We start from the raw sequence: 72089 nt of genomic DNA on the forward strand, positions 1-72089 counted from the left end.
AAAACTAAAAAGTCTTAAGTAGGAGATACAAAGGTTTGGTCAAGATTTGGAAGAAATGGAGAAAGAACTTTCTCTAGAAATGCAACAATTAAGTAGATGGCATTTACCACTAAGAAGGAAGGTGCAATGGCCTACCAAGGAGATTGTTCAGAGAAGAAGATGAGTGGGAGCAACAATTTTAGACAGTGAGGAGTCCTTGATTGAAGAACAAAGGCTAAGACAAGAGGAAGAAGTAGATGATAAAAAGGTGAGTAAATATATGACTATTATAATGGCAACTAGTCTTGATACATTACCATTTGAGGTTCAATACTTGTTGCAAGAACATGTTGAGGTGGTAATAGATGATGTTACAAGTCAAAGTGTTAGTTCTCATGTAAGGTATTCAGAATGGGAGGACATACCCTTCAAGGTGATGGAAGAAAAGGGTACATCCTATTATGTGTTTGCATTGATCAGACAAATGGGTGAAGTTGAGGTTGAGTGGTCTGATCTCAAGACAAAGGTTGCATGTCAAGTTGACATTAGCCAAGAAAAGGAAAGGGTTGCTAATTTTATAGACCTCAAGAGGAGAACAACATCTAGCATCACAAGTTTGGGTAAAAGGAGTTGTGTTATTGTAGCCTTAATTAAGGATAAGCCCAAATTCAAGATGAATCCAGCTATGGAGGAAGAACTAGGTGTTGGGGTAGAGTGTGCAATCCATCAGGGAGTAAAGAATCAAATCCAAGGTAGCAGAAGAGTTGCAAGACAAGTTTGCATTGACAAGATGCAACCCAAGGTAAAGATGAAAACAACATGGAATTGTTTCAAGGAATCCAAAAGGCAGTAGATAGTTTAGACATAAAGCTAGAGAATTCCTACCTGCAATTCAAAAGGGACTTGAATTCTTCTTTCTCTAGGATTATGGTGTAGGAGGACCTTGGGATTTCATGCCTCCATGAGGAATTTTTTTAAAATTATGCTTTAATATTGTGTCTTTGATGTATTCAGGTCAATCAATACCATTTTATATGTGTTTGAGTCAATATTAGGTTGTTAGGTGGTTTATGAAGTCATAATGCAAACATGTTGTCATAGGTGTAAAAGTGCAAAAAATCATGAAGTTGAAGAGTCATTGAGTGCCATGGGTTAGTTAGACCGTTGGGGTTCCATTCGTAGTTGAAAAAAAAATTGTAAGGGCTTCAAATATGTTCTATGAAGGCAAAGAAAAGGAGGAGGATGGTGGTAGCGGATGTATGTGAGAAAATTTCAATAAAAGACCTCTATTTTGTACAAATTTAATATGTTTTTAGTTGTTCTGGTAGTTTGTGTTGTAACTAAAATCTGATTCCCTTCAATGTTCTTAGAGTAATATGATTTAAACTGGGTGCAGAGGAGACATCAAAGATAAGGAAATCTCAGAGACAACATATGACAAGGTTTGATTAAACCTTCTACACTTCGGGCTTCCTTGGAGCCCAGGTGGGTATACCTTTGTGAACTAACTTCACACTTTTAAACAATAAACCCATAGCAAACCAGTCCAGGAAACCAGTGGATTTGTTCACCTTGAAATCAACTGAAAATAAAGAATGGAACGATACTTAACTTCAGCATTTTGATCAACAAAGCATGCAATAAACAACTTCGATTAATACCAGTGCTTTATCCAAGGTTACAGAGTCACCTAAACTCAAATAAAACTCCTAAAACAATATATCTTTATGCTCCCTATCAGTTTGGTTTCCACTAATCCTTGCATATGCCTGACACATACAAGAATTCAATCATCTCAAACTAAGCTATGGTCCTCAAAATTCAAAGTTCTTTCCAAAGAATTTACTGGTATAAGTGATCTCACGTATTTAATTTCCCTCCTAAAGAGAAAAGCTAACAAACACTTATACTGAGATTGCTTTGCAATTCCATTCAAACAGAAAAATCCTGGATTATTTAGAATGAAAATAGTAAGTAAATTTGTGAACAAACTTGAAGACAACACAAAGCTCTACTCAAAACTGATGGCCTGTATATTGATATTCATTTGAAGAGATGTTACAAGAAGTTCTGATTCTCCATTTACTTTGGAAAAGCTCAGATAAATTTCTGCAGCGTTTTCTTACAAAATTTTGTGATGTCTCTCTCTCTAGTCCTGGTATCCATTTATAACAACATGGATGCACAAAGCTTTGGACTTCTCGAGGAGAGTTTGTTACAATTATTTCAAAAATTGAAGAGGTTACAATTTTTACGTAAAAACAGTTATGCACTCTTTTCAGCCTCGACAGTCTGTTCAACAGGTTGTTCGGTTGCAACCTCTTCTGGCTTTTCAGGGGCGCTCTCCAACTGCTCTGGATCATGGGTGGAATATTTAACTCCCCACTCATTATATGTCTCTTCTGTCGGCCATGAAAAGTTAATCACATCATTTTTTAATTTTAGTCAACCTTTTCCAGGAATTTCTCAGTTTGTTGACTTCTGAATTAAGAAAACTATAATGTGATTTAATTTTTTATATTTCCTGTATTGTTATAACAAAGAAAGAGGTATCATCAAGATCAATGATTCCCTTAACGCTTGCTGATAATTTGACTTCTATCTCTTTGAGCCATATTTGCTTATCTTTTAGCTGATCCAGATTGGCAAAAATTCCTGGGAGCAACTCAAAAACCTGATCAGTGTATTCCTTCTTGCATAGATTGACCTTCCTATCCACATTATCTACATCTGCTGCCAATTGCATTAAAACTTTAGCGACATCAGAGGTAGATTTGATAATGGGATTGGCCCTTGCTTCATCACAGGATACACACATGAACTCTAGATCTTGCTCCCTAGGCCTCCATCTATCAAAAATGGGTGTCAAAATGGCCTTATCTCTCCTCAGTTCATTCCATATCTCCATGACTTTTCCCACATTGTTGTAAAGCAAGGAGGCATTTATCATATCTGCAAAACTGGAGATTGTGGCCTTTATTTTCTCCTCATATTTCCCCGCATAAAAGGCCTGAGCTTGCTTCAGGTTCTCTAGTTCTAGGGGAGTAATCTCAATCATTTAGGAGCTGGAAGGTGCAGGAGATGGTGGAAATTCAATAATGGGGCTAGTAGGCGGAGGTCTTGCAGGAGAAGAGGAAATCATCAATGTTGAAGACTCACCTTGTTGGTGTTGTCCCATCAGCTGGCTCTGCAATTTGGCAATGATGCTATCTTTACCTCTTACCTCCTCCTTGGCATTGTTATAGGCCTTCAAAACTATTTCCAACTTTATTTGGAGGGCCTCCTTTTCTTTGGCTTCCTTCTCAGCCACTGCAACACTGAATTTTGCAGTTTCTAGCACAGTGCTAGCAGCCTCTACTACCCCTTTACTCTGCACTCTTTTTACCATCAATCCACCAAGGTGACTTGACCCTGGAGTGTCTTTGCCCTTTTTGCCCTCATTTCTCTTAAGGGACCACATAACTAGTGCAACATTGTCCTTACTGAATGTAACCCCTTCCATGGGTTTAGTTTCTTTTCTTACTGCATCCAACACCAAAGCATCAGCAATATTCCATTCTGGCAAGATGAGCACTCCAGCTTGTGCTACTAGATCTCTTCCTTGTTCAGGAGTGATGGTTTTGAATTCTTCCATCATCTCCTGTTTTATTTCTTCCTCCACTGAGGCTGGATCTTTGTTGGGCTGCTCTACCTTTCTTGTCTCACATCTAGCATTAAATCTATCTATATGCTGCTTCCAAATGAATTGCATGAATGCTTCAGATGTGACAAAATTGTCATCAGCTAAAAAGGCACTACTTGCCTTTTTTATCTCAGGATCCCACTCCTGGCCTTTAAGTTTAGTTGAGGTAATGTCCATTTCAGCTTCAATGGGCTCTTCTGGCATCCCTTCTTCCACTTCATCATAAGTGTATGCAATCTCCCCCAAGCTGCCCAACTGCAAGAGGTGTGCAGCTACTGCTTGTTCATCTCCTATGTGGATGGGGGATTGGGATGGGGAATACAAGGGTGTATCTGATTGCACTTCCTTCCCCACCCTTTGCTTCTTTGGGCTGTCTTGGATGTCAATGACATCTTGTACTTTCCTCTTTCCTTTGGATGAAGAGGGCTCCCCTGTTGTAGGCACCAGCACACTATAACTTGATTTCTTTTGCAGTATGTAATCACCAGGAGGAATTTCTTTGGTGGAAGCTGACCTGCTCAGGATCACTCTGGCTTTTTCAGGGTCACTTTTAATCACAGCTTCCCTCTTCTCCTTCAATGCCTGCATCACATCTTCAAAACAAACAATCAAAAATTTTATTTTTTCTTCCAATGGGAAGAAGCTAGACAATGGGTCATAGCTAGCATCAAATTGATGCACAAAATCCAAGGCTTTCTTGTAAGCCACCCACTTTTCTTTCCTCAACTCCTGCTCATCTAAATCAAATTCATTTCTGATGAGGTCTTCAGGAAATTGGAATTGATGAGGCCTACCTCTGCATGCTACCTTCTTCCTGAACACACCATTGAAGAAGTCCTCTGGATCAGCACATCTGGACACTGCAGTGGATAAAAGGTAGGGTTTGAGGAAATCCTCAAAGCAATTCCAGCCTCCCTTTGTAATTACGAATTGGTGGGCTATGGTAGCTGCAGGGAAAATGGTCCCTTTACCTCTGCCTGTTAACTCTGCCTCTTGTAGGCCACCAATTTGTCTAAGGATCTCATCTATTCCCACTTTGAGAGGGACCTGGTAGGGTAACAAAAATGGAGTACCCCTGAAACCAAAAACTCTGAAAAATCATGGAGACTGGATATAAGTACATGTCGCCCCAGTTATGAACAATTTTGATGTTCTCTGCGAATTCTTTTGGCCTTAGGAATTCCAGAAGAACCTTGGGGACTCTTGGGTTATCAGAGCAAAGGAGAGTCCTTATTTTAGATGCAAAATATTTGTCGAACTTTAGGAAACTAGCATCCTCTCTGTCCCATGACAACACAGTACTCCATAATTGTACTGGCATTTTCTCTCCTTCCTTCTCTTTAACCAGGTCCAGTCCACTGGCGAAATAATCACCACCTTTGAAGAGAAAAAGGTGCATTAAGAGTGAATACCATCCGAAAGGTCTATCCACCTTTCCATTTTTTATTCCTATCAACCCTCCATGGATATCATTGGCAATGTAAGAAGCATAATCGAATGTGATAGCAAGAGAAGGATTCAAAATCTGAACAATCATTAGCAAGTAATGATTTGGCATATTTGCTTCAGCATCCTCTCCTAGAACTTGGCAAAGTGCCCAATACATTCCTTTAGCTCTCAAGGTAAACATACTCAATGAAAAAGGCTCTTGTGTGTTGGGCCCTACAACTGCTAACCCTCCTATTTTCAGAAAAAGTTCTTTAAGAGGCCCATTCCTAAGATGACTCCTCTGTGCACTATACACTTGGGCTAATTGTGTGAAATTTATGGGTTCCAGGAATTTTATGAACTCATTAAGCCCAAATGCTGTTCTTAATTCTTCTGCATTGATTTCCACAAGGGTTTTCCCATTTACATCCCGGATGCATCTTGTGACTGAATCATAGTTCAATGTCATTTGGGTTAGCAAGTCTGTATCCATGAATACCCCTGGGACTACTAATCTCCCAACATCTAGTTCCCAGATACTATTTTGAGGAGCAGGAGAATTCCTCATTCCAAATCCGACTCTAAACAGTCCCAACCCTGACAGTCCAACCCGTGGGTCTCTCAGCCAATTACCTTTGTCATACAATCCTTCTCCTATCTTCAGACGGGGAGCCCTGGGCACTAACTCTTTGGCCTTTGATTCCTGGTTAGTTGACAACGTCAACTGTTCTAAAAAATCATCACATACACTTCTTTCTAAATAATCAACCTTGCCGGAAAATTCCCTTTTAGGAGCCATTTGAAAATGCAAGAAAATGAATACACTCTTAAACAATCCTGCAACATGAGAATGATTCTTATTTAAAACACCACACAAGAATTGCTACAAAACATGAAAGAACCTGATGCTTGTTTGAAGGAATTTTGCTCTGCAACTAAACCGCTTGCTCTGTATCTGAAAAAAGATAACTCTGCGTCTGCTCTCCTGCAAAATCTTTTAAAAGATATCTTTACTAGGTTGTTAGGAAATCAAATACTTGTACTCAGGGCCTTAACTATAACATTGATTCCGCATGCTTCGGTCGTCCCTTCAAAATCGAATTCATACGAGAATTCGTATTTTTCGCTCCAATGGGTCATAACATTTTTGCAAGTGTTTCACTGTTACCTTTCATTACTGACGGCTTTGTCTTTAGTCTGGGTCTCGCTTTTCTATTGGCTACATAACACCACGCGGAACCCAACCATTGGCCTTAAAAATCCCTTCAAAATCGACTGGATACTGACTACGTGTCTTTCTTTATACTGTGACGGGCTCACTTTTTGACCATGTCATCATCATGATACGTGGACGGTTCACATTAACTCTCACTATTTCGCGGGCCTAAAGGGTGAGCATTTTACCCTTGCGAAATAGCGCGGACCGTCGGATCATCCCTAAAGTTAATCGGCATTTAATCCTTTAAAAAAGCTTTCAGGAATGGTGGGCCCGCGGACACGTTACTAACACCTGGCATCCAGTCACCTGCGGCGCTAACTTGTCATTTTCTCATTCGCCAAAAAGAAACCACGAGGGGCCCCACTTTCATCTCAACAGGTCTATCTCTCACATCATCATCATGACACGTGGACGGTTCACATTAACTCTCGCTATTTCGCGGGCCTAAAGGGTGAGCATTTTACCCTTGCGAAATAGCGCGGGCCGTTGGATCATCTTTTAAGTTGATCGGTATTTAATCTTCTGAAAAGGCTCTCATAAAATGTGGGCCCGCTGACACATCATAGACACCTGGCGCCTTGTCACTTTCGGAGCTGACTTGTCACTTTGTCATTTGCTAGAAGGAGCCACGGGGTCTCAATAAATTGTTAACAGCTGTACCTGCCAGGTCATCTCCACCTGCGTCTCGACTCATCTTTGGGGCCCACTTTGAACCTTTAATCCTAACCCGTTGACTATAGTGACTTGTGCCACATGCTACCTTTTAATAAGCCAGAAGAAAGCCACGGGGCTCCAACCACCTCTGACAGCTACACCCTTTATTTTCTTTGTCATGACACATGGACGACCCTCGTTCATTCTCGCTATTTTGCGGGCCTAAAGGGTGAGCATCTTACCCTTGCGAAATAGCGCCGACATCGGATCGTCTCTTAAATTGATTGGCATTTACTGGGCCCGACAACTTTAGAAGAAAAGCATACAAGGCATAAATTTTTCAAATAATCAACGTAGCCGCCTAGGCCAAAAAACAAGGGGGGACACTTCCTACGACCCCTCGACCCATAACTTAAGTGAATAAAGCAACAGAAGATTAGAAACTAGAGGGTTTAACAAAAGGATAAAATCTAAAAAATCAAAACCCTTAAACCCCTAAGGTTTAGAACAAAGCTGAAGCACCTGGGATTACACCCTATTCGAAAAATTTCAAAGAACCATAGCCAATTATGGGAAAAGAAGAACCCAATTTTAAAATAGTGATAATAGTTTGTATGGTTAGTTCTTGATTTTTAATCATGTGTAGATGATAGTGCTCTGAGTCTGCTTAAATTTGGTGGTGATTTCATATGATTTGGTTAAGTTTAGGTCAAGATATCTTAGTTTATCTAAAAACAGGTCTATAACCCTAGACATTGAGGGTTTGAGCCAAAAAAATGGTATAACTTCCATTTCTAATTACGAAGAATGCTATAAATCGGTGTAATGGAAGATGGTATACTATATTTTTCTTTCTCTATTTTTTAGAAGTAGGATGTGGAGTTTGATGTGATTTTGATGATACCCTAGTTGTGTTTCTTTGTGTTTTTTTAACTATTGAAAGAGTTATAGGAGTTAGAACTTGTAGTAAATCCATTGGAAGAAGGTTGGTAAGGGTTGGAATAGTCTAAAAAAGTTTTACACATCATAGTTTGGGAGTCCAAACCAATGGTCAAATCCTGGGATGTATAGAATCAATAAATCCACATTCATGCAAGCCTAATTATGCATCTTCTCCAAATGGGATAGTCAATTTTCCGGCCTATTTTCCAAAACAACCACCCTTGATTTCCACTTCTTTGGAATAAATTTCAAATGGTTATCCAAAATAGGTTTTAGTTTGTGAGTTTGAAGTCTTTTTGGGAAATTATGTCAAAAATACCCCATTTGCTACACTTTTAGGCCTACTTGCAAAATTACCAATCATTATTTGAGGGTGTTGTTACAAAACAACCTTTGCCCATTTCATGATATGTTATCAAACTCCTTAATGGGTACTCAGAATGGTTTTAAGTTTGCATGAATAGTTATGTCCAAATAAGTCTATGTGAAGGGCTACAAGAGATTAGAGCAGTTTGTGAAGGAAGGTCATATTATTGAAGTGTCTAAGTGGCTGATAGGGTTTTGTGGGATTGTATTTGTCACTGTTACCTTATGTAAGGTCTACCAAGAATTGGATAAGGGATTGTATTGTTGTTTTCTCATTTTGGGTGGTTGTCAAGTATACTCCAAGCATGCCAAGAAACATGAGTAGTATAAACACTGCCTTGACCTAATTGTTGAATTGAGATAATAGATCAAGGTCCTCCTTACCTATGCATTAGTAATGACTTTGTGCAGATTGTTGAAAAATAATAAAAGTGGTCATTAGGGTCAGGGAAACCAAGGAGTTGAATAGTAGAAGCAGGTCTAGAATGGAGCCAACTCTTCATGGAGATGTTAAGGCCCTCTATGGCTTGTTTGTAATTGCAAAAACTATAGGAAAGTAGAGTAAACAAATAGTTCCAAATATCTGCATTGTTGAAAAACTAAGATGTTTGCTAGGATTTTTTATTGTGGGCTATGTAAAAACAATCCTTGTTTAGGTTTATGATGCTAAGAATAGATTTCTCCCCAAACAGAACTTCTTTTAACATCCTTGTTAGAGGTATGTGAAAAGTGGAATATGGGCACCTAGTTGTTAGCTTCAATGAAAATAAACAATTGGTCTCTAGGGATTGTTATATATAATATCACTATCCATAGCTTGTCTTTTGAGGTTCCAAATATTAGCAAGGAGATGAATTTTCCCCAGTGTGTATATATCTAGACTTCTTTGATTCAGAGCCGGTAGGTTTGATGAGGCTTGCAAGTATTATGAACAGAACACCAAGTTTCAGTTTGCCATAACAAAAAATAGTTTTTCTATTAAAAGAGCCTAAAAAAGTATAGGTCTTTTGTGGTGTGTTACTAATGTTGCTAAGAAAAACATTGAAATTTAACATATGGATATCTATGGCTAGTTCACATAAAAAATGTTGTGAATTAAATTATGGCTTATAAAGAACCTTAAGAACGTCCCCAGGCAATACATGAGCCAATTTGGAAGCAAAGCATAGCTAAATAGTAATAATCATCAACATCCAATTTGAAGCTGGAGTAAACTAACGTTGTATCCTTGCCATTAATTTATTTAAGAACAACAAGAACAATGAAAAGAGCATTATATAGGTGCAATGCTAAAAGGAGAGCATTATCGTAACAATGACTGTGGCTCAATCCACAAGATTAATGGGCTAAATATTTAATGGCATATTGTCATAAGTTCTTACAGAAGGTCAATATTTATGCTAATCCTTAGAGAGAAATCTTTCAGACAAAACATTTGTATAAAATAATTCTTGATTTCCTCATGAAAACTTGATAATCAATGTGAGAAGCTTGCGATTAGCAATAGGCTTAAGAGATTAAAAATTAAATCTCCTAGCATAATAAATGAAGCATCGAGCTACAACTCCAGCCCATGCAACTCTATAACTGGAGTATGATTCTAAGCTTGATTACAGTGCTAATTTAGGCATATAATTCCATGTCTGGACAATTGTGGACTCTATACACATTTTGGAAAAAAACATAGAAAACTATGTAAGGTACTAGTCTTACCTTAGATTTACCTTAGATTTTATAACTCATTATCTGGCAGATAAATATAAAAAGTTGTCTATTCTGAAAAGAAAATTTCATGAGAACTAATACTTCACATCCACAAAAAGAAAATCTATTAATGTAAATTGCCAAATTTATACTAAACTGTTCTATACGATATCATATCATGAAATTTTCCAGACTCATCTAACTAGATACGTGTTAGGATATCTAGTTAATGATCAAGAATTTAGGTACAAGTGGGTATTATAATGAGTATAACACATTTACAGTGGTGACAGTTTCACTAGACTCTGATAAAATTTGATAAACATTAATAAGGCTTAATGATAATAACCATTGAAAGTTGCAGTGCCTAAAGAATGCATGGTGTAGACTAACGTTCTTTGGGAGCTTACTTTAAATTAGTTACTGTTTGGAATATAAAATCCCTTACAGCTCCAATTAAAGTTCTTGGAGGAATACCTTTAAACAATGGTATAGATAGTTCTAGAAATGCCCAACCTTTAGCTCTATTTCATGGTATAGATAACTAACAATTTCCAATCCCATTAGCTCCTAGTTTATATTTAGCTTTATTGCATGATAGAGTAAACTGTAAATGTTCAGTCTAGTTAGGAGCTCGTAATTAGTTTAGACATATCTGGTTATCTATCCTAATTAGTTTTGACATTTGTCATTACATATGAAATAATGTTAGGTATTCCTCTAGGAACTTTCCTTTATTGGGGCAATAAGACTCTTAAATCTTCAATCAGTTCATTTTCCATCAAAGACTTTGCACTTGCCACGATTTTGGCAGCTTCTTCTTAACAATTTGCACACAGCCAAATCATTTTTTATTTTCTTTTATTTCATTTAAAAAGAAATAGATGTTCTTATCTATTATATGAAAATAGGAATCTTATTTATTCGAGTAGATATGTATTACTCAAGTCTTTGAGTGCATAGGCTTATGGTTGATTCTAGCAAAACTTACATAGTTACTAGCTAAAAATTCTTATGGTTCATGTGAAAATTGTAGGAACATAACATATTTTAAGGTTGGGAAACATTGTCAAATGGGTATTTACAGTATCAAGATTTTAATTTATTTGAATACTTGAAATCTCTAATTTATATGCTTAACTTTATTCAAATAATTGAGATGGAACTTCACATGTCACTTTTGACTCTTTAATTAATGTTTCTGAGTTATGACAAATTAACTCTTGGCAACAACAATGCAGGAAAGCTGAGAGGGGGGTGAATCGGTTTTCACCAAACTTGAAAAAAATTAACCTCAACTTTAGATCTCATCAAGAATAGCAATATCAAAGATAAACACCACATCAATGACACACATAACATAGAATTTTTTGATGTGGAAAACCTGGTTAAGGGAAAAACCACGGTGGGAACCTACCCACAATATGACAATACTCTACAGTAGTATGTGTAAATATTACAATGGATAATGCACATGCATTCAAGCACATTGCGTAGAGTTTTCTACTCAAAAACAACAAAGGGATACAACCCTTGGAAGGCTCACTGCCTTACAAAGATCAAACAACATTTTAGATTACATGAACTGAAAGAATAGCATCTCCAAATGCCTGATCACAGTTATGGTTAAGCACATATCCTCAAACTCTACACTTCACACTTCTGCACACTCTTTCGCACTACTTCGCTTTTCTCCTCTACTACTAAATGATCAAAACAATATTCACACGCGCAGATCACCTTTCTCAAATGAATATTCCATGTATTTACACAATTCATCAACCTATATTTCAAGGTATGCTCAACACATAAGACTTACTTACAAAATTACATCACATTATATATAAATCAATATGCAAACCAATACAATATCGGCAAGGACATAGCATGGACCCAAATCAAAACCTCGAACATGCAACACCACCGAATATCTCACCATGATCATTCGCAACACGTAACAACCATCGGGTGGGCCAGAAAGTCGTATAACACGAAGATTACCTCCAGACCAATAAAATCTTCAATAATGTGCACCACGATCAATGCAGATCACCAAAATGCATATAACACGATCAAAGAACATCAACAAGAAACATGAATTCCTCCGCAACAACCGCAACAACTCAATAACTAGAATCATCATCATTTCCCTTTCGGAGCTCAAGAACACCAACATAACTTACTGACAAACTAAAAGATACGCTTGTGAAGTTCCAAATCATGAACCACCCAAACTATCTTGAACACACATGAACATCCCAAACATTCTCCAAAATCTGCACAACATAAAGAATGAATTCCGGAGCAATACAAACCAGAAATCACCTCTTTGTAATACATTTTTTTTCAGAAAAACCAACCATCACACTTGATCACATAACTTGATCAAATAACCTTATAGAACATTGAAACTCATATTGAATCAACTAGAGATAAGTATCTCAAAACTCATTAATCTGCATTAGCATATCTGCAACCAGACCAACTCTCTGCAACATCGAAGCACAAGAACACATGAATATGTTGACATCAATGACAACAACACACTCCAACAACTGTAATATCCAACAATCTCCCCCTTTGGCATTGATGGAAACATATGAATGTGAATAACAATCAATACAAAGAAAGAAATCAACTCCAATAATCTCCCCTGAGATCATGCACACACAACAGTCTAGACAGATAATTTTTTTACATGCATCTCTCCCCCTTTGACATCAATGCTAAAGGCATATAGAAATCATTATTCTCTCCCCTTTAGAACAAACTCATAAATTTGAACAACTAAATCATGCACTAACTACTCCCCCTGAGTAGCAACATCCACTCATTAATCCAAATAATAGGATAAGACTATGAAGTCCACTGGATTAGTGCAACTCAATGCATATAGTTCACAGCAGGAGGGGAAATCACCCCTAACTTCTCTCTCAGATATAGAAATGTATCTGCAGGTAAATGCTTCGTGAAGATATCTGCAATCTGTTCCTTAGTATATACATACTCTAATCTAACTTCTTTCTCATTTACCTTCTCTCTCAAGAAGTAAAATTTAATTGATATATGTTTTGTCTTAGAATGTAGTACCAGATTCTTAGAAATATTGATAGCACTAGAATTGTTACAATATATAACAGTGGGCTCATTATAAACAACTCTAATATCCTTTAGCATCTACTTCATCCAAATTACTTGAGTACAATTGCTAGCTGTAGCAATGTATTTAGCTTCTGCAGTAGATAAAGAAATAGCATCTTGCTTAAATTACTTGCCCAAGAAATCAACTTCTTTCCCAAAAAGAATGCTCCACTAGTAGTTCTCTTCCGGTCATCAACATCACCTACCCAATCATCATTCTTTGGATACCACAAACCATAATCAACTATTCCCTTCAAATATCTGAATATCCTCTTTGCAACAATAACATGACTTTCCTTAGGATCAGCCTGGAAGCTTGCAACAAGACATACAATATCCATAATGTCAAGTCTAGTTTGAGTCAATTATAGCAATCCACCAATCATAGATATATACAGGGTCTGATTAGCCTTCAAATATTCATCATCTTTTATCATCTTGCATTTGGTCACCATAGGAGTTCCAACAGGTTCAGAATCATCTAACCCAAACTTCTTTAGCAATTCCTTCACATACTTTGATTGAGATAAGAAAATACCTCTACCAGTCTGTGTAATTTGCAATCCTAGAAATAATTTCATCTCACCTATCATAGACATCTCAAACTTTTTTTGCATATCATCATCAAACTTCTTACTCAAATCATCATCTCCTCCAAAAATAATGTCATCAACAAAAACTTCAACAATCAAAATATTTTCATTATCAATCTTGAATAATAAGTTACTATCAACAGTACCTTTACAAAATCCCAACTTTATCAAATACCTGCCCAATCTGGCATACCAAGCTCTAGGGGCTTGTTTGAGTCCATGCATTGCTTTCTTCAATCTGCATACCATGTCTCCTTCATCTGTCAATGAAAATCTATTTGGTTTCTCAATGTAGACTTCCTCTTCCAATTCACCATTCAAAAATGTTGACTTCACATCCATCTGATATACCTTGAATTTCTTATGAGTAGAATATGCAAGAAATAATCTAACAGCTTCAATTCTAGCTATCAGAGCAAAAGTCTCTTCAAAATCAATACCTTCCATTTCTGAATATCCTTTACATATCAGTCTTGCTTTGTTTTTAACAACTTCTCCTTCTTCATTCAATTTATTACGGAACACCCATTTAGTACCTATTACATTCTTTTCTTTAGGTCTTGGAGCAAGTTCTCATGTATTGTTCTTCTCATTCTGATTTAACTCTTCTTCCATGACTTTTACCCAATTTTATCTTTACAAGCTTTAGCAACATCTTTAGGCTTAATATTGGAAATCAAACATGTCTCTTCAGCAATAATTCTTCTCCTAGTCATCACACCTTTATTTTTATCACAAATAATTTGATTCTCTAAATGATTTAATTTTACATACCTGGGAGTCTTCTGATTTTTCTGGTTTTCAATCTCTTGAACTTCTTCACCACCACCAACATCTAGATTAACTGATTCTTTTGGATCACTCTATTTCATGCTCGGAGTCTGCACTTGCTTTGAAATAATATCCTAATCATTAGATTCATATCCGTATTTTCTGATTTGCTTCACATGAATCTCATCAACCTTCACATTCACACTTTCCATAACTTTTCTTAGTCTTTTGTTGTAACACCAGTAGGCCTTTCTCTTAGTAGAATATCCCAAAAATATTCCTTCATCACATCTTGCATCGAATTTTCCTATATCCTCATCTCTTTTGATATTGCATTTTCTTCCCAAGATTATGAAATATCTAACTATAGGAACATGACCAAATCATAACTCATAAGGAGTCTTACCAGAATGTGAGGCCCTACCCCGACCTATCCTATCTCTTCAGTTATTTTCATATTAAAACTATTTTGGATACTAGTTTTGACTCACTATGGATATAAAACTTTTTATGATTCCACGATTTTTGGTAATATTGATATATATTTGATGCCCCATTTCTATGCCTTGTGGATTATAGAATATTACATGATTCTGGATTAGGGTAATATTGTGATGATGTATGTTATTATCTGAATTTCAGGATTGGTTATAATGTTAGAAATATGGTTGCATATCTTGTAGATGGATCAAATTTTGAGGATTATGATGAATTGCTTTGATTTGTGACAAATCGTATTTTATAATGACAAGTCTTTGCAAATGAATGTATTGTATTCTAATTTTGTGTTCTATATTATATGAGGCTATTGGGAAGTACTAATGTTTAAATTGAGATGTGCAGGAAAATATCCATGTGACCATGGAAATATTATGGAGAATCGAGCCTAGGCCTATGTGCGTTAGTAAAACCAGGGGATTGTCTATTTGGAGAGACAACACCTCGTATGTATTGTATTTTATTCGTAAATGTAAAATGTTGCATGAGTGTAAATTGTATTTATTGAATTGTTTAAATTGTTTTAGGGACAATTGCCATGTATGTAATTGTGATGTGGAATTATGTTGTAGTGTCACTTGACACCTATGTAGTATGTTGTGTTGGCAATTTGTCATGTCACCTTTTTGGAGGGTTTTATTTTTGTTAATTGTTTTATCTCCTAACTATCCTTGAAGGAACCAAGAAACCTAGGTTAGTGAGCCACAAGGAGGGTCAACTCAGAGTTGACCCGTAGGTTAACTTCAGGTGGACTTTCTGAGGGTCAAATCAACTCCTAGAGTCAATTTTGGAGCTTTTCTATTAGGCCTCATGGGGTACCTATGGGTGAAGGCCAAATTTGGCCATGTGTCTTTCCCTTAGGACTTGTTTAACAACCCAAAAAAGTGCTTTTTCCAAGATGGACGAATTCAATCTATAGGAGTGCCCTCCTTGGTAGGATAACCTTCTTGAAGGGAGTAATCCCTCTACCCCATTCCATTCCCCTTCTCTAGGTACCTAGGTTAGGGAGTGTGTAAGACCTAGGGAAGACCAACCCAATGGGGCATCCCTCATGCTATCCAAGAGGTTGGAAGGAGTGAGAGAGGCCTTCTTAGGCTAAGAATGGAAGCTTAGTGAGCTAATCACCCACTCTCCATCCTTGGAGATTTTTGGAAAATTTTGGAGGAAGATCAGTTGGAGGATAGCAGATTTGGGGGGGCTAAGGAATTGCAGAAAAGAATTAGTGGATTGGGCAGCTCTTCATCAAGCTTTCCCTTAGATTTCCCTTGGCAGGTCAAGGTTGGTGTTATCTTTTCCCCTCTTATGTAAATGTAAAAATGTAAAAGAATGTTTGAATGCAAATTGCTGTAACTCTTTATTGTGTTGTATTTGTAAAATTTATGTGTTTCTTGTTTATATCTGTTTTATGTAATGTTGTGTTTGGGGAGTGTTCAAGACCATCCTTTCCTTGGGAGGAAAGATTGGTGTTGGGGGTGGAAGAAGCTTGACAGCCCTTAGGGTGAGAGGCTCTCATTTTGAGGGTGATCTCAAGGGTCTGTCAATGAGACCCTTGCTGCTTCCTTTTGTGTTATATCTCTTGGGGGTCATAAGGGGGAGCAAATATGGCATGTTGCCTTTTTGGGGGTCATAAGGGTGTAGGGCTTAAGGATGAATTCTGGTTATGCATTCATGGGTGCCATGAGTTGGCTGTAAGTTTGATTTAGCAGATTTCTCCCCTAGGGTACTTGGTCCACTTCCACCCTAATAAGACATCACATTTTGTGATGGAGTTTTCAGCTTGGGAAAGGGTGTCTCTGTTGTGTAATTTTCTTCCCCTTTGCTTGTTGTATTGCTTGGTTGTAACCCCGTCTAGGTCTTGATTCTCCTAGCTCGGGGGTGGCTTCTGGTAAGCCTAGGCTGGGAGGTGAGCATCCCATGGTCACAACCCTAAAATTTTACATGCAGGTTGCTTGGGAAAAAGACTAGGAGTTGCAGATTTGCTTGGTTGTAGATTTTTATTCAGATACAGATTTTCTATTTAAATGCAGAAAAGCAAAAAGAAAATGTAATTTTATGAATTGTAGCAAAATAAATATATGTGAATAAGGAGTTTTAGGTTGATTTCTTTTATTCTTTGTATAAAGATTAGGAAAGAGAAGACTGGATTGATTATTCACCCATTTTTATATATGGGCTATTGTAACTTATTATTCTGGAAGCAATGTAATTTTTATTTAAATTTTGATGTCTATTATGTTGCTGTAGACTACATCTAAATCTGGTCTGTTAACTTGTTTATTTACTGCAATATTAAAGAAAAGAAAAAAAAAGAGGGCATTAGGTTTCATTATTTACTTGCATAGTTTAAATTACTGTTATTTTATGACTGTTAAAAAAAAGAGAACTAGTATTTTTACATTGCTGTAGAAAGTATGATGTATGACTGTTAAAAAGAAGAAAAATAAGACCTATTCTTAATGCTGTTAGAAGACTAAGAACAAAATGTTTAATTGTTAAAATCTCAAAACAATATAAGGGTTTTCAGCCCTATTATTTTAACATTTAATTATATATATCTATAAATATTTAAGTATATATATTGAAAAATATATGCCTATATATATAAAAATATATATATATATAAACTGCTATATGTGCATACCCCTGCAACAACAAAAAAAAAGGAGATATATTCTGAACTTGTGTATCCCTGTTACAAAATATATAAAGGATTACATACTGATGTGTTAAAAATAACTCAAAATAAACTTCCTAACCCTATCGGGTATATATATATACCCCTGCATGGGGGTATATGTATGTATTCTGGTCATGACAGTGAATATACACACACACACATATATATATATATAAATATATGCATATAGAAATATATTTATATATATATATATATATAATAATACACACACACACACACACACACACACACACACACACACACACATATATATTCTGTTATATTAAAAAAAAGGAAAGCGAAATATTAATATTAAAACCTGCAAAAAAAAAAACTCATTGGAAAATATCGCGGGTACCAAGCCGAGCCACTGTGTGTTAACACAGTGGACGGCTCACGGCCGAGTCACTGTGTTTACACACAGTGGGCGGCGCCGAAGGGCACCGCACTGTGTGCAAACACAGTGGAGCGGGCGGCGCCCACCACTGTGTGTATACACAGTGGGTGGCGGGTTACACCGTCCGCCACTGTGTGTGCACACAGTGGGTGGCGCTGTCGTCACTGTGTGTACACACAGCGGCGCCCAGGGGAACCCCGCGCCAAACCCTCCGCTCTCCCCTCTTCGAACCCTCCGCCGTGCCCTATCCGCCGTACCTACAATCACACCTAACAAAAAAAAAGAAAAGAAATGGTATAATAAACCCTAACCCATTTCGGGTTAGGGCATAAAATGATAAGAAAATAAAACAAAGTGTAATATATAGAAATGCAACCCTAACCCAATTTCGGGTTAGGGTTAGCATTTTAAGAATTATATATATATATATATATATATATATATATATATATATATATATATATATATATATATATATATATATATATATATATATATATATATATGGGAAATTTAAATTGGAATTTTAAACTTTGATTTTAATATATATTTGGGGTTAATTTAATAATTGAATTATTATATGTCTTTTTATTCTTTAGGGAATTAAAATTTTAATATAGTAAAATTAAAGGGGTTTAAAAATGAAGAGTTATTATAGTTGGATACACCATACATTAAATCGATTAATTTATTTAATTAATGAATAGATTTTCCTCAACTCATTTGGGCGTTAGGTTATATTGTAAATGGGGAAAATTTAAAAAGGAGAAATTGTAAATTAATTTTATGAACCATAAGCCTTGTGACCGATTTGGCCAAAATAATTAAATCATCAAAATTAAGAGGTTAGGAAAATTAGAATTGGCTTTAGCCTAATATCGGCTTTAGTGGGCAAATGGTGTTATAAAAATTTAAACCATATCGGTGGGATTTAAATAATAAATTTGTGTGTGCATCAATTAATTAATAACATTATCATTATATGATTGGGAATGATTTAATACGTCAAATTATCCGATTAACCCTTGTTTTAATTAGCGACAACTTAGTTAAGGAAATTGAGCTAGCTAACTAATCCGTGGCACTAATTAATCTCCACCCATTAAGTCGCTCGATCGAGTTGGTTAATTAACTTAACCTTAGTAAGTGAATTTATTTACATCCTAGATAAGACAAAACTCAAATAAAGTCATTATATTGTAGGATATGTTGCGAATTCATGATGTCAAAAAAAATTTGTTGTTCCGTTTTTTGTGCCCAAAAGTTTGGGCACGACACAGAATCACCTTTTTATATGCACCCAATTGAATGTGTACACAACAGTGCTAACAGGTTCTCTCCAATAGATATGCAGAACATTTCCTTCAATCATCATAGTCCTAGTAGCATCCAAAATAGTTTTGTTCTTCCTTTCAACAACTCTATTCTGCTGAGGGGTTTGCAGAGCAGATAACTATCTCCTGATTCCATGCTCTTCACAAAAGGAATTAAACTCACCGGAAGTGAATTTTCCTCCTCTGTCAGATCTTAGACACTTCAACTTCAATCATACCTCTGTCTCACTCTAGCTTTGAATATTTTGAATTTCTCCAGTGCTTCAGATTTCTCCCTTAGAAAAGTGACCCACATCATCCTGAAATAGTAATCTATCAACAACATAAAGTATCTATCACCCTGCAAGCTTCTCACCCTAGAAGATCCACATAGATCAGTATGCACAAGATCTAATAACCCGTTAGATGTATATAGTTTGCTCTTGAATGAAATTCTTGTTTTCTTTCCCAATTGATATTCTTTACACACCAGATTAGTAGGCTTCACTATCTTAAGCGGAACTTATCTTAATCATGCAGTCAAAGTTAACACGACACATCTTCCTATGCCATAGCCAACTCTTATCAATCTGAGAAATCAAACAACTTTTCTCATTAGCATTCAGATGGAAGATATTACCTTTAGTTTTAGTTCTTGATGCAATTTCTATACCAGAGCTATTCAAGATCTTACATTTCCCATTCTTGAATTCCAAATCATATCCCTTGTCAACCATCTGTCCAACACTCAAAAGATTATGCTTCAAACCTTCAACATATAAAACATCATCAGTATTATGCTTACCATTAAGAGAAATAGAACCTCTACCATGGATTACACAAGCTTTGTTGTCTCCAAATCTCACTACACCACCATCATACTTCTCCATATTCATAAATTTACCTTTATCACTTGTCATGTGATGTGAGCAACCACTATCAATCACCCATTCATCTTTCTCTTCAAGCTTAGTAGCCAAGGCTTTCTCTTCAACAATGTAGCTTGTAGAATCAATAGATACCGGATCATCTTCCTTGATAGCAATGAACACAAATTTATCTTCTGAATTCCCTTTCTCAGGCTCATCATCAGTCACACCTCCATCAACAACATAATAACACTTCTTCTGATATCTATACTTGTGATTAGGCTTTTAAGGCTTATCATACTTTGACACTCTTTCTTCTCTTTCAGGACACCTAGAAGAAAAAAATTTCAAAGGTAACTTCCTTTCATACTTACCGGCTCCCTTAGGCAATCTTCTTGCAATAAGTGCTTCAATCTCTTCCAATTCTCTTTCATGTTCTTCCATCTCTCTCATTTCCCTTTCATATCTGGAAACCTTAGTTGAAGTCCCTTCTGGATCATACTTTTGCTTCCCGGATGTAGTAGCTTTAAATGCAGTCTCGTCTTTGCCATGTGATTCACTAAGTTTTCTCAATTCAAAAGCATCAAGCTTACCAACCAACATGTCTCTTGTCACAGTTGTCACAATTCGGATCTCATTAATAGCAACAACTTTATGTTTGTAAGCAGGAGGCAAGGATCTCAACACTTTAGCCACAATCTCATCTTCTTCAAGGACCACCAACACATCTAATGTTTAGCACAAGATCATACACTTTAGCCATAAAGGATGAAATATTCTCATCTTCTCCCATTCTCAGCAACTCATACTTTCCTTTCAAGCTCTACAATTTAGTAACTTTCACATGTTTATCTCCTTCATACAAGATTTCTAGCTTCTCCCAAATCTCATGAGCAGTCTATAATCCCATCACATTAGTCATCTCTACATTAGTCAGGATGCTCAACAATTCTCTCTAGTATCCCGATGATGGATCATGGAGTGTGATCTGAAATGTTGATGCAAAAAACTAATACACAGTCTAATCCAAAAAGTGTAAGAACAATTCTTCTTTAGCTCTTATATTATGTTCAACATCCTTGATCTCAACTACAATAACAAGACCATTCTGAGGAACATTGTAGACATTCTTTGTGATCTTCCAATAATCTTCTCCAAGGCATTTCAAGTGACACTCCATCTGGTCCTTCCATATACTATAGTTAGTTCCATCAAATCTCAAACTCTCCTTTTTGAAAACAACAGTTGCCATCTCGAATCTCCTCAAGTGGTCAAGCTCTTTCCAGAGGATCTAGCTCTGATACCAATTGTTGGAAACAACAATGTAGGAAAACTGAGAGGGGGGAGTGAATAAGTTTTCACCAAACTTAAACAAATTAACCTCAACTTCAAATTTGATCAAGAACAACAATAGAAAAGATAAACACCACATCAACAACACACATAATACACAAATTTTTGACGTAGAAAACCCAGTTAAGGAAAAAACCACAATGGGAACCTACCCACAACATGATGTTAATGCATGATAGCCTTGGTAAGATAAATGATTGAATGAGAGATAAATGGAGTCTCTCATTCAATCATCTATCCTATCGATAGACTATGATGAAGACTTCAAGCTATCGTTCCTTCATTTGATGATTATTCTTTGATTTATATACATTCAATCTTACTTGCAAATTCCGATCAATATTGGTTTCTTAATCAATACTTAAACTGCCGATAATTATTGGTTATAAATATCATATTACAGAATACCGATTGGTATCAGTTCACATTGAATCGTATGAACACCGATTGTTATCGAGATTAGTTTATAACTAAATACACCGATTGTTATCAGTTGACTTACCTATACTATACACACTGATTTGTATTGGGTGGCTTACTTATGTTATACACACCGATTAGTATCAGGTGATTTGCTTATGGTATACATGCCGATTAGTATCGAGTGACTTGTTAAATACATCGATCGATAAATACAATGATAATTGAAAGGTGCGATCAAGTAATATCTTGATCAGTCATGTCTAATAGACATGATCGGTCAAGGTATTGCTTGATCCTCCTTGCATATATATATATATATATATATATATATATATGAATTGACATTTGTGAGAAGGACATTGAAATCGATAAATGCTCCTCCTCTATCTCCATCATACCAAATAATAATTAGATCCATTATTTAACAAATAACATATACATCAAAGAAGATAACTAATATTGAATATAAATTGCATTTTGGAAATTGAAAATCGAATATCATTTACACATGATGATACTTTGCAGTAGTATGTGTAAATATTACAATAGGGAATGCACATTCATTTAGGCATATTGCCTAGAGCTTACTTCTAAAAAACAACAAAGGGCTACAACCCTAGGAAGGATCATTGCCTTACAAAGATCGGACAACAATCCAAATTACATGAACTGAAATAATAGCATCTCCACATGCCTGATCATAGTTCTGGTTAAGCACATATCCTCAAACTCTACTCTTCACACTTCTGCATACTCTTTCGCACTACTTCACTTTTCTCCTCTGGTACTGAAGGATCCAAACAAAATTCGCACATGAAGATCACCTTTCTCAAATAAATATTACATCCATTTATAAATTCATCAACCTATATTTCAAGGTCGACTCAACACATAAGACTTAATTACAAATTTACATCACATGATATATAAATCAATATGCGGACCAATACAATGTCGACAAGGACATAGCATGGACCCAAATCAAAACCTCGAACATGCAACACCACTGAATATCTCACCAAGATCATCCACAACACGCAACAACCATGGGGTGAACCAGAAAGTTGTATAACACAAAGAATACCACCGGACCAGTAAAATCTTCAATAACATGCACCATGATCAATGCGGACCACCAAAACACATAGGACACAATATAAGAACATCAACAAGAAACATGAATTCCTCCGCAACAAATTGGATAACTAAAATGATATCATCATTTCCCTTCTGAAGCTTAAGAACACCAACATAACTTACTAACAAACTGAAAGATATGCTTGTGAAGTTCCAAATCATGAACCACCTGAACTAAGGACCCACATTAACATCCCAAACATTCTCCAAAATCTGCACAACATAAAGAATCAATTTCAGAGCAATACAAACCAAAAATCACAACCCTGCAATATATAATCAACAAAAAAACCAACCATCACACCGGATCACATAACTCAATCAAATCACCTGTTGAAACACTGAAACTCATACTGAATTAACTAGAGATAAGTATATCAAAACCCATTAATCCGCATCAACATATCTGCAACTAAACCAACTCTCTACAACATCGAAGCACAAAAACATAGGAATATGTTGACATCAATGATGATAACACATTCCAACAACTCTAATATCCAACATTAACATTATGCTTGCCAATCAATAGTTACTTATTTTGATTTGTTTCAGGTGTTTTTTTGAAGTTGCATCTATTTAACATCTAATATGTCATAACTATCTTTTTAGACCTTGATAAAACTTATTATTATTATTATTAAATTTTATTATTAATGCCATGTAATGATCCACTTAGCTTAATCCACATTCTCCGCTATTTATTATTATTATTATTATTATTTATTTATTTTTACTTGTGTTTGATTCAATTGCATACTCAGTTACTTCTATCCAAACGAGATAGGCATCCATCTAGTCAAGATAGGCATCTAACCATATGGGTAGGAACCTGTCCATACAAGACATGGGTTTCGTCTATGCAATTTAGGATAGGTATCTACCCAAACAGAGTAGGCATTTATTCATAAGAATAGGAAATGATCTGGCCAAAGACTTAGACTCATTGAGACCATTTGGGTCCCGAGTCACTCTCTAAATACTACACTCCCCTACTAGGAGTGCACCAAGGTCATCGTCCTTAGGAGTATATGAAAATAATTATATAAACAAGCATGAGTTCTGCCTCAAAATTCAGCCTAAAGCCTCGGGAAGTTAAGCGAATCCATACATGATTCCTTTCGAGTATGAATTGAATTAATTTTAATCTTTCAATTAGTATTATCTAGTCCCTTGATTGAAGGATAATAGAGCTTTGAAAACCATCAATTATAATCACTTCTATCTTATTCAATCTATGATCTTTCAAGTACTAAACAAATTGAATTTCAGGATAGCGTTCAATGTGGATCTGATGTTCATTATTGCATTCACTCATGAACACATAGACCTTTGTAGGCAGCTTCTTCCAAGTCAACTCACACAAAAATGCTTTGCAGGAAATCTGATAACACAATAGCTACATCTCTATCTTTTCCTCGCATATCACAATGGGCATTGTAAAACTTTTTGTACCTATGAAAAGTTACTCCTCCAAGATCATTGCCTTCTCTGATAACCATATTACAAATTTTAGGAAAAATAAAAGAAACATACAAATATTTTACACAAATAATATGCGCTACCTTTTCATTCAATACATATTACATTATTATAGGACTAACATATCCTATAATATAGGGAACTCCTCGAACAACTTTCCTAAATATGTTGACTTGTAACAACTCAACACATTTGTACCACTATTATACTAACCTATTTAATAAACTATTACAAACCTTACAAATATTTATTTTATGCATCTTATGATGCAACGTTTCCAACAATATTCCAACCACAACTGTTGGATACAATTGTTTAATTGTGTATTGTCTTTGATGTTACACAAATGTCATATCAGTCTACCGAGTTCAGAATGTTCAGCAAAGTAGTTAGACAGAGTCTACCGAGTTCAGAATGTTCGGCAAAGCAGTTAGACAGAGTCTACCGAGTTCAGAATGTTCGGCAAAGCAGTTAGACAAAGTCTACCGAGTTCAGAATGTTCGGCAAAACAGTTAGACAGAGTCTACCGAGTTCAGACGGTAAGAGAAGCAAGTTACAGAGTCTACCTAGCACTCCAGTATGCTATACTGAGTTCGCAGTCTTTACCGAGTTAAGTCGGTCTTCGAAGAATATGTGAAGGAAAGTCAGTCTATACCGAGTTCGCAGTACTTACCGAGTTCAGTCGGTTACCGAAGAATCAACAGTGTTCACCAAGCATCAGTGAAATGTTTATGCAGCCGACCGAAGCAATATTTATTTATTGAAACTTGTATATGTAGCCGACCTATGTAATATTCATTTTAACTTGTAATTGGGCCGACTTGGTAACCTGAATGGTATATATGAGAGATCAAGTTGCGATTTCGAAGTGTGGTGAAGTATGAAAAGTATGGAAATGTGAAGGAGCAGAAATGTGCGAATTCTGATGAAGGATCAGTGATATCCTTGAGGTGCAGAAAAGATATATGTGATCGGTAAGGATCTATTGGCGCAGAACAGAGATCTGTATCAGCAAAATAAGTTGTATTTAATTCAGATCACTTCATTGTTGCTTTCTAACCATTGTAGCAGTGATACCGAAATCTCTTAACAGAGTTGGTCTAACAACCATTTTGTAAATCCTCTGACAAGGTGACAATTCGGTTGAATTGTTCTTAAGACCTTTCACAAGGCCACTCCTAGCAGGGTGATCAAATCCTCTAACAGGGTCACACCTAACAGTGTGTTTTGTAACCTTTAACAGGGTTGGCTCCTAACAGGGCTCACTTCAGAAGAGTGAAAATCAGTAACTAGTTACATTGGTGGTTTTTCCCAAAATTGGGTTTCCACGTTATAGCTGGTGTTACTTGTGTTCATGTTACTTGTTTTATGCATGTTAATGTTTAATAAACACTGATAAGTTAATTTACCGAGTTTCAGCAGTTTATATTTAAGACATCTAAGGGACTTGTGGATTTATTTTTGTGGTAACTGATTCACCCCTCCCCTCTCAGTTACTCCATCCATATTTCCAACAATTGGTATCAGAGCTTCCGGTGCTTATAGGAAGGATTTCAATGATCTAAGCTAAAGATCAAGATGTCTTACAAGAGGGAAATTCCAAGGCTAAACAGAAATAACTTTTCAGCATGGCAAGGTCTCATGAGACTCCATTTGGCTTCCATTGGAGATACAGGATTGACACATCTTGACACAGAATATGTGACACCCACTGGTACACTAACTGTTGCTGATATTGCTGCAAAGAAGACTCATAACACCATGATGATAGACATTGCATCTGCCCTAAGCTATGAAGAGTTTGATGATGTCAAAGATTGCAAAACTGCATTTGAAATGTGGAACAAGCTGAAAGATATCTATGGTGGTGATGACAATGTGAGAAGAGCCAAAGCAGAAAGCTTGAGAGGACAGTTTGATCAATTAAAAATGAGTGAGGATGAAAATATTGCAAAATATGTTGAAAGAGTCAAAGCCAGTGTCAGTGCAATCAAAGCTTCTGGAGGTGATATCTCAGAGGAAACAGTCATAAGCAAAGTTCTCAGAACATTACTACCCATTTATGCAATCAGAGTTTCTACAATTCAGGAAAGAAGATGTGAAGCAAATCACAAGATAAATTTAGAGGCCATAGTTGGAAGATTAACTGCATTTGAGTTAGACAACTATGACAACTATGTTCCAGCTTCCAAAAACATGGAATCAGCATTTGAAGCTAAGGTTTCACTCAAGAAGAAAGGCAAAAAGAAAAAGGAATCTCGGTCAGAAAGTGAAGATGAATCAGAACCAAGTTCAGACAGTGATCTTGAAATAATTGAAGCTCTTCTAGCAAAGAAATATTCCAAAGGCAGAGGAAAATACAGAGGCAAAGTTCCTCTAATCTGTTTTTCATGTGATGAAGTCGGTCATATTGCTGCTAGATGCCCAAACAAGCAGAGCAAAGATGAGAAGAAAGATCACAAATGGAATGGCAAAAAGGACTACAAATCATTCAAAGGTAAGAAAACATGCTTTATGGCTAAGGATTCTGATAATAGTGAAGATGAAATTGTTTATATTGCTATAAGAGATGATTCTGATAATGATGAGGAAGATAAGATGGCACTTATTTCTCATATAAGCAAAAATGATACTTGGATCATAGACAGTGGTTGCTCTCATCATATGACTGGTGATAAAACTAAGTTTGAACATCTGATAGACTATGAAGGAGGTAGTGTAAGGTTTGGTAATAATGAACCTCGCTACATAAAAGGAAGAGGTAGAATCCCTATAACCAAAGAACTTGTATTTGATGATGCCTACTGGGTTGAAGGTCTCAATCACAACTTGATGAGTGTGGCACAGCTACTTAATAGTGGACTCAAGGTGGAATTCACGCATGGAAAGGCCAAACTGCTAAATAATCAAGGAAAGCTGATTGCATCAGGCACTCAAACAAAAGGTAATTTGTTCCGACTTGAAACAAGTGAAAATTCATGTTTTATTGCTCAAGTTGAAGAAAGTTGGTTATGGCACAAAAGGTTATGTCATGTAAATTTTGATAACCTAGTGAAAATAAGTAAATTCAGAAAAGTAAGAGGTATTCCAGATATAAAGAAACCTGAGGTCGGTCTATGTAAGAATTGTCAAATTGGAAAAATGGGAAAGACTAGTTTCAAAAGCAAAAACTATCAATATGAAGATATATTAGAAATTGTGCATACTGATTTATGTGGACCCATAGGAACTGAAAGTTATACTGGAGAAAAGTTCTTCATTCTTTTTGTTGATGATTACTCAAGAATGATGACTGTCATGTATTTAAGGAACAAATCAGAAGCATTTGAAAAGTTCAAATGGTATTTGGCTAGAGTAGAAAAAGAAACAGGTAAAAGACTTAAATGTCTAAGGTCAGACAGAGGTGGTGAATTTATCTCTCATGAATTCAATAACTTTTGCATTGAAAGAGGAATCAAAAGACAAGTATCAGCCCCTAGAACTCCTGAGCAAAATGGAATAGCTGAAAGAAGGAACAGATCTATCATGGATTGTGCAAGAACCTTAATGATTGAAAAGAATATTGCTATCAAATACTGGAAGGAAGCTATCAGCACTGCTGTTCATACCTTGAACCGAGTACAGCTGAAGAAGGACTCATTCAAAACCCCCTATGAATTATGGTATGGCTACAAACCTAATGTAAGTTACCTAAAAGTATTTGGAAGTAAATGTTACATTTTGAAAGAATCTAGAAAAGGAAAATTTGATGTGAAAGGTGATGAAGGTATATTCCTCGGATATTCTTGCAAGAGTAAAGCATATAGATGTTTGAACTTGTCTACTCATAAAGTTATAGAAAGTGCACATGTGAAAGTAGATGAGTTTGCAGAAAGATTTGAAGAAGAAAGCAAAAGAGAACCAGAAGATTATAGAAGATTTGTGTCTATTGAACCTGATACAATACCAGATACATCTGCAAATCAGGAATCTTCTACTCCCGAGTCATTAGTAACCGAGTTACAGAAAGAGCAAACCGAGCCAGTATCTACCGAGTCTGATGAACCAGAACCAGTGTCTACCGAGTCTGAAGAAACCGAGCCAATATTTACCGAGCCGGACCAAGAGGACAATGATGAAATTCATTCTAAAGGCAAGAAACCTGTATTAGCCAAGTATGTCAGACGACATCACTCAGCAGATCAGATCATTGGAGACAAATCTGAAGGAACCATGACAAGAGGTAAGTTGAAAAGTACTTGTTTACTTGCTGATTTTGAACCTAGAAATGTCAAAGATGCATTGGGAAATGATAGTTGGACAGAGGCTATGAAAGAAGAGATAGAACAGATAGAGAAAAACAAGACATGGACTCTTGTACCTAGACCTAAGGATAAAAATGTCATTGGAACTAAGTGGGTATTCAGAAATAAACTGAATGAAGATGGCAAAGTTTCAAGAAACAAAGCAAGACTAGTATGCAAAGGATATGCTCAACAAGAAGGAATAGACTATGGAGAAACTTTTGCTCCTATTGCAAGATTGGAAGGAGTCAGAACCTTACTTGCATATGCCGCCTACAAAGGATTCAAAGTTTATCAGATGGATGTTAAATCTGCATTTCTTAATGGTATATTGGATGAAGAGGTTTATATTGAACAACCTGAAGGTTTTGTTGATCCACAAAAGAAGGACATGGTCTGCAAATTACATAAAGCATTGTATGGTCTAAAACAAGCCCCTAGAGCATGGTATGAAAGATTGCATAACTATCTTATTCAGATTGGATTTCAAAGAACTAATGATAACAGTAGCTTGTATATTAAGGAAGGATCAGATAACAAAATTGTCTTAGTAGAAATATTTGTAGATGATACTATTTTCACAGGAAATGATGATCTTTGCAAAGAATTTTCAGTACAAATGAATAAGGAATTTGAAATGTCTATGTTTGGTGAGATCAAATTCTTTGTTGGTCTTCAAATTCAACAGAACAAAAATGGTATCTACATTACACAATCAAAATACAACAAAGAGATACTGAAAAAGTTCGGTATGGAAGATTGTAAACCAGTTGGAACTCCTATGTGTACTGGATTGAAGCTTACCAAGGAAGATGAATCACAAGAAGTAGATCAAACACTGTATAGATCTATGATTGGAAAGCTGCAGTATGTTGTTCATACTAGGCTAGATATTGCTCTTGCAGTTGGTATTGTTGCAAGATTCTCAGCAAAGCCAAGAGAAAGTCACATGACGGCAATCAAAAGAATAATGAGATATTTGAAAGGAACTGAAGAGTATGGTTTATGGTACAAATTTGGAGGAAATTTTGATTTGAAAGTATTTACTGATGCTGATTGGGCAGGAAACATTGATGACAGAAAAAGTACAAGCGGAGGAGCATTCTTTCTAGGAAAGAGATTGGTTTCCTGGACAAGCAAAAAGCAGAACTGTATATCCCAATCTACAGCAGAAGCAGAATATGTTGCTGCAGCAGTAAATTGTTCAAATGTTGTTTGGTTTAAACAGCTATTGGCAGGCATGAAAATAGAAATCAAAGAACCAATTGTTATGTTCTGTGATAATACAAGTGCAATTGACATGTCCAAGAATCCAGTAATGCATCCCAAAACCAAGCACATTGCAATAAAATATCATTTTGTTCGAGAATTGGTGCAGGACAAGGAGATCAGATTGGAATATATTCACACAAAGGAACAAATTGTTGACATATTCACAAAACCATTGGCTAAGGATGCATTCTTGTATCTAAGAGGTAAGTTAGGGGTCACTCCCCTATCTGAAATTCACTAAAGAAAAGTTTTAGTGATGCATCAACTCATCCTAAGTGAAAAATCTACTAGTTGATGCAGTATAATCAGGAAAATATTGCATATGAATTAGTACAAAAGGTACATTATAACTCAGATAAAGTCTTATTGTCTTTGGCATGCGTTGTCAAAGAGGGAGAGTTTTATTGTCATATCCTACTAAAATTTGAAAGAAAGTTCATTAAGATAAAGAGGGAGAGTTGTTTGATAAAGAGGGAGAGTTTTACCGTCCAAAGATGAAGTTACTTCACAGAGGGAGATTATTGAAAGGAGTGTTCTCTATCCAAAGGGAAAGTTATGTTGGCATGTTGCTGTCATAAAAGAAAATATCTGTTTTCAAATTTCATTCTGCTATGACATGTTGTGTTGCCATCAATGCCAAAGAGGGACATTGTTGGATACAATTGTTTAATTGTGTATTGTCTTTGATGTTACACAAATGTCATATCAGTCTACCGAGTTCAGAATGTTCGGCAAAGCAGTTAGACAGAGTCTACCGAGTTCAGAATGTTCGGCAAAGCAGTTAGACAAAGTCTACCGAGTTCAGAATGTTCGGCAAAACAGTTAGACAGAGTCTACCAAGTTCAGACGGTAAGAGAAGCAAGTTACAGAGTCTACCTAGCACTCCAGTATGCTATACCGAGTTCGCAGTCTTTACCGAGTTAAGTCGGTCTTCGAAGAATATGTGAAGGAAAGTCAGTCTATACCGAGTTCGCAGTACTTACCGAGTTCAGTCGGTTACCGAAGAATCAGCAGTGTTCACCGAGCATCAGTGAAATGTTTATGCAGCCGACCGAAGCAATATTTATTTATTGAAACTTGTATATGTAGCCGACCTATGTAATATTCATTTTAACTTGTAATTGGGCCGACTTGGTAACCTGAATGGTATATATGAGAGATCAAGTTGCGATTTTGAAGTGTGGTGAAGTATGAAAAGTATGGAAATGTGAAGGAGTAGAAATGCGCGAATTCTGATGAAGGATCAGTGATATCCTTGAGGTGCAGAAAAGATATATGTGATCAGTAAGGATCTATTGGCGCAGAACAGAGATCTGTATCAGCAAGATAAGTTGTATTTAATTCAGATCACTTCATTGTTGCTTTCTAACCATTGTAGCAGTGATACCGAAATCTCTTAACAGAGTTGGTCTAACAACCATTTTGTAAATCCTCTGACAAGGTGACAATTCGGTTGAATTGTTCTTAAGACCTTTCACAAGGCCACTCCTAGCAGGGTGATCAAATCCTCTAACAGGGTCACACCTAACAGTGTGTTTTGTAACCTTTAACAGGGTTGGCTCCTAACAGGGCTCACTTCAGAAGAGTGAAAATCAGTAACTAGTTACATTGGTGGTTTTTCCCAAAATTGGGTTTCCACGTTATATCTGGTGTTACTTGTGTTCATGTTACTTGTTTTATGCATGTTAATGTTTAATAAACACTGATAAGTTAATTTACCGAGTTTCAGCAGTTTATATTTAAGACATCTAAGGGACTTGTGGATTTATTTTTGTGGTAACTGATTCACCCCTCCCCTCTCAGTTACTCCATCCATATTTCCAACAACAACACCATTCATCAACACTATTAGTGACCATCAAGCACTCCTTCCTTGTGAAGCGATTGGCCAAACCAATATAATAACTACATGGAAAAATAACATTGACACTCGTAGGGATATCCTTCCTTAAAAAGAGAGTCATCCTTTAGAGACATCCCTATTCCACTAGCTTTTGTCATGTAAGAAAAAACAATATATCCTTGCATACACCACACATGTTGTCCCATGTAAAACTTAGACATTGTGTAGTGAGTGGATTTATAGAAACACAAAACTAATGATTTTTTCATAGTAGGCAAAACAAGAAATTTGAGGGGTGAACAAGTTGAAAATATATTATTAAGCAAAAGATGGATGAGTAAATATCAAGATAGAGTAAATGAGACTAAAGGAGGTTTTAGGCATTGCAACTAATCATCGCTTTCATGTCATAGTGATATTTTAGATGGCTTTAGGCATTATTATTCTTTGATTTAGCATATTTGAATATGTGCAAAAACATTTACTTATATAATCAAAGATCTAATTAATTTATAAATTTGATCAAGACTTTATTGAACACATTTATATAAAAATTGACTTGTTACTTGTAACCCTCCAAATTTAACAATAATAATATCATACTATTTAATTTTATATGATTTATATCACTGTATAAGGTAGCATAAATGACATACAAATAATAAATAACTAGCGCTTGCACCTAAATGAGGTGCAATGGGTAAGACGATAGTAATTTATATAACTATAAATGTCGTAGAATGTTCAGAATTGAATGTATGAATATCTTCTTAGGTGTCCAAAAGTTGGAGTAGAAGATCATTTCTGGGGAAATAAATTTGTGTGAAGGATAGATCTTCAATGAGTGTGAAAATTTGTGTCCCCAATTTTTACAAAATCATTTTTCTTCTTAGGACCTTTCAAACTTTGCATGTTAAATTTTTTGCTTCATTGGGTTTAAATTTCTTTGAATTTGTGAAATGGGCAAAATATAAGGGCTATGAGTTTGATGCAAGAAGTATATTTCCAAAAATGTAAATCTTTTTAGTTGGCTTACTAATCAAATTAATTAGTTTTCTAAAAAATACAATACTTTCTTCAAAAGTCTCAAGCAAATCAAGATGAGCTTCTGCAAAGAAAGTTGCAGGGAGTGTCATGACAAATTCTCATCGTACCAAGAAAAAAGGAAAGCCAAACCTCCACATAAATATCATCAACCCTTAATTTTTTTTCTCTAATCTTTATGCATTTTCTTGAAAACAAATCTGAACTAACTGTGAAATTCCAAACATTCTTGATGGTCAAATCTTTACTATTTACTTAATTTTTTAGTACCAAATGATTTGATTTTGGATAGATGATAAATAATTTAAATGTTTTTATTTTGAGCTTGGAAATATTTAAATTACTTTTCACGAAAAATTGCAGAAATCTTTGACTGAGAATGTTGATAGCAACAAACAAAGTCGGAAAATCTTTGAGGAAGATGTCCATGTGAAGAAATCTATTGTTTTTGTAGAGGCTTCTTTAATAGAAGAAAGTGTCATAACAAATGATGGAGGAATTGATGAGGACAACATGCGCTTGCCAATGTCGTCTTTGGAGAGCCCCTGTAAAAATCAGTCGAAGACGAATCTTTACGAGATGAGCAGTTGACGACGAAAGTTCAGTGTTTGATTGATGATAATATTCTTGACAGCTTGAAAGAATATAATTTAAAATAATTATATTTATTAAATCAAACATGATTATTATAAAGAAACATATTAAGTCTAAGTCTAGGAGAAAAACAATTAAATAGTACAATAATAATAATAATCTAAAAAGATCATATAATCTTATAAAACACAAAAAGATTAAGCAATTAAACAATTTGTGGCAGATATCCCACGAGTCTGGCGTGAGACGGTCGAGGTTCCCCCACAGGAATAGCCTATCGGCTAATTAGATACAGTTACTTCCCAATAATTGTGTCCCTGCTATGTAGGGATATATTTTATTTGTATGCTGCACCCAATATCGATACTTTGACGGTTGACCCACTGCCATTCGCAAACTGACTAACCGTGAAATTTCCCAGCCGGTGACAAAGTCCGGCGCGAGACAATTTCGGTGGCGGTGTACCCCACAGGGGATAGCCTATCGTGCTAATATCGGCTAATAACCACCTTTTATTTTTTTAATATATTTATTCCGTTTTAGATAAAGCTGGAGTCAAGGTAAACAAAGATTCTCCCGTAAAACCGTGGCTTTGAGAAAGCAAGGTTAGACTTGACGGTCATCTATAATTAATTTATGGTTGATTCAAGAAAAGAATTTCGCAATGGGAGAAAACACACAATATTTTAGATTCCGATGGAGATAGCCACTATATGTAAAGCTTTGAAATATATCCCGCTCCAAACGTATTGTCTGCGTAGGTAAGCGGTCCAGTCAATTAAAGAAAATTTTGGGAAAAGTTAAAAAGTTTGAATGCAGTTCAATGAAGTTTAGTATTTTAAAGTTGATTTAAGGACTTGTAGGACAGCGCATTGGCAAAAACCTTTGACCAGTACCAATAAATTGAGATCACCATTCACGAGCTTCCACTCCATTGCATTCACCTGGTTTTGAGCTGTGTTTTATTAGTTGCTTCTGGTTTTCTGTAGTAAAATGGGTGCCAAGGAGTTGATGTTCCTCATATTGTTTGTTAATGTCTTCTATTTCAGTTTGAATATGTGTGAGGAAGGGAAAGTGTTGATGTTGTTTAGTATTTTATTTGATATCATATTTGTAATTACAAGAAGGAAGGCTAATAATTGAGGACAAAACGAACTTTGCAATTTAATGCATACACAATGAATCTAGTTGTTGCCTTCTCTTATGTCTTTATATCTATCTTGGACATTATTGATGATTATTCATAGTAAATAGAAAAGAAATTATTAACACAATTTTTATCAAGGGAAAAAAGTCATTAGTGTTTCGTAATCCACTCTCATACCATATTAGATATTAAGATCTTAGGTTACTAATCATTACAAATAAATAGAAAGTAAATAGAATGAGAATTTCAAGATACACAAATTTAACACATTTCATAATATATATACAACAAAAAACATTTTTGGTAAAGTGTATCATTCTAATATAAACACATTAATACAATAATAGATATTAGAACATAGATTAAACATAGGAAAACACTTCTTACCTTCATAAAAATAATAATACCTCTTGTACATGGTGATAAAATTCATTCTTAATCTTCTTATTCACTTACCTTTTAGTGAGAGAGAAGCTCCTTAAATATAAGAGGAGTGGAAAAATACACATGAAGAGATATTAGTTACATCTATTTAGAACTATCATTTGTAAATAATTAATAACTCAATAGTTTATTATATTATTAACTATTTAAATGATGTATGCTTTATAAATTATATAATATTCATACATATTTATAGCCTTATATTGTAACAATGTATAAATATTATAAGGGTATGACACCCAAGACTATTATGTTCTAATATATTGTCTATGATTTTTGCCCAGAGAAGGAAGTTCTTCTATTTTGAAACCATGTAGAAATAAGTCTCTCCCCTAAGACATAGTGAGGATTTGCCTTGTGCAAGGGTGCATTATTTATAATACTATTAAAATGGTTGAGTCATTAAGTGAATTATCAATTTGTTGGTTGATAGGTTTTGCTACCTAACTGTGTATTCTAATGCCCTAAAAGGTAACAATCTCACCAACAGTTGAGATAGGCATGAGATCCTTCTATACCCACTCTCTGCTTCTTTTACAAGCCACGACTACCTTCTAACGATCAATAAGGAATTTTAAAATTATGATTGCTTTTGACCTGAAAGAAAATAAGGCTGAACTTTTAACCAGAAAGCTTTTAAAAGGTAGAAACACATAATAAAGATAAGAAAGAGATTACAAAGATCCTCTTTTTATACGAAAAATTATTTAACATATCACTACATTACTGTATCATTTGTTCAAAGCCAACTTTTCCATAGCAATATACACAATTTCATCATAAAGACTTTTAATAGATACAAAGAAGAGTCACCCAATAAGCAATGTATCCAACATAAGAAAAATAAACATCCATTAATCAAAACACAAAGTTTTTGATTCACAGAATTGCATCTAGATAATCTTATTCACATCTACCAAAAAATATCCTTTAGATTCCATAGCTTTGCAAGGATGCTTTCATTGAGATTGTTTTCAAAGAGATTGATCATCTCAAGAAACTTTAAATTTCCAAACTCAGCAGGAACAATGTAATGTAGATAAACGCTTCTATACTTAGAAGTTAGCTCTGATAGAGAACTAAAAGTGAAATTTATATATGTTCCATGCTATCTGAAAAAACATACTAATTAAAACAAGAACAAATTTTGGCATTATATTTCACTTTAAAGAAAATTTGGCAATGTTTCTTTGAGTGCCTGCATTCAACTTGTACCTTCTTCCCTACTTCACACAAACTATCCTTTGCTCCATCACAAATTGCTCTGGTACCAAAAACCAAAGCAGATAAATGCATTTGCATCTGCAAATCAGCTTTAACAAATAACTAAAATAACTAATCTTATATAATAGTCTCATACTATTGAGAAAACATACAAATAATAGCAAACAAACAAACAAAATTTTGCAAAAACTGATTACATAAATCACACTGAAACTGCTCTATCTCCTTTTTCACAGCCCCTTCATACGTACCTAAAGAAGAATACCACACCCCTCACATAACACCACAACCCCACTATCTGACATCAGTCGGAAGGAAGCGCAACAAAAGCCCAAAATCGAAAATCACAAACTATAGAAAATGACAACAAAGGAATGTCAGTCAAGACAATCTTCTGTTACATTATAGCGCCAGTCAAGGAATTATGCGACAAACTGAGATTTCGCAAACTCGAACAATTCCCAATCTCCACTGGAATAACTCCCTCAAAGGAATTCCTGTTCAGAGACAGAGACTCGAGATTCTTCAACAGTCCAGCTTGTGGAGGAATTCTTCCATTGAGACTATTCTCGAACAGACTGAGCGTCACAAGAAAATTTAAATTTCCGAGCTCGGCAGGAACGGCGCCAGTCAAAGAATTATTCGACAAATCGAGTTCTTGCAAGCTCGAGCAATTCCCAATCTCCGCCGGAATGGCTCCCGCAAAGGAATTCTCATACAGATACAGAAAATGGAGCTTCTTCAACATTCCTACTTGTGCAGGAATTCTGCCATCCATGTTATTCTCTTGGAGCTGCAGCGAAATCAAATTCGTCCAGTTCCCCAGAAATCTACCATCAAGTGCTCCCGTAAGAAGATTTCCTGACATTCCAAGCTCACTTACGCTGGACAAACTAGCAAAGCTAAGCGGTATAGGACCTTCCAGCTTATTGAGCGACAAATCCATGAACATTAAATTCAAGCACTGTCCGAGCTCTTCTGGTATATTTCCTTCCAAACTGTTGTTGTGAAGATCCAGTCTCTGCAAGAACGTTAAATCCCCCAAACTAGCTGGAATTCTGCCTCTCAATGGGTTCTCAAAGAGCTCCAGTATTTGCAGCTTGTGTAACCTACCTAACTCCATTGGAATTGGTCCGGTAAAATTATTTACCCCTAGACGAAGCACCTGTAGCTTTGTAAGATTCCCGATTTGTGCTGGTATGCCGCCACTGAGATAATTCAGTGAGAGATTGATGAAAGCCAGATTCTTCATCCCTGTGAGCTCTAAAGGAATACGCCCCACCAGATAATTCTGGTTGAGGTCTAAGACCTCTAGATTTCTGCATTTAGCAATAAACAAAGGGAATTCGCCACTGAAGGAGTTCAAATAAAGCCGCAGAACTTTCAGAGACTGCAAGTTGCCAATTTCGTAAGGAATCAAATCGAGATAATTCGAATCCAAATCCAGATCAGTGAGGTTACTACAATTGCCAATTCCAGGCGGTATGGGGCCGGACAAATTATTGCTAGAGAGCGACAAAGACTGCAACTTGGTAAGCTTTCCCAGCTCCGGCGGGATTTCTCCTTGAAGATTATTAGTTCCCAGGCTCAGAATTCTAAGGCTCTGCATTTGTCCGACTTCTGGTGGAATCGTGCCAGACAGATAATTATCCTCAAGCACAAGTTCCTCAAGACTTTTTAGATTGAGGAAAGAAGGTGGAATGATTCCAGTTAACATGTTGTGACTGAGATCAATTCTTTTCAGGCGAAGAAGAGAGGAAACAGCGGAATTCAGGGAGCCTTCCAGATTTAACGAAGATAAATCGATAGCACTCACCTTTTGGAACATATCACATGTGATTCCAGTCCAATTGCAGGGAAACTGAGAAGATTCATTCCACGAAGCAAACAACTTCTGTGATTCTTTGTCCAGACCATTCTTGAACAACATCAACGCTCTCCCTTCCTCAGACAAGCTCGAGCTGAACCAGAAGACATTACCAAACAATATGATGGATATCAACTCCTTGGCATCCATTTTGCTCTAGAAAACCAAAAGCAACAAATAAAACAGAAAGCTGAATCGAATGGAAGCGTGAAAGGTTTTTGGCAGTGTAAGCTCGGAGCATTGCCCTACAAGTTCTTAAATCAGCTCTAAATTACTAAAGCATGCAGAAATGGACGAGAAACTTTAAACTACTTTTTGTTTCTATATGCATTCTACTGCCTTAAATTTTTCTCAACTATTTCTTCAATGTGCAGAAAATTATAGAATCGACTTTAAATTCAGCGACCTGATAATTTACCAGTTTTAGAGAGGCATTGATTGGACCACTTTCCTACATAAACATTAAACAATACTTTGGAGCGATATATATTTCAAAGTTTCACATGTTCAAACTCCAACCAAATATGACTCCTGGACCATCAAATTTAGTGTTGAATCCTGTCCCAGTGTTTACGCTACACTATTTTTTATATGGATATCATCAAGTCTAATCTTGCTTTCATATTTATGGACCTTTTGTTAGTCTCAAAGCCGCGTTTTCTATGGGAGATAATATTTGTTTATCTTGGGACTCCAGCGTCATATCAAATGGAATAAATATATTATTAAAAAATGGAAAGGTTGGAGGTATTGTTCCTATTTGTTATTTGTATGCCATTTAGTGTAAGTAAATGAATTAATACTCAAATTTCAAAATATGTATTTCAAAGGTATACATTTAGAGATGTAAATCATACAAAAACTTATAGTATCATAGTAAATTTATAGTATTATAGTATTATTAATAATTTAAAGGTTTAGAAGTAGTATTATCGAGTTAATTTTCAGAAAAAAAAAAATCTTACAAATTCTTAAGTACATTTAGTAAATTCTTGAGTAATCTTTAGAATTAAATGGATCTTTGATTATGTTTTTGTACATCTTCAAATAAATTAAGTTAAAGTCTAATAATGCCTAAATCCATCTAAAATACTATAATGACATAAAAGCAATTATTAGTTGCAATACCTAAAACCCACTTTAGTCTCATTTACTTGGTCTTGATATTTACTCCATTCATATTTTGTTTAAATTTGTATTCTCATTGTGTTCACCCCCCAAATTTCTTGTTTTGGCTAATATGGAAAACTCATTAGTTTTGTGTTTCTATAAATCCAATCACTACTACAATGTGTGAGTTGTACATGGGACAACACGTGTGTGGTGTATGTACAAATAATAACTTTTTCTCACATGGCAAAAACTAGTGGAATAAGGAGGATTGTAAAGGATTGCCCTCTTTGTAAGGAAGGAGAGTCCTATGTGTCAATGATGTTTTTGCATGGCATAGTTATTATGTTGGTTTGCTCACTCACTTTAGAAGGAAGGAGTGCTCGATGGTAACTCATTGTGTTCATGCATAGCATTGCAGTTGGAATATAAGGGTGATCTCCAAAAGACATCTGAAGAGCTATTATTATGACAATTCTTATGTGGTTATGTGCATTGTTAGTATAAGAAATAAATCTAGAGCAATAAAAGAAATTAAAACATAATATTAAATTCAAACTCTTAACTAAATGTGAGCCTCATATTGAGTGTGATTCTCCTATCTCTAAGAAGATTTTCTCATGCTTGGAATGCAATGTAGTTGTTTGGTGATCATGCAATTTTAATGTTGTTTTATAAAATCTTGAGCAATTTTTAGATTTAAATGAATCTTGATCATGTAAGTATAGATTTTTGCACATATTGAAATGGGTTAAATTGGAGACTATTAATTACTAATGTTATCTAAAATATCGTAATGACATAAAAGTGATGATTAGTTGCAATGCCTAGAGCCCTCATTAGTCTCATTTACTTTGTCTTGATATTTACTATATTTATCTTTTACTTAATTTTTTATTCCTATTTTGTTAACCCCTCAAATTTTCTTGTTTCACCTACTATGGAAAAATTATATTAGTTTTGTGTTGCTCCAAATCTACTCACTACTACCATGTGTAAATTGGATATGAGACAACACAAGTGTGCTCTATGTATGGACAATTTATTTTTTATCATGTGGCAGAAGCTAGTACAATAGGAGAGTGTTTAAAGGACTGCCTTCTTCACAAGGAAGGATAATCTTATGAGCATCAATGGTTTTTGTGCACATTGTAGTTGTTGCATTGTTTTGATCACTATTTCACAAGAAGTTCTTGATGACAATTTATTGTGTTGATGCATGGTGTTGTAGTTGGAATATGATGGTGATCTCTATAAAACATCTGAAGAGTTATTATTATGATAATTCATGTGTCATTAAGTGCATTGTTAGTTTAAGCAAGAAATTCATAGCAATTAAAGAAATCGAAACACAATAGTAAATTCATAATCTAAACTAAATGCAGAGCTCAGATTTAGTTTGATGAACTCCTCTTCAAGAATATTTTCTCATTCTTGTGATGCAGTGTAATTGGTCAATGATGATGCTAGATTCCTATGGCATGGTGATGATTTTCTCTCATATTTTCTTGTGACAATTATTTTCTATTCTTCTCCACATATTTGGCTATCTCTATATTGGGAAAGAAGGTGTGGATTTATAATTTTTTTGATTAGAAAATGAATAGACAAGATTAGTTTGATCAAATTTGGAAACTAGAGACCTGATTTGGAGTTAACTTAGCTTTTACCTTTTAAAGTTTGAACTAACTTGATTAGTTGAATATTTCTCTTTCTAAATCATGAGTTGACTAAATAATAACATGTAATAACATGGAGTGGATATGGGTGAGAATAATTGCCTTTTTTATTTATTTACTTGAATTAATTATATGCATATGGATTATCTAAGAGAAAGTTAGCTAATTAGTAATGAATACTTAATTTCAAGATAAGATGATGTTAATTGGGTTATATTAGATCATTTAATCATGTTGAATGTGATTAATCAACATGAATTTTAAAATTAGGAATTTGTTAAGAAAAATTAATTAGTTTATGTGATATTTAATGTAATTAATTATTTATCTCTCGACGATTTTGAGGCCATGTAAGTTTTAGTGCTTAGTTATGGTGTATAAGGATCACTTCACTACTAGAACTTTTAAAGTGAGAAATGGGTTTTAGAATATTTCTATCCAACCTTGGGATTATTACCATAAATGAAGGGATTAAGGGTTTGATAATCCCAATTTTAAAAAATAAAACCTATAAGTATTTATGTGGACTATGGATATAGTTTGGTAAATAAGAATATGTAAATGATAGTTAGGATGGGATGTCTAGAAGAGAAGTAAAATAAAGGAGGTGACGTATTAAGGACATTAATCGTGGAACTAGACAATCATAAAAAAGAGACAGTTAGAGGGAGTTGTGATGGGGAGATGTTAAATAGTGAAATGTCAATAACTAATAAAAAATTATCAAATGTTCAATCCTTTAAAATGAAATGGCATATTCAAAGGTGAACCCCTTTGACCAAGAGTAATCAACCATGTCAAATTAAGTTAAGAAGCCCTTATAAAGAATATGTTCAAGGAACATTCATGTCACAAGAAGAAGAAAAAGAAGAGTAGAGAGAATTTGTGACCAATTATGGAGATATTTAAATAGGAAAAGAGTTATCTAGAGACAAAGGAAGAGAGAGGGAGTTGGTGAAACAATAGAAGGATGTGATGAAAATAAAAGGCACCTAGCAAGGATCTATGAATCCAACGATAGAAAGAGGAAGCTATAAGGAATGGGAAGGTGATACACTTTTAACTACCATCATGGATCAAAATTATGGAATCTATGTTTTATTGGTATTTTAGCCTTTTAGGAAAACTTTTGTATCATTTAGCTTGTAAACAACAATTATGTGTCTATACATTTGACCTTTTGCATTATTTTTTAATTTATTATATATATATAATTAAATATATTTTTTCGAATGTGCGTCAATGTCACCCTCTTATCCTTGCACATGTTGACTCAATTTATGAAATTAAAATTATGAAACCTCTTGCAAAATAATGATTATACAAATTTCATCTTTTATTATTAGATTTGTGTTTATTTTAATTCGCAAGAGTGAATCCCATGTAACTTATTTGTCTAAATAAGAAATTTAAAATTTTTTTTCACCTTCTAAATAAGTTTCAATTTCAATTTTCTTATTTTACATTTCCTCAAAACTATGTAGATAACTATGAGTACATATGTCAATTAATATTCTCTAGCTGATATTCATGAGGTTCATGTGTATAAAAACATGATCATTGTTGATGTTTATTCTTTTCTTTATAAAAATAGATTAATAATTGCAGTTACAGGGGAAAGTTATTTTACCTTAATTTCAAGACTGGTAGTCAATTTCAGATCTTATATTCCTGAAATAATGGATAACCTTATCATATTTGTAGTTCTTATTAATGCTCACATTTAATAGGATATGACATAGTTATGGAAAATTGTGTGAATGAAATGAGATATGCAAGGAATAAACTTGGGACAATGTTGATTACGAATGAAGTGTGTAAATTGATACTAGGCATCATTTAGGTGTGCATGGTATATGTTTGTATGTATAACTATTTTTTTTGTTATGTGTATCTTTTAGCATGAATGAATTTGTAGATATGTTTAATCAATTGAATATATTTTATTGAATCGGTAATCAAATATTTTATAAGTTATTAAGTACACATTGTGAATGACTTACTTATGTGATAAAGTGTTCGAGCTAATTTTCATACATGAATCATATTTTCAAATGATGTATGCACAGATAGATGCTTTTGAGAGCCTCTGAGTGCTCTTTTAGACTTGTGGACATGCCTAGACTATTGCACTTGTATGCACTTATATGCTCTTGTATTCCTTTGTATGCTTGTGTATGTTTTTGTGATCTTTTATATGAATTGTTGTGTTTTAAATTTGTAATATATGTGTGTCAAGTGGGTAATGAATATGGAGCAAAGAGAAGGATAAATTTTGACCTAAACTTATCTGCCAGTATTCAGCTTGAAAAGTGCTTTGGCCAAAGCTTACTGATTGATCTCTTATAATATGCTTACTATTTGAATCAATATGTTTTACACTCTCTTCCATATCATAGTGTCATACATTAGCTTCTTTGAATGTAGATACATTATGTTGCACTAGATTCCATCATCTTCCCAATTTTGAGTTGTTAGGTATCCTTGTGCAAGGTCAACAGTTCTCTGAGTCATGAAGAACTCTAGGGAAGCATAATTGGTTTGGAGTTGGGTGGAAAAGTGCTCTAGAAATATTCTTGCTCATAGTGTCCTCATGGAGATAGATGTTAGGATCTCTTATCAAGATGATAGCTATGTATTTACACACTCATTATAATCGACCTAATTGTCTCTTGTAAATAAAATAATTTCTTTATGTTTTGCCTATCTCTTGGCTAATGTAATTAAACATTATGCTGAAATCTATCACCGTGATCCTATTCTTATATATTTGGGAAAATTGAATTAAATGTATGCTTAATTATGTGTTTGATTCAATGCACTTATATACTTTAATATTTAATAATATGGATGTCCTTACAATAATCAAAAAATGGTTATCTTAGGAAAAATTATTTATATTATAAGAGTTTTAGAAAAATGAGTCTCAAAAGATTCTTTAAAAAAATTCCATTTTATGAAAAACATAATTGACCAAAAATATCAAATTCTAAAACTATTTAGAGCATCTTTACATCTAGAACTTCTACTCATCACAATTAGGTCCAATTTATGACTTAGAAAGAATGTAGATTCTCAATATTAGACAATTCATTACATGGCCTCTAGAAATATTAATGAACTAGATTGAGAAGAAATATGTTAGCATCCAAACAAGTTTTAATCTTCTAAATAATCCATGGGGTTAATGTGGGATAAGCATGAATATTTGAGGTTTTTCTAGATGATGGCATAGATAAATTTTAGATCTCTATCTTCCTAATACAACTTTAATAGGATTTTTAAAAACATGATGATATGTACCCTAAGGAACACAAATCATGAAAAATATATGTGAATGAAGATTTGAAGAAATCATCAAAAGTGGGAACATGGAACATGAGCAACAATAAAAGATACATTGTGTATAAAAAAATATGAGAGTGAAACATGTGGCAAGTAAAGAGAATATAAAGATTAGAGATTGAAATGATATATACAAGATATTTTTGGATGATAAAACAAACTTGAATCACAAATATAAAAGATAAAATGAAAACAAGTATTGTACACCAAACAAAATATAATCAAAAGGTCAAATACCAATATAATTAAAATTTTATTAAAAATACTTAGCAAACTCTAAATTATTTAAGAGGTCATCCATCCTACTACTACTTTGGTCTAATTGTGCTTAATAATGGATACTCCCTCAAGGTCAACCCCATTTATCTTGCTAGTGTATTTGCAAAACCTTCAGCAAGTATTGTACCTTTAAAACTATTCATCATAGAGTCCCTTTAGCTCATGAATTGAAAAGTAAGAGTTACTTTTCACAATATATCAAAATATGATATTAATATAAGGATTCAACAACATAAGTTTTGGATCAAACCCAATGACCCATTCAAATTCTAAATACATAATAATAATAATAATAATAACTATTAGGATGGGCCTTCAAGTGATTTTAAGCTCATTGATATAATCCTTGCCAGTCGGTCCTTTCCTTAAGAAGTTTTCCAAGTACTCTTGAAAGGACAATGCCACATACAATGGAAGATTCTCTTCATTTATCAATTCTTTGAGAGGCGAAATGATCACATCATGAAGTGGTGGAGTAGAGAACATCGCCCATGACATCCTTGTACGATCCTTGTGAACAAAACTCCTTGTATTTTCCATTGCTCAATACCTACAGGTCTCACAATTGGAACCCATGTCAGACATAACACTTCAATCCTTAAGAGACTATTGTAATTGTATTCTACTTTTCAGTGTAATTAATAATATAGAAAAGATACAGTCAAACATACATTCTGATCCCTAGATAAACGTTACCCCTAAAAAGTAGTGTCGTCTATGGGACCGATAGAATGCAGTGGCCCCACATTATATTTAGAAGTTTAGACATACATGGATTCTGTGCATTCTATGGACTCCATAGCCGGAACCCTAAAAAAAATGGGGAAAGAAAGATGAGATGATAATGTTAACCTCGATTTGATCACCAATATTGACAACAAGAGCACTGGGGATGCAGGGAACATCAAGCCATGCATCGTCCTTGCGAATTTGCAGGCCTGGAGTTTGATCGTGAAGGAGAATTGTGAGGGCCGACACGTCAGAGTGAGGAAGGGCTCCCAACACCAGTTCTGGGTGAGGGTAGGGTGGATAGTAGTTTATGCCCAGATAAATCTCCTTCTGCTCTCCGCCCAACGCTTCCACAATTGTATTTTCCTTAACCAATCCGAGGCCGCCACAGAGCGCCTGCATCAACACTTCACACAATTTGCAAATCTCACTGCTGTATTCATCCATCACTTCCCTGCAAAACAACCCACAAAGCGGATCACAACAATATTCTTCTCCCCAAACATGCATATAAAGACCGATTCGAATGACAACACAATATTAGAATAGTACTACTGTACGTGAAGTCTGAAGGCTGTTTTAGCCACTTGCTCATGTCTCTCCTCGAAAGGGGCTGCACAATATTAGTATAGGACTCTCTCCAGTCTGATTTCACATCCGTGGAATCCCCGTCTTTTCTGCCATAGCCAATATGACTCCCCTCTCCAATTTTGTAGGCTTCTTTTTCTTCCATAGGAAGCTCAAAGAAGGCTTTGCTACGATAGCCAATATGACTCCCCTCTTCAATTTTGTAGGCTTCCTTTTCTTCCATAGGAAGCTCAAAGAAGGCTTTGCTCACGGTTTGTACACGAGCAATAAGAGAGTCTGGAATTCCATGATTGACGATCTGGAAAAATCCCCACTTTTCTGCAGCGCTTGAAATTTCTGCTACGGTGGTTTTCTTGAGATTTTGGAGGGTCATGCCCTGCAAGTCAATGACTGGAACTGTTTTGATTCCACTCTCCTCCATTGCTAAGCTCTGATCTCTGGTATTGGCGGACTTCTCCTCCATGGCAGCTACAACAAATATGCCTTGGATTTTCAGAAGATTTCAACGTTTTTACAGCAACCTAATCACTTCTTAAACAAGATTCTCATTTCCATAAAAAAATATTTCTTTGTTGGATTTTATGAACATGGCCGACAGTTACAGAGGTTTAGCTATTGACCAGCTCGCATGCACGGCTAAATTCATGTTCTTAATTATAAATTGATGGAAACGCAACAACTCCTTCAATAGTTTAAGATGGCAATCACTCTCATGCAAGACTAATTTCACACTCTTATTTATAAATTAATGGAAACATTCAATAGTTTATAATGGCAGTCACTCTCATGCAAATCTTTAATTTTGTTTGAGAAGAAAACGTGATGAGAGAAAAAAGATATGTGAGTAAAATAAATTCTAAGCATATACTTGTGATCCTTTCAAGGCCTTCGTGATAATAGCAACTGAAAATAGGGATGACTGTGTACATGGTTTTATTCCTGTCAATAGAATTATTTTTCAATTTTTTTTATATTAAGAGTGTTTTTAAAAAAAAGTTATATTAAGAACTGTTTTTCTTTGTGATTTTATCTTCTTTCAATAAATAGATCGACAATAAAGATGAAGAGTTTTATGAGGTAAAGAAAGAGCAAGAATCTTATCTCAACAATTCTATGGCAAAGTGCAAGAATCTTATCTCAATAGTTCTATTAAGAGAAAATATCAGGATAAATATCTAAATAGTTGCTTCACAATTATAGTCTTCAATATCTTAAATGTTTCTAATAGGTTTTGCACACATGTTCAATAGATTATCTTATTATAGTAAGAAGTCTCGTCAACATGAGTTGTAGTACATCAAACTCTAAATAGATATGGGTCACAACATGTCATCAAAAATTCATCTAATTGTATTATTCTATGATTTTTCAAAATCATTTGTTCTACATCTTTTGTTACGATGAATGAAGCTTTGTCATTATAAACAAAATCTACAAATCTTAGTGCAAACCCAAACATATAAAGAAAACTCAACCCTTGAAAGTTTAAATGTCATAGCATTTATGCCATCACAATCACAAATCATATGTTTTTGCTTTGAGACATGCAATTAAGTGAGAGGAAACAACCTCTTCTTTATTATTGAAGCATTTTTCTAGAAGATAATAACACTAAGAAAAAGAAGAATTATGATTTGACAGAGTCCATTATGGCTTCTTACGCGTCCTCAACACTTCTCTCATGATCAAACCATTCTCCCTTCCAAGCTTTAGACACTAACATGCCTGGAAACTGTTCTTACGTCATCCATTCAAAATGCCTATAAAATTGGATGATCTTAATTAATGATCTGCAACAACCTTTATAAGGTGTAAAAATCACCATGCTAAGGCAGAGATAATGACATATACACAACTACACTAACAAATTTTTGAATCAAACTCATTGATCCATAATAACCTAGTAAATCTTGATGTGCTAAATAGATCAAGATAAATATGAATTCTATATATTTAGAAAATGGATTTGCATACATGCAAGGAGAAGTTAATTTCTATAGGGTAAGAATCATAGACTTTGATACTGCTACTAGCAACAAAAAGCCATTCAAGGACCTGGCCTTTAAGAAAACCTATGCGTGCTACGAAATAAATTATTTATTCTTTTGACTGTAGAAAAAGCATGGAAATAAAAGACATGCATTCTTTTAGTTAGGATACACCTTTAATTGATTATGACTTCATTGATATAAACCTTGCCAATCAATCCTTTCCTAAAGAATTTTTCCAAATACTCTTGGAAGGACAATACCACATACAATGGAGGATTATCTTTGTTTATCAATTCTTTTAGAGGTGAGATGATTACATTGCAAGGTGAGTGAGTATGTTGCATGGCCCATGACATTCTTTTAGACAAACCATCTATTAGTGTGATTTCAGATCAACCATCTAAACAAGTTAAAGTTTAGAATGTGTTGTTTCAACCTGACCCAAAATGAAAGAATCCCTTAAGCAACTAAATAAATAGATACAAAGTGAGATTATAGGATTCACATTAATTTGATCAACAATATTGACAACAAGAGTTCTTAAGATGCATGGAACGTCAAGCCATGCATTATCTTTGAGAATTTGTAGGTCAAGGGTTTGGTTTTGAAGGAGAATTGTGAAGGCATCCATATTAGAGTGAGGTGAGATGTGCAACACCAATTCTAGTTAAGGGTGGGGTGAGTAGTAGTGTAAAAGTGGTCTTAAAAATAAGAGTTAATTTTTTTTAGCAAGAGGGATAATTACGTATATGGGTTTTTTTTCTTGGCAATAGAACTATTGTAGTAATGAACGATATTCAACAAGCTTTTTACTGTATTTTTAACTTTTTTATGTTTTTATGTTTTTATTATATCAAAAAAAATTCTAGTTGTTGTTTTTTGCAAAATACCTAGTTTGACAACAATGGCTAAGAAGTTTATAAGGTAGAAGAAAGAAATAATTTTGTTTTTAACAAATTTTAATAAAATACTAGGATTAATGTGTAGATAGTTGCTTTATAATTACATCTTTAAATATATTGTGTTTCTGGTAGTGTTGTCACTCACATGTCCATTAAGTTATCTGTTCTCTTAAAGTTAGGAATCCTATCAATATGAGTTGTAATAAATGGAGTGTCAAAGGGACATGAGCTACAAGACATGTCATTGATTATTCACCCATGATCTCTCTTTTTCACCATGCGTTCCATTTGTCCTTCATTTTTCTTGTAACGAGTGAAGGTTGTCATTACACCAAAAATCACAAACCTTACTAAACTTCCAAACCTAATATGTTCACCTTGAGTGGGCAGCTACTCCATGAGATCAAATCCCAAAGGTGTGGAGGCTACTCTAAAGCTTTTAAGTTTTTACTTAAAAAAATAGATTGAAGTGTGATGAGAAAAATTATCAATAAAAAATAAGAAATATTCTTACCCAAGGATTTATTTTGTATATCATCATAAATGTCACCATGCACAAACTCAGGAGGAGATTTCCCCCTTTATGATTTGTTCACTAAAAAGCTATCTCGATGTTGCTTGCTAAGTGCACACCCTAAAAAAAGAATTCTCTTTCTTGAATTTTTGGAAGTCCTTTCACATTATTCTTCTAAGAAGCAAAATAAATCCTTAAAATCTTGATTATTCATAGCATTTATCTCACAACCACAAATCATATCTAGTTGCTTTAAGGGAATACACTTTAGTGGCAAGTAAACTGAAACAAAATAACCTATTCTATTATTGAAGCCTTTTCTACAAGATAATAGTTGGTTGATTTATTGAAAGGAAACAACCTATTCTATGAGAGAAATAACTTTATATTTCTCTATGGGTTGTCCAATACTTAAGAGATTATGATGTAATTTTGACATATGGAAAGTATCGTTAATATAGGCAATTTCTTCTTTCTTGGTGTTTGCATTGTAAAGACACCTCTTTTACATTAAATCAACATCTTTTTCATCACCAAATTTCACTTGAATTTTCACATGTTCTTCTGAATTAATAAACAAACTAGAAACTTACTTATCATATGGTTTGAGTAGGCACCATGTCCACTTATTACATTACTTGTGAATAATGTGTTTCTTGAAAAGGATCTTTAGTGTTCTTTAAGTTATATTTCATTTACTTATAGTTCCCATAACTTTCACAAACTCTACATTGGATGCTTCTATAGTCAATAGATTTTCTTTCTTTTTCTCTTCATCTACCTTGTCATCTTCCAATAGAAGGTTTCCCTTATGATTTATTTGTTTGAAAAGTTTTGTTTTTATTTTTTCAGTTTTTATCATAGAATATACAACTCGCACTAGGCTAGATTCATATAACACCATACATTCCCCATGTGATTGCAAAGAGCCTAACAACTCTACCACTTTGACTATTTTTTTCTTCAATATAAATCACCACTAAATTTTGGAAGATGTCTCAAATTTTTTTATGCAATTGTTTACTTTGTCACAACTTCTCCTTGAGTGATAAGTAGGTTCACTATATCTTTCTAATCCTTTTTATAAAATATTGAATGGAATTAGCTTCTTTTACCCTTAAAGTTTTAAAATTTCTTCTAAATATTTGAAGTATTACCAATCCAAGTTTGTCAAAACCTTACTATGTAATTTCAAAATCCTCCCATTCATATTTTAACAGTAATATGAGAAAAAATTGAAGTACTCAATGTAAATTTAATATTGAATAAAAGCCATTTTCCTCCTTTTTTATATTTCAATTAGATTCATTGATCTATAGGTTCAATTTATCCTACTTTCATTAAAGTCTTGAGACAATAGCATGATCTTTGAAATCTATCTTTAATATCTTATAGTTATGTCTATTTTACTTTGATGTACATCCTAATTTTTTACTAAATGAAATACATTTTGTGCCTATTGTTAATTGGAAGTTAAATAGGTCTAGAAACCCTATTTATGAGCTCCTCATGTAATTTGAAGACTATATCATCACACATGTTTATAAAGAGGGGAATAAGCTAGCGGAGAAAATGGTGAATTGGCCAATAAATATGAATACCAATATATGGTATGATGCACATGTGAGTTCAGAGGGGGAGATAGTTAATGAATCTACATGCCCATAAGACAAATTGATAGTTGGAAATGGCCACTACTTGCGATTGCATGAGTACCATTCATAAGACTTGGGCGGCTCTCCTATAGATGGCCCATCAAACAACACTTGACACCATTGCAAAGCACACAATGGACACACAACATTTAGATTGACAAAGGAGAGGTGAAAACTATAATGAAGACTTTGGACTGACCATGCTGGAGGCTTGTAGAAATTCTCGAATGTAGTCATTGTGGGGTTGAGCTTTACACCCACCAATGAAAATTGGTCGAGCATTTACCCTTGCTACAATGTACCATGGGAACGGTAGATGACAATGCCAAGAAAAACTATGTTGGGGGTTGCATTTGTTGAGTGTGAAGTTTCATGGTCTTGGATTGTCTCTTCATTTCTTCTTCAAAGATTTTCCAGTTTAAGTAGTTTAAGTGGATCTATATATATTGATGTAATTAAGCATGCAAGCTGGAATTATTCTCAACAAGATCCTTAAAGTTTGTTGCAAGAGTCTCCACATAACTGAACATGGATTTGTCTTTCCTATCGGAGCCTCCAAACCTTGAAGACATGGAGGACATGGATACAGAGTAAAGGCTTATACTTATGACTAAAGTAATAGCATACAAGATATAGTTTTAGCTCTTATTAGTGGTATCTATCAATGTAAAGAAGGGAATTTTAATTAAACCCCCCCCCTTTTTTTTTGAAGTCCAAAGATGTTTACATTTGATATGCCTGTTTGTTTTGAGCAATTTTGATGTAATTATTTTAAAATTCTGTGTATTTAGGTGTGACCCCTTAGCCATGTTTATCTATAAAAAAAAGGGAAATACAAGGGATATAATTTGATACTAGCTATGTAGAAATAGAATATAAGTTTGTAGTTTGGATAGTTAAAATTTTAATGAAAGAAGCTCTATGATATGTTCATGAGATTTATAGCATAAAATATAATAAGTTGGAAATATTTCAAAAACATGGAGAGAATTTTTAAATAATTGAATTTGAGAGAGATTTTTAAATGAAAATAAAATATCGCTTTTATAAATCTTTATTAAGTTGGACATTTGAAAAATGTAGAAAAGATTAAAAAAAAGGTTTTTTTAACATTTAAAGATTGTTTGTGTGTGCAAAAACTACCATGATTATACTTGTGTCAAGATGGATATAAACTACATGGAAGGTTGGAAATGAATAAAAGATAAATAGATAGACTAGGAATCATAGAGTGAAATAATTAAGGCATGAAACATGCTAAGTGCATCCTAAAACATATCAAGGGAAAGGAAATAGTAAAATGAGCATGTAGTATAGAGTGGAAATTCGAAGAGAATTCCACTTATTATCTTTTACTAAAATGAAAATTCAAATATGAAATATGTATAGTCTAATTCTTTTTTCTAGGAATTTATGTGTGTGTGCATGTGTGTGTGTGTATAAAATGACTAGTGATCCTTGATCCTAGGGCAAATCTTGACTATGTGATTGAAGCATGGAGGAGATAAAATGAGTGAATGGATTTAGTGGAAAGAGGAGGACTACATCACAATTAGATAGGCATAGCTATCGATGTGTATGAAAATGAGATCGTAGCCTATGGATGTAAACTAGGATCTCAAATCTCTATGGCATATCTTTGAAACACAAATTAGTCCTAATAGGAGAGTTGAGAACTTGAGTTTATGTTCCTTTGTCGCAACGAGAGATTGTGAAGTATGTGTTTAAGATATAGGATTGATGACAACAAAATGATAATTTTCAACATAAACAATAAATTACAGAACAGGAAACTAACATAGTAGGCCAAATCTAGAAATAAGATATGGAAAGTAACTTAAGTCACAATTTGGATTTGAAAGTGTCAAACATTGGTGTTGGTTACCCTAGTCCTAGGAGTGTCCAAACTAACAAAAGGGGGCAAAAATGCAATCATGAGGTCCTTAGGCCTGTCTCCAAAAAATTTAGCCAAAAAGTGTTAGGCATAGGTGTTGGGCACTCTAGTCTAGGCATTTTTGCATGTTCAAAATTTGGGACTGTGTGTCACTATCTGCTACATGCACTTCTGTAACAATCTCTACTATCATATCTAAACTTGCACACATGAAAACAAGGAAAACGGTTAAGCTATATAGGGGCTTGCCTAAATCAAACCCCATGTTGGTGTTCCTACCTCCACAATAGCTATAAATGATGAAAAACCAAGCTTATCCATAGTAGGACAAATAATAATGGCAATATTAAAATGAAATAATTATAGGAATGGAAATCAATAGAGATGCAATGCTCTTTAGACATATCCTTCAAGTGTTAATGCAATAACATGATCACAAAACATAATCAAACATGAAATCATACTTAAATGCTAAATTATTGTAATTTGTTGCTCCTTGTAATTAGATCTACTTTTTGATTAAATGTGGATTGATTTCTTCTCCTTGGATCTTTTTAACCTTATGAATGATACAAGATGTGATTTATATAGGGTTCACAAGGTATTTTTCAAGTTTGGGTCGACCTAAAATGTTCGAGTATAAAAAATGAGACCATATTTGGAAATGTAAACGCTGACACTTGCATTAGCTACAATTTTGGGAAAGTTTTGGTGGGACAAGCTTGTTAGCACCTTGGTCCCACCAAAATAGGGCCTAAATTAGGACAATTAAATTGCAGGATTAATAATTAAATTATAGGGTAGGATATGTCCCAAATAGGCTTAAAATAATCTAGGAAAAGGACACACAAAAGGCAATCCCAAATAGAGTGTGAAAAAAAAATCCCAAATAGATACTAGTTGTTTTTTGAAAAAAAAAAATCCCAAATAGATACTGGTTGTTTTTTGAAAAAAAAATCCTATTTGATGAAAATTTCAAATTTCAATGCAGTGGTACAAAAATTTTAGGAAAAAGATAAGAAGTAGATGTATGTCTGACCACCCTAATCACAATAAAATTATAATAATTTTTTATAAGATCTATAATATAAGTATTAGACTCATGTCTGGATGTGACAAATATTTTTTTATAATTTTTAATAAAGTAAATAATTATTTATGAATTTTTTACTACAGATTTTCAAAAATTCAAAAACTCCTATGTCTGACCACCTTAACTTGGTCAAAACCTTATGAAATTCATTTTTAAATTTTTTTTTCCCTATAATAGACGAAGCATAGGATGTGACGCATGTTTCGGATTCAAAAAATGTTATGTGGTTTGAAAGTTATGAGTGTTTTTCAATCAGTCTATCAATTAGGACTTTTGTCAGAATTCAATTAGAAAATAAATAATAATTATTTATTAAAGTAAAAATAAGATAAGCCTTATATTGTTGGAAATCTGAGAACATCCTTAAAAAACCCTTTTCATTTTATCAATTTTGGCTATAAAAAAAGTCGTTAGGCACCAGTGTAAAGTCTGGAAAATCAAGGAATACTGAAAAACACATTTTTTCAGTTGACTTTCCAGGCTTGTCACTTCCAAGCCAAATCCCAAAGCAAACCTGAACGAAAAGATGGAGGGAAAAATTTATTTTTTAAAATCGAATATTCGTTAAAATCGGATATCCATTTTTGAAAAAATAAAAAAATATATTTTAGTAAATTGGGCATAACTTTTGCGTTTTATATCAAAATTTTGATTTTTTACAAGCGTTGGAAAGGTAATTGAGAGATCTATGATATGGAATAGGTATATTTTAAATTATTTATTTTAAAATAATTATAATTCATCCTTTATTTTTAAAACATAAAAAACTCATGACTTTTTCATATGATTTTCCTATTGCATGAATTTTTGTAACAATCATCTCAAAATAAATTAAATAAGTAATTAATTAATAATAGAAAATTTATAAATTTTATTGAATTCAATAAATATTGATAAACCATGTTATCTATGTTTGTTCCTTTCTCCACCTCTCTCTCCTAAACCTATCACTCCACCTGTTTGTTTCTTCCTCCCTCTCTTTTGTCCATATTTATACATCTCTCTCTAGACCTATATCTCTAACTGTCATTGAATACCTCATTCATTCTCTCAATCTCTACAAGGTGCTTATATGTCTACCTCTTCATAATTTCCTCCACTATGTCACTCTCTCTTCCCTAAGATCTAGACTAGCCTCTCTACATTTCCTTCTTATCTCTAGCAACAAAATTTAGAGGAGACAAGGAGAGGCGTAGGGAAGTATCAAAAAAAGGAGAGGGGAGAGAGGTGAGAAGGAGAGATTAATTAGGGGGAAGAGAGAGTGAGAGAGAGAGAGAGCTAGAGGTAATTAGGTGGAAGGCGAAGAGATAGAGGGAGGGGGTGATTGGGGTGAAGAGAGAATGAGAGAGAGAGTTTGAGATTATTAAGGGGTAGAAGGAGAAGGGGAGAGGGGAAATTATCAACAAAGAGAGAAGAGAGATGGGGACAAAGGTGAAGAGAGACATAGAGAGTAATTAGGGGGTGGGGAGAGGGGGAGAGGGAAGTATCTATAAACCCATAGGAGGAGAGAGGTGATCGAGGGTAATTGAGGGAAAGAAATAATGAGAGAGAGAGTTGGGTGTAATTATCAGATAAGAAGAGAGGAGAAGAGTAAGTGGGTTAGTACAGGATCAAGGGGGGCCAAAAAGTGGCGATGTGAAAAAAATAGCCTTCTTCACTTGCCTAAAACGTGAAAATCCGTGTTGACTTTTTGCTTGGCCTGGGTGTCAGTACACCTTGGCCTGGTAATTACCTATGCAAATTGGATATCCGATAAAATCGTATTATAAATCTATTATTATATTATATAATATATATTATATAGTAATATATATAATATAATATAATATTATATTATATAATATAATAGTGTAATATTATATTATATTATATAATATAATAATGTAATATTATATTATATTATATATAATATAATATAATATTATATTATATTATATATTATAATATATATAATACAATACAATACGTATTATATAATATAATAATATATTATTATATTATATATGTTATTTAAAAATAATTTAAGCATAAAAAATTGAATATCCGATTTTCTGAGACTTTTATATTTTGACAGTGGCAGCCCGTGAGTCATTTTTAACTCACGGGTCGTGCGATTTCATCACAATCTGATATCCGCTCCATCCAATATCCAGTGTTTTGACAAAAATTGCTAAAAGATAGATCCAAAGGTAAGAATTTTATCGTTTTGAATCATTTTCATTCATTTTTTGTTTTTTTTGTTAGTGTTTATTTGATTTTTCATTGAAAATATGGTTTTTTTAATGGAAACTAGGTTTTTTTAAATCAAATACCTAATTGTTTAAGTTTGTTAACTAAATTTAATTGTTTACATTCAATTAGGTTAAAAATGGGGGATAACAATGAAAACACTGACGAACAACAACTGCAACAACCAAACCCTCATTTGCCAAACCCCCCCTCAATTTAGGATTTGATTGCACAAAATTTGATTGAATTGAGGGGGATTGCAGAAGTATATCGTAGGATCCCTCATCTAAACCCAATGTTTGATCCTCTCACATCGATCATAAGAAGTATGGAAACCATAATTGAGGAGCACGATGCTGCCCTTTTGGTGTGAGATTCTATGAGGGAAAAATATGCAGATGGCTTGTCGTATAAGGATATCAAGGATCTTGAAATATCCAAAGCCGAAATCGCCTCATTGTTTGTCAATCCCCGTACTGGTCAACCCGTAGATCCCAAAAAAACAAAACTTTCTATTAAATGGTGCACAAATGATGGGATTGTGAAAAACTTTTGGGATCGTTGGTGGATGGTTTTCGACAAACCACCCAACAACAATCTTGATATCCCCTTCTATTTTATAAAAAAATTGTATGCCGAGTTTGTTTTACACAAACATGTGAACTACTTTGACATCCAACCTTTCCAGGGTGTAGGTTTAGGTATGCCCCAAAATAGACCTAGGGCAGTCAGAGTAGTCCAGGGCCCGTATGTCCCCCCTCCTCTTGTTGATCCCCCACTTGTAGTGTAGCATCCTGATATCATTCGTGAGGCGGCTTCACGGACCTTATCAGCTATTCACTCTTTGAGTAGCCTTTTGGTTTCTCAGGCCGCGTCAGTAGCTCAGCCTATTGTTGATGGTAGTGGTGCATCTAGTGGCATTGACACATCATCCTCGGATCCACACATATGCGTGCCCCATAGTTGTGTCATGTGTGGGCACGTATGCTTGGGTCCAGTAGGACAGCCCGTCGATCATCCTGTGGACAGTGCAGATTATGAGGTGCATGAGATGCATGATGCACCAGATGTTATTACACAGACTGGAGGATACCCTGGGGAGTCCTCACATGCTAGAGGCGAGAGGCACTGTCATCATACATTGATGATGTAGTGGTAAGATTTGTATTTTCACAGTTCATGTTATATTTTAATTAAATATTTATAAATTAGATAATATTAAGTACTAATTTTTATTTACATGGTCTATTTAACAGTTGATGACCGAGGATGAGTTGAGACAGATTTAGGAGGGCACCTTGTTGGCCATTTCATTTGGCCTTGATAGCTTGACGGTACATATATTATTGCACCTAGTTGTTTGTATTTTATTGTACATGCATGCTCATCATTTGTATTGGTATTAATTAGATTTTGTAGTAACTTTCATGCATATCTTATTTGACTCTTGTAGGGCACAAGTAGCATGAGTGTAGAGCAGTGTGATTTAGGATCTGACAGTGCAGTTGGAGACAAGGGAAAGGTAATTGAATGCAAATATGATTGAATGAATAGTTTAAATAACTTATAGTGATTATACATGTCTAGACATAGATTGATAGTTTCATATACTTGTTGTGTATATATACAGAGAATCCTTGGCTTCACATCCTTGATGACTACACCTAGTATACCTGAAGAAGAAGAAGAGATGCCTCGAGTAGATGTGTGTTTATTTTATTTTTTGATTAGTAGATATAATTTGTTATTATCAGTGACGATTATATGCTAACTTGTATCAATGTCATGTTTCTGAACATATGTAGGTTGTTTATGAAAATATTCAAAACATACCTCCTCTACTGAAGACATACATCAAGAGTCCTGCAAAGCTGAACAGAAAACGTGGAGATGAGGTAAACATGAATAGTTCAATTATAGTTCATTTTTATGTTAACTTTTCGAATGTGAATTATATAATATAACTAATATTAATCGTGGTTTGTTTTTCTTGTGCAGGATCCTTCAGAGCCAAGCAGTGCAGCGAAGAGGATCGATTTTGATGATCCATCAACAGCTTAGGATGTTATAGATAGTTTTGGGATGCTTACATGTCTAGTTGGCATGTATATTTTGTATATGGACATACATTCACGTATTTAGACATACATTTTGTTTCAGTTGGCATTTATGCCATATTTGTGTATGGACATACATTTGTAATCATTTGACATTTTTATATATACGAAAGTTGATATTCGATCATATAAATTGTTACTCATCTGTGCATGGTGTTATCATGGAAATCTTTAATCTTCATTCCAATAATTAACAATGGTTAATAATGGCTATTTAATGAACAATACAATTCATTTCATTTCATTTCATCGTAAGTGTTGTTTTTATAATGAACAATATAATTCATTTAATGAACAATACAATACAATTCATTTAATCAACAATACAATTCATTTAATCAACAATACAATACAATTCATTCCTTGAACAATACATTTCATGAACAATACAATTCATTTAATGAACAATACAATACAATTCATTTAATGAACAATACTTGATACAATTATTACCCTATGCATGGTCCTATTTTGCCCCCCACCTTGGTCGAATGCTCGGAGTTTTATTAGGGCAGCAATTTTTTGGTTGGCGAAAAAATCATCAGTCTCACTCAATGGAATGTTGTCGCGTGGCCGATTTCTCGTTCTGCTCGTCGCGATGACAAACCGTCAGCTCCGACATGTCCAGTTAAGCAATATTACCCTACGCATGCTCCTATTTTTCCCCCCCACTCGATTGAACGCTCGGGGTCATACCCTACTGGCGTCATCCCTTGAGCGCCCTAAGTGCTCAAAATTGTCAAACTTTGACGGGCCCTAACTCGAAATTCGTGGCACCTGTGAACATTCCGTTTAAACTTGTGGGGCCACAAGAGGGGTCCCTACAAAAGCCTATCTCGGTTTTTCAAGTTGCCCTACGGTTTTATTAGGGCAGCAATTTTTCGATTGGTGAAAAAAATCGTCAGTCTCACTCAATGGAATGTTGTTGCGTGGCCGATTTCTCATTCTTCTCGTCACGATGACGAACCTTCAGCTCTGACATGTCTAGTTAGGCATTATTACCCTACCCATGCTCCTATTTTTCCCCCCCACTCGATCGAACGCTCGGGGTCATACCCTACCGACATCGTCCCTTGAACGCCCTACGTGCTCAAAATTTTCAAACTTTGACGAGCCCTAACTCGGAATCCATGGCACCTGTAAACTATCCGTTTGAACCTTCGGGGCCACGAGAGGGGTCCCTATGAAAGCCTATCTCAGTTTTTCAAGTTGCCCTACGGTTTTATTAGGGCAGCAATTTTTTGGTTGGCGAAAAAATCGTCAGTCTCACTCAATGGAATGTTGTCGCGTGGCCGAATTCTCGTTCTGCTCATCGTGATGACGAACCGTTGGCTCTGACATGTCTAGTTAGGCATTATTACCCTACACATGCTCCTATTTCCCCCCCCCCACTCGATCAAACACTCGGGGTCATACCCTACCGGCGTCATCCCTTGAGTGCCCTAAGTGCTCAAAATTGTCAAACTTTGACGGGCCCTAACTCGGAATTCGTGGCACCTGTGAATGATCCGTTTGAACCTATGGGGCCACAAGAGGCGTCCCTACGAAAGCCTATCTCAGTTTTTCAATTTGCCCTACGGTTTTATTAGGGCAGCAATTTTTTTGTTGGCAAAAAAATCGTCAGTCTCACTCAATGGAATGTTGTCGCGTGGTCGATTTCTTGTTCTGCTCATCGCGATGACGAACCGTCAACTCTGACATGTCCAGTTAGGCATTATTACCCTACGCATGCTCCTATTTTGCCCCCCCACTCGATCGAACACTCAGGGTCATACCCTACCGGCGTCGTCCCTTGAGTGCCCTAAGTGCTCAAAAATTTCAAACTTTGACGGGCCCTAACTTAGAATTCGTGGTACCTACGAATGATCTATTTGAACCTACGGGGCCGCAAGAGGGGTTCCTATGAAAGTCTATCTTGGTTTTTCAAGTTGCCCTATGGTTTTATTAGGGCAGCAATTTTTTGGTTGGCGAAAAAATCGTTAGTCTCACTAAATGGAATGTTGTCGCATGGCCGATTTCTCGTTCTGCTCATCGCGATGATGAACCGTCGGCTCTGACATGTCCAGTTAGGAATTATTACCCTACGCATGCTCCTATTTTGCCCCCCCCACTCGATCGAACGCTCGGGGTCATACCCTACCGGCATCATCCATTGAGCGCCCTAAGTGCTCAAAATTTTCAAACTTTGATGGGGCCTAACTCGGAATTTGTGGCACCTACGAATGATTCGTTTGAACCTATGGGGCCACAAGAGGGGTCCCTACGAAAGCCTATCTCAGTTTTTCAAGTTGTCCTACGGTTTTATTAGGGCAGCAATTTTTGGGTTGGCAAAAAAATCATCAATCTCACTCAATGGAATGTTGTCACGTGGCCGATTTCTCCTTTTGCTCGTCGTGATGATGAACCATCGGCTCTGACATGTCCAGTTAGGCATTATTACCCTATGCATGCTCCTATTTTGCCCCCCCACTCGATCGAATGCTCGGGGTCATACCCTACGCATGTGACATCCATGAAGGGATATGAAAGGATATTTTGTAAACAATTAGAAACCTTTAATGATAATCGAGTTGAAGCCTTGAGATTTATGCAATATGGTTCAAGTCCAAAACTGTACCTTGAAGCCACACACTCTTCCCTCTCCCAGCATACAGTAATGAGTCACAGGTTAACATAGAATTTGGAAGGATTTGACAAGAGCGTTTTGATTTTACTTACGTCTTGTGTATTATAATATAGACCAATTTGCCAATGTGACATCTTCATATGAGAGAAAAGCTTCATTTAATCTCAATACAGTTGTACCTATTTCATTATTAGAAAAAATAAAGAAGTTCTGCACTAAACTGCAATAAATAAATTAGTATCCTCTATATTATGGATTTGAATTGATGTTCTCAATTAGTTATTATTCCTACACCTCACACTCACAAGATTAATAATGAAATGACATTTATGATTCATCAAATGTTGACAAATTCTAATCAAAGTTCAACTTCAAGATGTATACAACATATCATATTCAACTTCAAGATGCATACAACTTACCATATTCAAGCTCATGCCAACCACCACTTGGATATTGTTATATGTCGATTAAAGTACAATATATGTAATAAAACCATATAGTCTTACAAAAAAGCCATCATAGACCATCTATGTCGATTAAAGTACAATTCATTTGTAACAGGGGCACACTCACAATGTGAAGTTGCAAAGCCCTGTGGGAAGCATCAAAATAGAAATTTACTAATCTGACTCATACTACTGTCAAAAGCATCAAAGATGCTACTGCTAGAGAACACCATGCTCCATTGTGGAGAGAATATTAGGTGCATCTGATGTCAGCGTCTGAAAATGAAAGAATGTTATTCAACTGCCAAAATCTAACTGACTTTATTTTATAAACCATTAATGAATAAAAATAGACAAGGTTACCTGATTGAAAGTTCGATGACCACCTTGACTAGTCAATGTCAAATGTTTGATTCAATAGATCATCTGTCATGACAATTTGATCCATTGTAGATGTGTCCTAGCCACATGCATTTGAATCATCTTCATGATAATAAACACAACAAGACCCACAATTTAATCTCATTAATGCACAAAGGAATATGTACCATCACCAAGAGAGGGCCTTGTCAATGACGAATGAGCTAGCATGAACCTGTATTTTTAAGAATTGTTAGTCTACACATAAATTGCATGGATGAACATAAGTGGTGTTGCAAAAATACGTCCCTTCCAATTATATCGAGTGTACTCGCTATGTGCATGCAAAACCATGTTGCCCAAAAAAAACATTCATCAATAGACCTGCATTTTGAACACATCCTTAATATACATGTAACAAACTTGAACATTAAGGTTTAATGATCATTGTTTGAAATGAAATGCATGATAAAAAAATAAGGCACCATTAAAGACCTACTACTCATGTGTGCTTAAAGGGTCATCTATTTGTTTAAGAGTATCCAGTATTGCTTCATGATTAGCAGTAGTCACTGTCCATAGCTCTTTGGTCTTCGATTTTGCTTGACGCTTCAACAAATTGACAGTTGTAGCTATAATAAGGTGTGAATACATTATAATGGTTTTGTGTCTCTCATACTCTTCAAATTCAGGTATGCCATTCTTTCTAATCATGTATGTTCGCAACCAAGTTCCCACAACAACAACTAAACCTGTAGGATATGTGAACCCATCATCATCTGTCACTAGTTGTGTTAGCTTTTGTTTTCCCTGTACACATCATGCCAACCAATATTCTAATCTCTCTTCATTCCCTTGCGGTGCAACAACTGCAAAAACATGTCCTGGTTATACAAGATCTGATAGATGATCATACTCAAGTGAACTTTCCATGTCATCGTTTGACAAGGATATTGTTTGAGATACAGGAGTTAGATAGTGGGGAACCCACGTATCAACCCACTCACTTGACTCGCATTGATCCCAATCACACCAAAGACAACTCTGACAAAAACAAGCCAACGCTCGTGTCCAAATGGTCCATGTACTTGCATCTGGGCTGAGAAATGAATGCATCTTTGAAGAATCTTTAATTGTTTGACAATTCAATCTATCTCCCACTGTTCCCTCCTCAACCAACCAAAAGAATCTGCTCATTGCTGAATCAAGAGTACCTCCATGTGACAATGCTGAACTACACCAATCAACGTGCATCAGAGAAATTTGCACCTGAAATCCTCAATTGCTCCTTAACTAGAGCTCTCTTCAAACATGCACCTGCTCCATCATGCTCTCCCTTCCCATGCCCTGCCTCAAAAAAACACCAAATATGAGGTATACGCCTCTCCACATGCATTCTACTCAACCAATAACACATACAGGCATTCTTGAATTGACCCATATAGTTATCTGACCATATTATATGTCGATCAATTGCAATATCTTTCTCATTCAAGAACTCAAAAAAATTGTCGAAAGAATGTTGCACATACTTGGAGGAGTGTGATCTATCATCACTCATATAAAAATGATACTCCTTGATTATTTTCCTGTCCTCTTCTGTACTATCAGGAGCATGTCTATATGTAATGTGAACAAAAATAGCAATCTGGACTAAATTGTAGTACTGAGACTATACCTTATTCTGTGGTTGCAATGTATAGTTCTCTGCAAAATCAACCACCGATACAATAGTGCTAATCGGGAAAGAGTTCTTACACATCCTGAACTATTGATCCAACCACTGAGACCTATGGGTGTGCCTTGCATACTTGTAGAAAATATTTTCCTTAAAATCCAAAATAAAATCAGCAATACTCACTTCTCTTGAGACTAATTCGCATCTAGAACCTTCACCTCCACTCTTCAAATTATATTTCACTATCTCGTATCTTTTTTTCTCAACATAATTATTTCCAAACTCATGTTCACTGCCCTCATGAAAACATGAAACAAACTTTGAAAACCCACTGCATTCTGAGCACTTCTCATTCAAACAATCATTTCTATAGAAATAACAGCCATCATCTCATAATTATTTCCAAACTCATGTTCACTGCCCTCATGAAAACATGAAACAAACCTTGACAACCCACCGCATTTTGAGCACTTCTCATTCAAACAATCATTTCTATAGAAATAGCAGCCATCATCTCTAGGGCATAAAAATAGATCTTGCAAGTCTCTTGATGATCTCGGAAATAACATTTCACCACACTCCTGCAACATCTCATTAGTATGCATCGTAGAACAAATATGACATAAAAGTTCATGGTACATTGAAAACTCCACATGGTACTTGCAACAACAGGTATTGCGAATCTTAAGAGGAACACAATAAAATGGTTTCAAATATTCAAAGGCCCTTTGTGATATTTGCAAAGTGGATGTAATTCACAAAAAATTTGTACAACATTGTTTGGCTTGATTCCAAGAAATGTTTGGGATGCGGTGTGCAGTCTCGGTTGCCGATTCTTAATTTCAAAACGTCCTTTACATTGGGTGACACTCTAGAATTAGAGTGCCAAAATTGTTGAATCTCTTCCTTCACATTGTCAGTCAACTTTCTATCAATACATGGAATCCTCCCACCAAATGCCCATGTATCTTGTTGAAGTGGATCGTCAAGTCTTTGTCTTCGTGCAAGTGCTCTATCCAAAGTTTTACAGTTTATTTTAAAACAAATACAAGTTTGTCTCATTTGACAAGCCTTCCTCAATTGATGGCTTACTAAGGAGGTTGTAATCACTCTTCGAGCGGCTCTCTTATCTCTTTCTTTGGTATTCTTTCCAATAGAATTGAGAGTGTCAAATAGAGTTTTTGCTATAATAGAATTTCTCTCTGTCTTCTTGTTCATACGAATCTTCAATTTGTTTAGCAATGGTTTCATCTTTATCATCTTTAGCAATTGAACAAAGAGTTGGCATTGCTCGGTCAATGTCTTATTGCTAAAATTTTGGTTGAAAAGTTTTGTATCCCACAAGCCGAACGGTTCTTGTTGATCTCTTGCCTTCAAGATTCGCAATAATGTTCTCATCAGTTTCAAATAACCATTTTGGGGTTCTTGAAGGTCTTGGATTTGGAATTTGTCTTTCATCCATGAGAGGGTCTTCATTTCTAAAGTAATTAGGTGTTACATATGGTTCACTTAGTGAGGGAATTCCATCTTCAATGTTAAAGTTTTCCACATTTTCACCTCCTATGTCAAAATTTTCCACATGTTGAGCATTTTCATTATCACTTTCAACATTTCCAAAATTTTCAATATTTTCACTTTCAAAATTTACATTTTTAGTTTCAATAACTTGTGGCACATTTTCAATTTCAATTTCCTCTTCACTTGAAGTAACATTAGCAATATTTAACATACCTTGTCTTCTCCTCCTATGACATTCTCTATCTCTTTCTCTATACACTTCAACTTGGTCATTTGAAAGTTTTCTTTTGTGTTTAGACTTCTGACAACTACTACTCCCCATTTCCCTCCACACATATGCTCCTTTGTGATTGACAATGTAAGTTTTCACTTTAAGAATCTCCCCAAAGCACAAATTTGTCTCTAGTTATCTGAAACCTCGTGATCCTTGACAGAAAACATAGGACCCAGATTGTCGGCCATTGAAATCTACAGAATGGCCCACAAACCCTTTTTTTCTTGGTTTTTAGTACAAAAATATGTGGTCCCCCAAAAAAATTCCCATTGCCGCCATTTATGAACTAAACTGCCACATGGTAGAAATCCGATATCCGATTAAATCGGATATCAGATTTTATTCGTCATATTTTAGAGAGAGAGAGGGATAGAAGGTGAGAGAGAGAGAGGGAGAGAGAGAGAGGGGGGGGGAGAGAGAGAGAGAGAGAGAGAGAGAGAGAGAGAGAGAGAGAGAGAGATGAGGAGAGGGAGAGAGGGAGAGGGAGGGAGAGAGGGAGAGAGAGAGAGAGGGAGAAAGAGAGAGACAAAGATGAGGAGAAGGAGAGAGGGAGAGAGAGAGAGAGAGGGAGAGAGAGATGAGGAGAGGGAGAGAGAGAGAGAGAGAGAGAGAGACAATATGACCCCCTAATGTTATGATTTGGTGTCTTAAAGGGTCCTATGGTGTCGTTAGGGGTCATATGGTGTCTTGTGAAACCATCGGACCCCTTAAGAGACCAAATCATGTCGTTAGGGGTCATATTGTGTCTTACGGGGTCGTAGGACACAATATGACCCCTAACGACATGATTTGGTGTTTTAATGGGTCCGATGGTGTCGTTAGGGGTCATATGGTGTCCTACGACCCCGTAAGACACAATATGACCCCTAACGACATGATTTGGTGTCTTAAGGGGTCTGATGGTGTCGTTAGGGGTCATATGGTGTCCATAGGGGTCATATGGTGTCCCATGAACCCTTATGACCTCTTAGGACACCATATGACCCCTAATGACACCATGTTGGGTCACTTTGGGTCATATTGTGTCCTAAGGGGTCATATTGTGTCTTAAGGGGTCCTATGGTGTCCCAAGACACCATATGACCCCTATGGACACCATATGACCCCTAACGACACCATAGGACCCCTTAAGACACAATATGACCCCTTAGGACACAATATGACCCAAAGCGACCAAATATGACTCAAAGCAACACAATATGACCCCTAATGACATGATTTGGTGTCTTAAGGGGTCCTATGGTGTCGTTGGGGATCGTATGGTGTCTTGTGACACCATAGGACCCCTTAAGACACCAAATCATGTCGTTAAGGGTCATATTTACACCATAGGACCCCTTAGGACACAATATGACCCAAAGCGACCCAATATGGTGTCATTAGGGGTCATATGGTTCCCTAAGAGGTCATAAGGGCTCATGGGACACCATATGACCCCTATGGACACCATATGACCCCTAACGACACCATAGGACCCCTTAAGACACCAAATCATGTCGTTAGGGGTCATATTGTTTGTGTCCTATGACCCCGTAAGACACAATATGACCCCCAACGACATGATTTGGTGTTCTTAAGGGGTCGGATGGTGTCGTTAGGGGTCATATGGTGTCCATAGGGGTCATATAGTGTCCCCATGAACCCTTATGACCTCTTAGGACACCATATGACCCCTAATGACACTATATTGGGTTGCTTTGGGTTATATTCTATCCTAAGGGGTCATATTGTGTCTTAAGGGGCCTATGGACACCATATGACCCCTAATGACACCATAGGACCCCTTAAGACACCAAATAATAACATTAGAGGTCATATTGTGTCTTATGGGGTCGTAGGACACAATATGATCCCTAATGACATGATTTGGTGTCTTAAGGGGTCCTATGGTGCCGTTAGGGATCATATGGTGTCCATAGGGGTCATATGGTGTACCATGAACCCTTATGACCTCTTAGGACACCATATGACCCCTAATGATACCAGATTGGGTCACTTTGGGTCATATTGTATCCTAAGGGGTCATATTGTGTCTTAAGGGGTCCTATGGTGTCCCGAGACACCATATGACCCCCATGGACACCATATGACCCCTAACGACACCAAATCATGTTGTTAGGGGTCATATTGTGTCCTACGACCCCCGTAAGACATAATATGATCCGTAATGACATGATTTGGTGTCTTAAGGGGTCCTATGGTGTCGTTAGGGGTCATATGGTGTCTTGTGACACCATAGGACCCCTTAAGACACCAAATCATGTCGTTAGGGGTCATATTTACACCATAGGACCCCTTAAGACACAATATGACCCCTTAGGACACAATATGACCCAAAGCGACCCAATATGGTGTCATTAGGGGTCATATGGTGTCCTAAGAGGTCATAAGGGTTCATGGGACACCATATGACCCCTATGGACACCATATGACCCCTGATGACACCATAGGACCCCTTAAGACACAAAATGATGTCGTTAGGGGTCATATTATGTCCTACGACCCTGTAAGACATAGTATCACCCCTAACAATATGATTTGGTGTCTTAAGGGGTCCGATGGTGTCGTTAGGGGTCATATGGTGTCCATAGGGGTTATATGGTGTCCCATGAACCCTTATGACCTCTTAGGACACCATATGACCCCTAATGACACCATATTGGGTCGCTTTGGGTCATATTGTGTCCTAAGGGGTCATATTGTGTCTTAAAGGGTTCTATGGTGTCCCAAGACACCATATGACCCCTATAGACACCATATGACCCCTAACGACACCATAGGACCCCTTAAGACACCAAATCATAACGTTAGGGGTCATATTGTGTCTTACAGGGTCCTAGGACACAATATGACCCCTAATGACATGATTTGGTGTCTTAAGGGGTCCTATGGTGTTGTTAGGGGTCATATGGTGTCCATAGGTGTCATATGGTGTCCCATGAACCCTTATGACCTCTTAGGACACCATATGACCCCTAATGACACCATATTGGGTCGCTTTGGGTCATGTTATGTCCTAAGGGGTCATATTGTGTCTTAAGGGGTCATAATGTGTCTTGAGACACCATATGACCCCTATGGACACTGAGACACCATATGACCCCTATGGACACCATATGACCCCTAACGACACCAAATCATGTCATTAGGGGTCATATTGTGTCCTACGACCCCATAAGACACAATATGATCCCTAATGACATGATTTGGTGTCCTAAGGGGTCCTATGGTGTCGTTAGAGGTCATATGGTGTCTTGTGACACCATAGGACCCCTTAAGACACCAAATCATGTCGTTAGGGGTCATATTTATACCATAGGACCCCTTAAGATACAATATGACCCTTTAGGACGCAATATGACCCAAAGTGACCCAATATGGTGTCATTAGGGGTCATATGGTGTCCTAAGAGGTCATAAGGGTTCATGGGACACCATATGACCCCTATGGACACAATATGACCCCTAATGATATCATAGGACCCCTTAAGACACCAAATCATGTCGTTAGGGGTCATATTGTGTCCTACGACCCCGTAAGACACAATATGACCCCTAACGACATGATTTGGTGTCTTAAAGGGTCTGATGGTGTCATTAGGAGTCATATGGTGTCCATAGGGGTCATATGGTGTCCCATGAACCTTTATGACCTCTTAGGTTACCATATGACCCCTAATGACACCATATTGTGTCCTATGGGGTCATATTGTGTGCTTAGGGGTCATATTGTGTCTTAAGGGGTCATATGGTGTGTATGGTGTCCCAAGACACCATATGACCCCTATGGAAACCATATGACCCCTGTAGACACCCAAAAATGGTCAACGCTTGCGAGGTCATACTTTAACATTTGCGCATTGCCTCATTTTAGGTTTTTGCGTCGCATTAACATTTCTCCTATGTCACGCACTTGATTTTTATCATTTTGCGAACATCGAGTCATTCTTCTATATTCTTCAATCGTCTCGTCCTCGAATTTGGTCTTGTCGACAACATTATCCAGTCATGATTTTGATCGATTTTATCTTGTCATCAATCGTTGTCATATTCAATCTTGTCATCTTGCGATCAATTTGTCATTGATCGTGGTCGTTATCAATCTTGTCATCTTGCAATCTATTTTATCATCGATCCTCGTCCTCTTGTCAATCTTGTCATTTTGCGATCATTTCACTATCAATCATTATCTGTCTCAATTGTGTCAATTTGGATCAAATCATGTCAATTGGCGTATTTCTCAATCAAATCATTTTGTCGTATTGGTCATTTATCAAAATCAAATCATGACATTAATTATCTCTAATCAAGACCTAATTGTCATCTTCGCATTTCTAATTCGTCTTCTAGGGTTTTATGATTTAGTCATTTAACCTAATTCGCCATTTCTTCCTCTAGGATTACTAAATTATTTATTAATCCTAAGTCTTCTTATTACAATTAAATCTTTATTTAATTGGCTAATTATTCCTCTTTGTGAATTGATTAATAAATGAAAAATTATTAATTAATTCACTAAATCCTAATTCTAATTTCCATCAATTTCCAATTTTCTAATTTGTCATCAATTTCAATTTCCTAATTTTTCAAATTTCTAATTTCTTTTCCCTCCTATTTCATCTCCTAATTCCATGGGAATGGCATGTCAATTTGTCATGAAATTGTCATAATTGATAATCAATCAATTTTGACATAGAATGTGTCATAATCAATCAATCAAAATTGTGCATGGAAAGTGCATAATTTGCATAATTTGTCATAATTAACATATTGATTTGCAATTTCCATTTGAATTGCATCATGCCAATTTTGTGATTTCTCCAATTTCTCTATAAATTGGATAATTTTTCTTCAATCATCCCTTTCAATTACTTCTTGAAATCCGAATTGCTGTCAAACTATCAAATTTTAGTTCTAGTACTCTTGAGCCTTTTTGCTTTCAATTGTGTGAGCACTTGTAGGTGAGATCCACAAAACTATTGAAGAGGAAAGAACAACAATGGAGCCGCATGGAAGAAGCATATGGTTTGCATAATTTTACTTTTGAATGCTTTGTTTCCATACCTCTATTGAATGTGCATTGTGATTAGGTTCATTTCAATGAGTTTTCTCATGATTGAGCTATCATATCTTGTGTTGTGATTGATATACTTATCTTGTGATGAATCCTAATTTCTATCCCACATTAAATGGTGAACCCGACGTGAATACTGACCTTCTAACCATCTTACTGTGTTTTTGAGTGCTTCTAAGTTGATTTGCAGGTCAAAACTCAAAAACAGGGTCGTGCAGTGCATTCTGGACACATCCTGCGCCTGTGTAAAGCATCTTGCGCCTGTGTTGAAGAGTCTTGCGCCTGTGTCAAGACATCTTGCGCTTGTGTTTGACAACCTGCGCTTGTGTCCTGTCTTCTGCGCTTGTGTAAAGTCCAGATCAGAGGGTAAAAAAATGCAGTTTACTTGAAATTTTTGATGTTTTTGCATTCTGTTTTCTGTGTTTTGGATTTTGGTACTGATTATTTGTGCAGGATCTTGGCTTACGCATGACAAAGACTAAAAATCAAATTACTAACATGTGTTATGCAGATTCGATGGTCAAAGACAACAAATCAAACTTCTGACATGTGTTTTGCAGGTTGCCTTGGAGAAACAGCCAAATCGTGTGTTTGAGATTTTTAATTAGGCATTTAGTGATTTATAAGTAGGTGGAAATGAACCCTTGTTTGCTTTGTTTGTTAAGTATGACATTGGAGTAGGAGAGTATGCTCTCATCCTTTATAGGGTGATCAGAAATCCAGATCTTCAATACCATGCTTGTCTTGTTGATTGTTTGTCACCCTTAGAGGGCCTGCCTTCCCGACCACTTTGCTTTAGCAAGCAAGTGATAATCGTGAGAAGGGGACGACCCAAAGTGAGTACGGCTAGAATTCCTTGGCATTCTAACTCACTATAAAAAAATACCCGATAAGCGAAAGCTTTGAAGGAAGTGTTACGTGGGAATTGTAGTTACTTGGGAAGTGATGCCCCTTGAAACTCTTTCTCATATCAACATCTAAGTAGGGCCTCTTGGTCTAAATCGCGCTTGCGTGACTACATTTGTTGGTATCTTGATGGGCTTAATGTCTCAATCATGCTTGCATGACATCAAGGAGTAATGCTTAACAGAAATCCTTACTACATACCTTGTTTTTAGAGGCCAAAAACCCTTCTAGTTGCTTGAGAAGGACAAATTCGGATACTTGGAAGAGATACTAAGTTCGCCATGGGGAGATTCCATGGGGACTGATGCTTGGCTGCCCTGAGAAGTGAGTGCCGTGGAGGGGAGCCCGTGGGGTCAAGCATCTATGTATTCTCCTTGAATCCCATAATGAGTCTACCTCTCAAGTACCTAATGTCTTTGCCTACCCTAGGGAATGTGGAAATGAGCATGATTGTCTTGAGTCTAAGTTATAACATCTTGTATTCTTTGATTGTCAAAAGTTGAATCCCATTTCAAGAACAAACACATTGATCAAAACAAGATTAAACACAAGAGACATTCATCCAACAAAAATTCAACAAGATTCAAAGATCATCTTCCTAAAACATGGTTGTCAAACATTGGTCAAAAACTTGTCTCAACTCTTATGTCACTTACATTTAGGTTCATCCTAGGTTGCATTTTTCAAAGTCATTATCAAGTATCAAAGTTAGGTTTCACCTAAGTCATACTTCT

The 72089-nt window shown here is 35.6% G+C and overlaps 2 protein-coding genes across 2 annotated transcripts; both read right to left on the reverse strand.

The window, feature by feature from the left end:
* Positions 1–36458: 36458 nt before the first annotated feature.
* Positions 36459–38476, reverse strand: LOC131049638 (probable leucine-rich repeat receptor-like protein kinase At5g63930). Its single transcript, XM_057983698.2, has one exon. It carries the CDS (start codon positions 38407–38409, stop codon positions 36877–36879), a length of 1533 nt encoding a protein of 510 aa, XP_057839681.2. The 5' UTR covers positions 38410–38476; the 3' UTR covers positions 36459–36876.
* Positions 38477–45219: 6743 nt separating this feature from the next.
* Positions 45220–46643, reverse strand: LOC131049419 (putative inactive flavonol synthase 2). Its single transcript, XM_057983475.2, has 3 exons — positions 46049–46643; positions 45612–45942; positions 45220–45309 (listed from the first exon to the last, which is right to left on the reverse strand). Exons 1-3 carry the CDS (start codon positions 46537–46539, stop codon positions 45220–45222), a joined length of 912 nt encoding a protein of 303 aa, XP_057839458.2. The 5' UTR covers positions 46540–46643.
* Between the last annotated feature and the right edge of the window lie 25446 nt (positions 46644–72089).

This window comes from Cryptomeria japonica, chromosome 7 (assembly GCF_030272615.1).
Source record: "Cryptomeria japonica chromosome 7, Sugi_1.0, whole genome shotgun sequence".
Taxonomy (NCBI): domain Eukaryota; kingdom Viridiplantae; phylum Streptophyta; class Pinopsida; order Cupressales; family Cupressaceae; genus Cryptomeria; species Cryptomeria japonica.

What these genes read in the sequence shown, in the direction of transcription:
- LOC131049638 (XM_057983698.2), bottom strand. Translation starts at nt 38,409, where the DNA reads ATGTTGTTCAAGAATGGTCTGGACAAAGAATCACAGAAGTTGTTTGCT.
- LOC131049419 (XM_057983475.2), bottom strand. Translation starts at nt 46,539, where the DNA reads ATGGAGGAGAAGTCCGCCAATACCAGAGATCAGAGCTTAGCAATGGAG. An exon ending in AAACAGCCTTCAGACTTCAC is followed by an intron (nt 45,943 to 46,048) that starts GTACAGTAGTAC and finishes GTTGTTTTGCAG; the next exon opens with GGAAGTGATGGATGAATACA. An exon ending in ATATTGGTGATCAAATCGAG is followed by an intron (nt 45,310 to 45,611) that starts GTTAACATTATC and finishes TGAGACCTGTAG; the next exon opens with GTATTGAGCAATGGAAAATA.